The sequence below is a fragment of the Pteropus vampyrus genome, unplaced genomic scaffold (assembly GCF_000151845.1).
Source record: "Pteropus vampyrus isolate Shadow unplaced genomic scaffold, Pvam_2.0 Scaffold303, whole genome shotgun sequence".
In the NCBI taxonomy this organism is placed as follows: Eukaryota; Metazoa; Chordata; class Mammalia; order Chiroptera; family Pteropodidae; genus Pteropus; species Pteropus vampyrus.
This window is the reverse complement of record NW_011889084.1, coordinates 2,191,816-2,263,904: the sequence shown is the minus strand read 5'-3', so window position 1 is coordinate 2,263,904 and position 72,089 is coordinate 2,191,816. Positions and strand designations below refer to the sequence as shown.

Sequence of the window (72,089 nt, the reverse complement as noted above, 5' to 3'; positions counted from 1 at the left end):
TCAACATGGCAGAATTATTTTATAAGAGTTTTGATCGGTATTTTAACTGATGTTAGCAACTATTTTAGAGAGCAAAGACATTGACAAGGATCCAGGGGAGACTTTCCCACAGCACCCCATATCTGAAATACTCATGTTAATAACATTTGCCTCTATAAATAACCTAGGCGAGCTGAGGGTCTCCTGTGATTTGGGAACTCTTCCAGTGCAGCTCTTGTGCTAGCAACACAGGAAACAAATTCCACTATTTCTAGAACCTATTTTTATAAGGTAAAGGAACGAACCTTTGTGTATGTGTACATGTGTATATCTGCATGGATAGGATATTTTTATAAGGTAAAGGAACGAACCTTTGTGACTTTTAAGGCAACCCACTGGGAAATCCTAAAGATGGTATTAGGTGAAAAAAAGATATTCTGAGAGTTTCATGTTTATTTTTTTCTACATTTAGGAGATAGTTTTGGGAAAGCAAAAATCAAAAAGTCAGCAGAGATTTGAACACTTGATTAAGATAGGTTCAAAAGTGGTTACTTATTTAATCCTTGGTTACCTATTTAATCAAAGCGGAAATAAAAATTTTAATAATAAACATAGCAATATGACTATAAGAATTTTAGCTCTTCTTTAGGCAAAGTACCTTTGGGTTTTTGTTTTCCCCTTAAATAATCAATAAAGTTGACGCAGAGTAAGACATTTATTCTGGCAGGACCTAGAATCTCTGCTATAAGGCAAAGCTAAAGAATAATCTTTATGTTGCAGGAGGAGGCATAGATTAGTAAACTAAGATGGAAGCCCAGCAGCATTGAGCAAACTTTGCTAAAATTTTATCCCGTTTCATATCTTCTTTCCAGGCCATTATAAACCAAGGCAAATAGTTTTGTCCTTTTTGATCTTTATTCTGCTCTTTCATATTCTGGGACAAACTGACTGTTATTTTATGACACTTCTCTGTCAGGGAGTCGGTCCAAATAAATTTCATGATAACACTGAGACATTAGTTATGTTAACGTGCAATGCAGTCATCAATGCTATCTTGAAATGAATCAATACATATTTTAGGAATGTCATTTCACTCAGTCATGTTCTTTCTAGCTTTTTTTTTTTCCAGTCTAGGGTTTCGTATTGCATTTAGTTGTCGTGTCTCTTTAACGTCCTTTAATCTGAAACAGTTCTTCCGCTTTTCTTGTCTTTAATGACGTTGACATTTTCATAGCCTACTGCCCCACTCCCATAAAAATAACTAGAATGTTTCTCATTTAGGTTTTTTTTTTTGATATTTCCTCATGATTAGATTCCTGAGGAATCTACAGTAGGAATTCGACATAAGTGATGTTGCGTTGTGGCCTTCGCAGGGGATCACATGTGCTGGATCATGGTTTCAGCTTCCCTCCTCTGGAGATGTGAGTTTTGATCACTCATGTCAAGATTTTTCTGAGAGAAAAGCTCTGTAGAGTTACTATTTTTCTCTTGCAACCAATAAGCGATCTGTGAGAAGATGCTGTGCAAATATCATGTTCTGCATGAAAATTGCCCCCCTAGATTTGACTTTCATTAATGTTTTTGCCTTTACCAATCATGGTTACAAAATCAAAAGTTTCCAATTCAGTATCCCTCCACACAGTTGGCTGTTGGCATTCTACTGCAAGCAAGGGTCTTGCTTTCTTCCCCATTTATTTTTGGTGTAGACTCATGATTTTTTAAAATAAATTCATTACAATTTCTTAATTATCTTGGTGTTCAAATTGTCCCAAGTGCAATCAGTGGAAGCCCCATTAAGTTGGCTCCTGGGTCTTTTAGACATGCCCCATCATTTTATTTTGAATACTTCCTTACTTTCTGGTATAATAAGGTATTTCAGGCTCATCTTGACCTTTCTTGCCCCAGTCCTGGGGTCATCCATTTTTTCCCCAAGGAGCCGTTTCCTGTTAGTGAGGAATGGTGTTAGAGAACAAAATGCTGGCTGTGTTCATTTTTACTGGTGTGTCTTTGTTTTGAGACTCTTCCAGAAAACGAATACAGATATCCACACACACCAACATACACATATCCTATCCATGCAGATATACACATGTACACATACACATGCTTATATTCACGCTTGTGCCTATTTTAGAGGTCATGGGTCTACACTGATGCCTCCACTTCCAACCCGTTCTCTAGTCCATACTTGTATTTTCCTTCTCCAATACCATCAACAGCTATGCTCATTTGCTCAGTCCTATAATAGATCTAAATAAATTGCTTCAGATTTGCTTCACTACAAACAACGAATCTAATAAAGAGGTCAGGATTCGTTTGCAGTTTTCCTTGCTCTTCTGACCTTCCCGCTCCTCCCCACCAACACTAAAAGCATACAGTGAAATACTGTGTTCTTGAATGCCTGGGGTACTTCTCCATCTCTTCAGCGGAGTGATGATACCTGTTTGCACTACTTGGTTAGGTTCTTTTAGTTTTCTTCAGTTTTAAGGTTTTTATCTTCCAAGTCTTGTTAATTTACTTTTATTTTTTGATTATGTAGAAGATATTTCAAAAATCTGAAACTATACAAACAAGTACACTTGGAGGAGTGTCACCCCTTCTTATATTTTATCCTGTTTCACCCTATCTCTTGTAGGTAACCAACTTCATTATTGTCTGATTTATCTCTTTGTGTTTTCTTTGTAAAGATAAGTGCGCGCGCGTGCGCACACACACACACACACACACACCACCCCTCACATGTTTTCTTCTCTCTTCTTCCTTAGGCAAATGATAGCATATTCTATGTGCTCTTTTGTACTTTGCTTTTATCTCTTAATCTTATATCTTGGAAATGACTCCCTATCTGTTCCTAGAGAGCATCTTTGTTCTTTTTTGCAGTTGTAGCCTATTCCATTGTGGAGATAAATCATAGTTAATTCAATCAGTCTCTTAATGACAATTTTGTTTGCCCTTTCTGTGACTTTAAAAAATTGTGACAAAATACATATAAGTAAAATGCCAAAGTAGTGCCAATCACATGACAAATCATTTCCCTTGTTCATGTCAGCCAAGATGACTCCATTTTTTAGCTCCTGACATTCTGGCAAGGTGTACACGTGACCTTTTTGCATGGCAATAATCTAGGTGCGTTACCTTCATGATAATTTCTTCTGGGACATAAGTGTATAATAGAAGAGGTATTATTAGGTGAAATTAACTCTGAATTACCCAAGGTACCTTTGAAAAGGAACATTATTTTCAGACTAGTATTAAATTTTCTCCAGTATGGAATTTGGTGGCACATCGGCTGGGTCATTTAAGGATTTGGAGGGTGAGACTTGATTGGTACAAGCAAGAGAATGCTTTATTAGACTTGAGGTGATTGGAATAGGAGGTATATGAGGTGGGACATTGAGGAAACTTCGATTGTACCAAATTAATATATGCATACTACCACCATGATATTGAATCCAGATTTTAAAGTCTCTTCAGCCAAGTCAAATTCTATGCAATAGCGTTCATTTTGCTAATTTTACGCTGATTTTGAAACAACATTGGTCTATTCAATGACAAATTAATACTATGAAACTTTCACCTGCCATGGACCCTTCACAACCGGAGCTCTGCATTTAGATGGCATATTGAGGAGGTAATCTTAGAAGAGCCTAAGGGTCTCAGTGGTTGTCCAGTTGGCAGAGGTCTGAGCAGTCTGGTGAGGCACCCAGGCCTGGAGCTGGGAAAGGGTGATGCTGCCATCATGAGCTGCCTGTCTCACACTTGATGCTCACTGTGATGGACCCTGCTGTCTTTCACACCTCTCATCCCCGCAGTATCCCATCTCCCCCTAGAGACCATTCTCTTACCCCCTTCGGCTTCAACAGTGGGATATGTTATGAGTCTTGGGTCCAGCCAACTATATTGTCTTTCTCTGGCCATTGTGTTGAGTTCAAGGATAGCAGGAATTCAAGTCTTGAAGGCTTGTCTTCAAGGTTCATACACATCATAGCAGATGTCAGAGCTTTATTCCCTTTTAAGGCTGAATAGTCTTTAGTGTAGAAAACTTTTCTAATAGGTTTGGAGAGCCAATCAAATGCTATCAAAACTTTGTAAATATTTGACATAATACATACCTATGACTTATTTTTTTTTTTACTTAGCATAATACTTATGACCTAATTCTTAAGAAACCGATGCTGGGTCCCACCTGTAGAAATTCTGGTTTGATTGATCTGGGGTGTGGCCTGGACATTAGGTAGTTTCAAAACTCCCAGGCGATTCTAATTTGCAGCCAAGGTTGAGAACTGCTACCCTGGAGCCTGCTGCTCAAAGTGAGCTCCTGGGAGGGCAAGAAGCAGATAGGCAGGGAAGACTTCCTGGAGGAGGAGTGAGGAGGAGGCACCAAACATTCTAAACAGAGGGTAGAGCTCAAGGGAAGCAGGGGACAGGAAGCTGCATTGAGGACAGGAAGCAACATTGAGGGCAGAAAGGAACAAGCTCATGTTTCTGGATGTCAGAGTTGGGATCTTTTGGGTACACAGTGAGAGAAAATGCAGTCCAAACAAGCTTATGTGCAAAGGGAGTTTTTACAGGTGTCAGCATTGGCCTCACTTGGAAGCTGGTTAGAAATGCAGGACCTCAGCCTCACTGGGACCCCTGAATCAGAATCCTCACATTAACAAGATCCCCAAGTAATTTGTCTGCACATTAAGGTTTGAGTAACATGGCTCTAGAAGGTGAGAAATGAAACCTGGAATTTAGCAGAATAGAATATTCAAGCTAACCAGAAGTTTTTCTACAAGCTGGCACAATAATTGTGTCTACGGATCTTGTTTTCCTGATTTTCAAGTCTGCATACAAGTCCCAGGAATATTACTTTATTGGCTCTGAGTAAGGAGCATGCACATGGCACATCATTACAAGTGGGCCCGTGAACTCCAAGGGACCAGGCTGACATCCTGGATCTTCTCAGCTTCATCCTCCAATAAAAATAATGTCTTACGCATTTTTGTATCTCAGCATAATGTGTTGCAAGAGTGTTTAAATACTAGGAGGAGCTGGGCTAATCAGTATAAAAAGAAAATTCTTAATTGATCATTCGGAATTATTTCTATACCCGGCTCTCATATTGGCCTCTGTGGTCATTTCCTGCAAGATAAGTGTGATAAACTATCCATTCCATGTACGTTAAAGATACAGTCAATTCTTGTTACTCACAGTAGTTCTGCTTTATAAAGTTACCATGAACACTGAATTAATGGACACCGAACCATCACTCTTGGAGAAATACAGGGGTAGGTTCCTGCCAGCCTCTGGTCATAACATTTTGCCAACTGATCAATACCTAACCATATTTTATGTGTGCTTCTTTTTAAAGACATATTATTTAATATGTATTGTTGATTTGTTAACATTAAACTCATGGCCAATGGCACTGTAACTCACGCCTGAGTGAAGCTTGCATAACTCAGGTATTTTCTCCATGATGGCCGTCACAGCCTTTGGTGCTTAGGAGCACTAGACAGCATTTCTGCACGTGAGTGCCATTTTAGATGGTGAAATCATCAACAAAAAATAAAAATGAAAAAAAAAAAGATGGCACTAAATTGACCTCAAAAAGCCACTTATTTACAGTATGAGAGGTGAAAGGAGAAGGCAGAGTGTCATATTGTTTAACCTCAGCTGGATAGAGAAACTCAAATTTCTCACTGCTCTGAGCGGGTCTGTGAATGACCGTCAAAGTGTCAAGTATTGCTTTTGGGGTTACAAGTAAATTTTAGCAAGTAGGTGAATTCGCAAATATGGAATCTGAAAATAATGAGAACCGACTATCCATACTTGGAGAAAAAAGTGCTTTAACCTTCGTGAATTCCAACTGAGAGTAAGGCTGGAATTTGAATGCTGAATAATTTTGGAACACTGACTGCTCTTTTTTCTCCTCCTCCTCTTCCTTCTCCTCCTTCTTCAATGGATGATTTGAGAAAACAAATGTTAGCAGAATTGGGACCAAAGTCAGAATAAGCCCCATTTTGCTTTATTGTTGCTTTCTAACCAGAAATAAGGAATGCAGCTCTGTGTACCACCCCCACTGGACGAAGATTCCCCTCTTGCTGCATCAAGAGTCCCTCAAGATCAGGACAATGCAAGCCAGTGGGAAGACTCTAAAAAGCAGGTGACACATGAATGAATTTATGAATGAACGCAGATAACCTGTCCACACGGGTGTCAGTTTTCCTACTAGTAGAAAAACTCCGACAAAAGAATTTTTTGAAAGATAAGGAAAAAAGGAAGAAAAAAAATCCTCCCACAGTCACTGGCCTCATAGACTGTATCCCTAGAATAGAATGGAGTGCATTGAATTTCATGAGCTCTTTCTCTGAAACCCAACGTCTGAGGGAGTGGAAGTTCGATTATCCTAAAATCTGATAAAAGAGTCTAATATTCAAAACGGTGCAGTTACATGCATAGCCTCGAAAAGAGACACCAGCCAGATGCTCCCAAGATAACTGGAATTATTTTGTTATCTAGAGGAGACATTAATGATTTTGAAGAGTGATGGTGTAAGACAGCTGAAGATTTTCTGTCATTTGAATGTTTATATTTAATTACTCCCAGTCTCAATCGTTCCCTCCTCCTCTCAAAAGCATCAGCAGCAGGACCATGGATAAATGAAGATGCTTCCTCAGGCACTCTCAGGGACACAGGTGGGAATTATGCAGATCATCTTCCTCCACTGAATCCAGGAGAGCCAAGAGACAGGAATGTAGTTATTAGTTACGAAATTTAGTTGTCAATTTTTTAAGTAAGAAAAGATCAAAAAGAAACAACAAAAGAAGTGGGATAAAATGAAATGATAGTAGGAATAGATCCAAGTATGTCAACAATGACAATTATTGTAAATGCACTAAATTTATCAGTAAAAATACGAAGACTGACAAATGGGATCTTCTTAAAGTCTATATAAACAAATGGATAACTATGATCTTTTAGATATTTGCATCTTCTAAAAATATGTAATTGTACAATCCAATTCTCATAGGCATTGAAAATATCCAAACCTAGAAGACAGAGTTTTGGGAGCAGGGAGAATAAAATGTATCATCTAGATCGGAGGTTGGCAAACTGTCCATCTTATGGACTAAATCTGGCTGCCACCTGTCTTTGTGTGACTAGAGAGCCATACAATAGCTTTTAAATTTTTTAATGGTTGAAAAAATCAAAATAAGAATAATATTTCATGATATGTGGAAATTATATGAAATTTAAGTGTCCATAAAATTTTAATGTAACACAAACACACTCATTGGTGTTCCTACAGTCAAGTGCTGCTTTCACACTACAATGAGAGAGTTATATACAGACAGTCCCCCACTTGAGATAGTTCAACTTATGAATTTTCAACTTTACGATGGTACAAAAGCGATACTCATTCAATAGAAACCATACTTTAAATTTTGAGTTTTGATCTTTTCTTGAGCTAGCAGTATGCTGTCCGATACTCTCTCATGATGCTGGGCAGTAGTAGCAGGCCACAGTTCCCAGCCAGCCACATGATAACAACAGTAAGCAATTAATTAAGGTGTACGGTGTTGCCAGTGTTTTTGAATATTGCGTTTTGTGTTTTCGCAGCCTATCATGTCTACAAGATGCCCATCTCTGTCTCCTGCTTCTGGTGAGAAGAAGAGGAAGGCAATTATCCTTGAGATAAAACTCAAGACAATTGTCCGATTGTAGGCTAATGGAAGTCTTCTGAGCACGTTTAAGGTAGGCTAAGCTAAGCAATGATGTTCAGTGAGTTAGATGTATTAAATGCATTTCAACTTACTATGGGTTTATTGGGACATAATTGCATCATAAGTCGAGGAGCATCTGTAGTTTCAACAGAAACTACATGGCCCACTAAGCCTAAAATATTTACCATTTATAGAATATTTTAATTGACTGCTCTTCTAGAGATTCTCTAGGCATAACCAACATTCCTGTGGGGGCCAGAGTTGAGTAAGGTGGCTACTATTAGGAGGAAATCTTATGTTTGTGAGTGTTAAAAACATTGGTGGATCTCAGTAAGTAAAAATTATCCATCAAAAAGTGCAACTTTAGTGGATATTTACCCCAAAGACTTGAAAACTCATATGCAAAAAGATATTTGCACACCGATGTTGATAGCAGCATTATTCACAGTGGCCAGGACATGGAAGCAACTTTAGTGTGCTATGATAGATGATTGGCTAAAGAAGCTGTGGTACATATATACAATGGAATATTACTCAGCCATAAGAAGAAATGAAATACAGCCATTTGTGACAACATAGTTGGACCTCGAGATAATTATGCTAAGTGAAATAAGCCAGACAGAAAAAGTTGAAAATCACATATCAGTTATATGTGAGATATAAACCTAAAAGCAACAAATGAGCAGGACAAACAAACAGAGACTCATGGACATGGACAATAGACTAATGGTTACAAGAGGGTAGTGGGGAGATAGACGGGTAAAGGGGGTCAAATATGTGATGACAGAAATAAATCTAACTATGAGAGGTAAACACACAGTGTAAATATATATATATATATGCCTTACTGTTAAAAGGTACAGCTGAAATTTAGTGGATTTCGTTAACCAATGTCACCATAAAAAAAATTAATAAATTAAAAAAAAGGTACAACTTGCCCTATTGAGGAATCTCCCTGGGAGCACTTTTATAATTTGATCATAGAAATCAATGGATTCTACATACTAAATGCTTTTATGGTCAATGTGGCTGACATGTTGCTATATATAAAATGGAGAATAACTACATTTGAGGAGATTGATTGACAAGCCAGTATATTTTAGAAACACATAGCTGGTTTGTGAGACAGGTTAATATTTGAGAAAGGAATAGATTTAGCTGTTACATTCTGGAGGTCTTGGTTTTCTTCTCTCTGTAAATTAAGGCTTTGTAGTACTAGCAAAAGTAAGAGTTCAGGAAAGCTTAACCTCAGGTCAAAAGTCTCAGCTCTTGCTGTTCTGACATTTTTCCAGGGAAACTTGGACCGTGGGCATTTGAGAAGCACTATAAAAGTGCTTTTTAAAAATCTTGCGAGTGTTATGTCAAAAAACCTATAGTAAAAATGTCAATAAAACAGGGGGAAATTATTCCATATCTAAAGTTAATGATACCTATATATTCACGGTGTTTCATTTTCTTTAGATGAGTGATCTCAAATGTTAGCCACTGGTATAATGGGACCATAATATTACTAAGTAACTCACAAGGAGCAAAGCTCACAAAAATGTTTATCATTTCCAGGTTTCCGACTCAGTGCTAAAAGGTCTAGCTTTGGGCCCTTCTCTGATTTTAATTGCCTTTTCGCACTTTTTCTATAATGTTAGGTGTAACCTGACACTGATTTCATTTCTCCCCACAGCTTTATGGTGAGTTATTGTTTCATTAAAAAATTTCAGTTAAACAAAGGCACGGCTGTGTACCTGGTCTGCAATACCACAGCTGGACTGTAATACCTAGTGATCGAGAAACTATCAACTTTACTCCTTAGTCTTTGTTTTGATAGTTCTCCTTTTTGACCTACTGTTGTATCTAATTTCTTGGAGCACTCAAAACAGTATACAGGGAATGATCCCATTTGTACAAAAGGAAGGTGTATTAGTTATCTCTTGCTACATAACAAACTACCATAAAACAGTAGCTTAAAACAATACCCATTATCATCACAGTTTCTGTGGTCAGGAATCTGGGCACTCTTGTGCTAGGTCCTCTGCTCAGAGTCTGTCAAGAGGCTGCAATCAACGTATCATCCAAGGCTGAGGTCATATCTGAAGGCTCGACTGGGAAAGAATCCACTTCTAGGCTTGTGCGGTTTTTGGTAGAATTCAGTTTCTCGAAAGCTGTTGCACTGAGGGCCTCAGCCCCTTGTCATGGGACCTCCCAACAAGGCAGCTTACTTCATCAAAGTGTGAAAGCTGAGAAAAAAATGGAGTCTGTTAGCAAGATGGACATAAAAATCTTTTGTAATCTTTGTAGCAACAGTTCTCCAACTTTGCTGCATTCTCTGGGGCAGAAGCGAGTCCCAAATCTCAACCACACTCAAGGAGCAGGGATGACAACAGGGAGTGAATACCATGACTCAGGGGTCACTGGGAGCCATCTCAGAGGCTGCCCACTATGGAAGGTCATGAGAATTTATTTGCTTGATTAAGTGTAAAAAATTTCTGGTGGAACAGAGAATAATTCGTTAGAAATTGTCAGTAGTGATTACTTCTGGAAATGAGTCCAAGGGATCAGAGATAGTGCGAAAGGGACTTCACTTTTCACTTTATACTTTTTTAGATTGCTTTACTTTTTTTTTTTTTTTAACCATAAACACTTTAAATTATGTTTCATTTTATTTTGAAAAGAAAAAAAGTACTCAAAGCTAGTTTCCAATAACTATAATATTTTTAAAAGTAATCAAAGAATAAAAATCAGTGAAGCCAATTCACTTCTGTGCATGAATTTGTAAAAAGTGTAGAAATGTAAAGAAATATTTTAGCCATAGTGTTTATAAAATGATAAAATTAGATTATCTTTCCAAACTACTGAAAAAAAAATCACATCTTACGTCACTTTCACTTCCTTCACAAACATTTAATTGCATTCAGTCTTAATGTGGGATCTGAGTCAGACCAGAACTAAGCTATCTTCTAGAAATTACCTCTGATCCTTGGTTTGTTTCTGAATCAATGGTTGCTTTGGTTCCATATAAGGACTAATTTTAGTGTCCTATTTCTCCCCAAGTCTCGATATTTCCCCAATGGCCATGGCAGCCACTTAGCATTGCTAGGTAAACTACAGGATGCCCAGTATGGCCCATGTACTATTTGGGGCATTTACCATGTCTGGAGACAGCTGATTGTCATAGCTGGAGGTGTAGCTGCTACTGGCACCTAGTGGGGGAAGACAGGGATCCTTCTAAACATCTCACAGTGCACAGGATGGTTCCCATAATAAAGCATTGGACCTCAAATGTCAATCATGCCTTACACCTACAAAATCCTGTTTCTACTCATTGCTAGCCAGCCTTCTTTTGAGGATGCTTGGAAAGGTGCTGAAAACAATCACCATGCGGGGGAAGGGTGGAGGGTGCTATCCGCAGATTCTCTATACAAAGTAGCTTAGGTCTTCAAGCTCAGCATGGCCCAACCCTCACAGCAGCCACACTCTTAAATGTTTACTGCAAGCTCATGCTTGTTTCTCTTCAACTAGTTCATGTAAGGATCCGATCAAATCTCAAGCAGCTACAGGAATTCACAAACAGAAAATGATTTAAGGGACCTGGCAGAGAATATAATTACTTTTTTCCTTTTTTAATTAATAAAGAGATTTTACTAATACCCTTGTCCAGAACATTTTACTGTGGTTAATGTTCCAGGAGAGAATCAATTCAAAATTTGCTGATAAGACAAACAAGGGGATCCCAGTAGCATCTAATAATTCACAAAGTAATTTGTTCAAGATTAACACCATTTTCCTATGAGAGCCCACATTGCTTTCATCCATACTAGATGCAGGGTAGGCAAGAATTTTATTCCCTTCTTTATTTTGCCTCTTAAAAAATCTATTATAATTCTTTAAGAAAGTTGACCGAGTAAAATCTTAACCTTAAAGGTTGATCAGAATCACACTGCAAGGTAGAAAATATAAAATTGTATTTATGCCATGCACTGTTACCACTGGTGAAATAATATAAACTTGTTGATACTTCAAATGAGAAGAATATATAAAGTGAAATGAGATGGCCTGTAATTTAATTTTATTTAGTCAGTGTAGTGGCAATAAAAATAGAAAGCTGTAGAGGTAATAATTATTCTTTCCTTCACCCAGTGGCTGCACTTGCTGGGAAGAGAATGTTGAATGAGTGATGATGACGTTTAAAATAGTCGGAATGCAAGTGTTAATGCAAGGAAACAGACGTTAGATATAGTTGGCCATATTTAATCTAAATTTTCACTTCGACACTTTTGTACGTTATTGTTAACTTCTCTGCTGACTTTGTGGTTTAGGATTTGTAGGTGTGTGAATTATTGAGGTGTTAGAAAGCATTTTAAAGAATCCAAGTGCATATCTAATAAAGAAAATGACTCAAAATTTACTAATCTAGGACTCTGACAATTGAAGGTCACTTCTCTCCATTTGAAACTCAATCACCTCTCAAACAAAAATGATTTTTATTTTAAGAATTCAGCCTTGGTTTTATTTGCATGGGGGCGGGCAGGGAGACAATAAAAATTTTAAGCCTATATTGATCAGGTTTGCATATAGATTGGTCATTCTGGCTGATTTGGAGGATAGGATGGCTGTGTGCCCTTGGGTAAGTTACTTAACCTCTCTGTCTTAGTTTGCTCAACTATAAAAAGCAAAAGTAGAACTTACTTCATAGAGTTCTTATGAAGAGTAAATGAGCTAGTTCCTAAAAGCATGTCATCCAGTATCTAACACAGTAGTCGGTTCTCATTAGTTGCTAATGATTACTTTTCTAATTCTTCAGGCCCAGTGTGCTTTCAACTGTGCACAGTAACAGTAAGTACCCTACATCCATTCTGTTTTTCATTTTCAGTATGTATTCAATAAATTACATGAGATATTCGCCACTTTATAAAAAAATAGGCTTCGTGTTAAAGGATTTTGCCCAACTGTAGGTTAATGTAAATGTGCTGAGCATGTTTAAGGTAGGCTACATTAAGCTATGATGTTTGGTAGGTTAAGTGTATTAAATGCTTTTTCAATTTACAATATTTTCAACATACGATGGATTTATTTAGACAGAACCCATGGTCAGTCAAGGAGCATCTGTATTGCCAGGATCTGTCAGAGGTGCTACCCAAGGTCAAGTGAAAGGCCCCAGGACTCTGGCACTCCCTCTTCAGTGGCCTTCCCCAGAGCTCCTAGCTCTGAAAGTATCCTTGCCATGCCATATACAGGACTTACTCATTCTTTTTCTAGCCCCATTAAATGGTGGCCAAGCTTCACTTACAGGACTGGATTATGCTGACCATTTCTAAGTTAGACTCTATTGCATTCTTTTTTTTTTTTTTTGTCTTTATTGAAATAGACAATTAGTTGCTTATATTTACATTGTACAATTTAATGAGTTTTTTTTTCAATTATAGTTGACATAAAATAATATACCAGTTTCAGTTGTATAGCATAGTGATCAGAGATCCACATAACTCAGTGATCACTCCACTAAATCTAGTACCCCTATTTCCCCTTACATATTTATTACAACATAATTAACTATTTTCCTCATGCTACACTTTATATCTTCATGACTATTTTGTAACTGTTTATTTGTACTTCTTAATCCCTTTGCCCCTTTTCATCGTTCTCCCCAACATCCCTCCCATTTAGTAGCCCTCAAAATATTCTCTGTATCTATGAGTTTGTTTTTGTTGTTGTTGTTGTTGTTATTTTGTTTTTTAGATTCCACATGTACATGAAATCATGTGATATTTGTCTTTCACTGACTTATTTCACTCAGTGCAATACTCTCTAGGTCCATCAAGGCAATATCTTTTTCTATCCCCTTCCTTTCAGTCTGTGTGTGTCTTGTAATCTGAAGTGAGTTTCTTGTAGGCAGCATATGTAGGGGTCTTGTTTTCTTATCCATTTAGTCACTCTATCTTTTGGTTGGAGCACTTAATTCTTTTTCATTTGAGGTACTTGTTGATAGAAATGTAGTTATTACAATTCTTTATTCATGTTTTTGATACATGTTTTTTCTTCTTAAAGAAGCCCCTCCAACATTTCCTGTAATACTGGCTTGGTGCTGATAAATTCCTTTAGATTATTTTTGTCCAGGAAGCTCTTTATCTGTCCTTCAACTCTAAATGCTAGCTTTGCTGGGTAAAGTATTCTTGGTTGTAGATCCTGGGTTTTCATCACTTTGAATATTTTCTGCCAAGTCCTTCCCTCCGGCATAGTTCTTTTGAGAATTCAGCTGTCAATTTTATGGGTGCGCACTTGTAGGTAACCAACTGCTCTTCCCTTGCTGCTTTTAAGATTCTCTCTTTGTATCTAACTTTTGGCACTTTAGCATTTTAATTATGATCTGTCTTGATATGGGTCTATTGCATTCTTAAAATTACATTATGTTCTAATTATCTTTTCTTAGACATCCAGACCTTCCAACATAAATGCATTGTAAGGGAAACACCTAAATATTATTGTTTCTGGCAATCTCCTGTTTTGTAAAGGCGGCATTGGCAGTTACATTCTTAGCCTGAACAACAACGAAAAAAATGTATTCCCTAGTCAGCACTGAAATCACTGTAGAGCACATAGATTCTATCTGAGACAGCTTCATTGTGAAAGAATTTCCCTTTATTATGTCAAAGCCAAAGCATTGTGCACACAGGAATAAATGAGCTAAGAATTTAGCATATTCTCATCCCTTGGCTTTCTCCTACCCCATTATGTTGGTAACCTTTAATCCTGTCTTACTATGGATATATTTTCTCTTTCTTTTTATCTAGTCTTAGAGATTTCTTAAGGACAATGTTAATATTTTTTAAGAAATTTTAGCACTTTACATATCTCTTGCAGCTTCTCCTGTGTTTTTTTTCCCCTCTTATTTAAATACTTAATCTCAAACAAGTTTGTGTGGGTCTTATGTCTCAAAGCTTCTGAGGCCTTGTGCGTCTTAAGAATATTTTTATCATGCACTTATATTCGTAAACAGTTTGACTGGATCTTAGATTCTAAGTTTTAAGTTATTTTCCTTTAATAATTTGAAAATACCGCTCTATTATCTTTTCCATTTTTTAGCTTTCACTGTTGAAACATTTTTTTACAAGGTCCTGGTTATGATCTTTTAAAATTATTATTGAGATATAATTCATATTCTCTAAAATTCACCCTTTTAAAATGTATAATTCAGCGGTTCCTAGTATATTCACAAAATTGTACAACCATCACCTCTATCTAATTCCAGGACATTTTTATCATGCAAAAAAAGGGAAGCCTGTACTTATTAGCAGCCACTTTAAGTATCCTCCAGCCCTCCAGCCTCCAGCAACCACTAATCTAATTTCTGTCTCTGGATTTGTCTATTCTGGACATTTCATATCAACAGAGAAAACCATGCTTACTCTTCAGGCCGTTTTCTAGGCGGTCTTATGCAAAGAATAGAGGCACACCCTTCTTGCTACTGGAACACAGATGGGACAGCTTGAACCACGAGGATGGCATCACACACAAGTGGTGGCAGAGCAGTAAGTTAGAAAAAGCCTGGGTCCCTAATAGCTTTGCCAAGTTGCCCTAGAGTGCCTACCTTTAGACTTCTACATTAGAGAGAAACAAACTTCTATCTTTTTTAAAGTCTCTGTTATTATATGTAAGCTAAAACTTAAGGACATCATTCGAGGCCCTGGATTGAGTTTTACTTTTGCCACCCGCAGACTTTTTAGTTCCTGGAGCCCGTAAAATCCACCAACCAGCACCATCATTTTCTTTAAAGCCAGTTGAATTATATTTTCTGTCACTTGCAATGGTAAAAGCCCTAATTAACCTGCAAATTTTTCTCAAACACAGGGAAACCTTCACAATAATATCTTAATGAAAATATTAATAGGATTATTATTTCTGAAGGATTTCGATGTTTTGTTTTCTGGGCCATTTTAACACAATGAATCATATTTGGGGAAATGATCAAGATGCCTCCTAAGGCCTGGGCAGCTAAGTCTAACTAGACTCCTCTTCATGCCTCCAAGTCATAGTGTCATAAAGAATCTGTTTTTAGCTATAGTCTACTTTTAGGCCTTTAAGAAGTATACTCAGAGGTACACTGGATAAAAGATAAATGCAATGAACAGCATAAAAATTCTCTATCAATTTTATTAAACAAGCATTTCTGTTATCATGAGAGAATAGGAAAGTCAAAAATACTACAATTTTGATTTCTCTAAAATGTTTAACTTCAAGTTGGTGTAATTCACAGGGCTGGTACAATTCAATTTCTTTTATGTGTGTGGTAAAATATACATAACATAAAAATATGTAATTAACATAAAATTTACCATTTTAGCAGTTTTAAGTGTACGTTTCAATGACATTAAATACATTCAGAGTGTTTATAAACATCACCATTATGTATTTCCAGAACTTTTTCAACATCCAAAATAGAATTCAATCTTTTATACTTGCACATTTTAAAATTACAACAAAGAGCGCTGAAACAAAGATGAATTTGACTCAGGTGGGAAACTTTTCCATCTTAATAAGTTGACTCATTCTTAAATGCTACAATAGCAAACGTATATTCATGCCAGAACTCTGGAAGCATTCACAAGGTAAAGGATTTTCAGATGTAAATGACCTAAGATGAATCGTAGAACTAGAATTTGAATCTACCTCATTCCTAATTTCTTACACATTATAACATATTACTGTCTTTCCCAAAGTGTTAATAAATTAAAAATTGTATTAAAGCTTATAAATGCAAGATGTACTCTATATCAATACTGCCTATCATAAAATGACATAAATGAATAAAATTATTTAAAAGTGAATTTGTGTGGAACCACAATTGTAAACTTTAACATCTTTTCTCTATAGTTATAGTTCTAAGAACATCATTTTTTTCACAGTGTTTTCAAGTTTTCCCACTTACAAATATAAAGAGACTGATATAATAAATATACCTTGCTTATTTGAGAGACTGGTGAAATATAAATGAAAAGATATGACATGTAAAGTTTTTTTTTATTAATCCATGACTTAAAGTTTTGAAATAACTTGATCAGTGGTTGGTATTGTGTGAAATAGTCACCCCAAAACAGTCCATCAGTTTCCTGGCATGCCATTTTTCAACAGTGTGCTGTAATTATAATGGACTTTATTGACATAATAAATATGAGAGCACAGGTGGTATTCATTTCCAGTTGTTTAATTGAAGAAATGAAAGATCTTGTAATATGGAGTTGACATGGAGAATTTGTCAAGCCACAATAAAATTTTGCAATAGCTGTGACCTGGGGGTCACAAAATGACTGATCAAGAGGAAAAAAATTTTATGGTATAGAAGTGACTATATTGACTTAATTTATTCTTAGCTCTAATGCCAAAGGTGAGAGTGAACAGCTTTCTACCGCTGTCTATTCTTAAGCTAATTGGGAGAATATATAGAAATACTGTCTGAAATTATAAGTTATCATTAATAATAAAATATGACCAACCTTTATTTTTAGGGATACTGAAAAAAAAGTGAAGAGTCCTGGAATCTACTACCTAACATTTTGAAGCTAATGTCAACATGCATAAACATTAAAACATCAAGAAAAAACATTAGTGATTTTCTTCAAAACAGTAATTGAGGCCATGTTACAGATAATTTCTTCTCAAGATGTAAATATCAAAATAACATTTAATTTAGGGACAAAACATAAAGAGTTGTGCAATTCCAAGGATCTTTAAAAAAATAAGCCGACTGCTTTAGATCAGCCAACTGGAACAGAACTTTGTTCCTTTTATGCAGTCTGTCATTCATTGCCTCCCCATTATAGCTATGGTAAGAATTAAATGATATATTTGGCAAAGAAGCCTTTGGCTGCTGTATGTTTTTAAAGGGAATTCGTGATGGGAAAACTTGAATTTAAACACATTAAAAATGTTTTATACATGGGTACCTTTCTTTCTCCTCCTCTTCCTCCTCCATAAACCAGAACTTTTAGGATGGTATGGAAATTTCTGGAAGTTCTTTGCAGACTTGAAGTATTTGGTTTTCCAGCGTCAAGAAGTTCACAGCTAGCACAGCTCATAGTTTCAACAGGAATAATGAAGAAAGATAAGGCTCTTTTAAAAATATGTAACAGCTTCATGAGACATAATTCACATAGACAATTCAGCCTCTTGAATGGTTTTTAGCATATTCACAAACTTGTGCAACAATCAACCCAAAAGAAGCCCCATACCCATAAAGCAGTCATTCTCCATTTCCTCTTTCCCCTCACTCTAGGCAACCAGTAATCTACTTTCTTAGATTTGCTTATTCTGGTCATTTCACATTAATGCAATTATTCAATATGTGGCCTTCGAAGACTGGCTTCTTTCACTTAGCATGATGGTTTCAAGATTCCTCCATGTGTCAGTGCTTCATTCCTTTTTACAGCCAAATAATATTTCATTGTATGGATAGAACACTTTCATCATTTCTAAGTATATCTATCCATCAGTTTAGGAACATTTAGCTTGTTTCCACGTTTTGGTTATTATGAATTATTAACATTCATATACAACTTTTCGTGTGGACATATGTTTTCAGTTCTCTTGGAGAAATACCTAGGAGTGTAATTGCTGGGTCATACAGTAACTCTGTATTTAATTGTTTGAGGAACTGCCAAAGTCTTATTCACAGTGGCTGTACCATTTTACATCCCTACCAGCAGTGTATGAGGGTTCTGATTTTCCTAAATCTCTGTCAACACTTGTTATTTTCTGTCTTTTTTAATTATAGCCATCCTGTGGGCGTAAAGTGGCATTTCATTGTTGAAGCTCACTTTTCAATATCAATTATTCCATTGTCTTTGGACTAAATGTTTCTTCTCCATTCCCTATCTAACTTCCCAGCCCTTCTCATAACTCCCATTGCTAATTTTAGAGTTATGCCTATTTTAACAACTCATAAAGCTCTATTTTCCTCCCCATGAAGACTTGTAGCCTCAACCACTTTGAAGGTAGTCACAATTCTATCAGGACTTTCACTCTGATTGTGGCACCATGTTGGAACATTCACTACTTAGTTGCATTTCCATGCCTCCCACCTCATTTAAGCAGTTCAATCTCGAATTTTAAGCATTCGCTAAGGAGCATATTTCTATAAAGAATTCACAACACTTAGCTTATTGATGAGGCTTTATTCACAGTGAATTTTTTATTTATAAAAAAATTAATACTTTCTACACTCTCATATTCCATTAGCCTACTCAAAGTAAGAAAAAACTATTTGTAAATACAAGATGATATACATGATTGGTCTTCCATCTTCTTAAAGTGACTAGTTCTCCTAATAGTGAAGAGATTGGCCAATAATGATGGAGGTTGGCTTAGTTACAACACGCTGCACTGAATTCATTGCTTTAATGGATTTGGAAACTTTGCTTAGGATGTCTGACATGGTGGAGTATAAAAAATGATACATTTTCCCATAATTTATAAGATTCAGAAAATGTTAAAAATCCCTAGAGATGTGAACAATGGCAGCTACTAAAATGTAGTGTGAGATAGTCTATGATTCATTTATATGAAATTCAAAACTAAGCATAACTAATTCATGGCTTTAGAAGCCAGGATGGTTACCTGGTGGGGATGGAGTTGGGAGGAATGGGTAAGAGGGGGATTCTAGGGTGCTTGTTACCTTCTTTTTCTTGCTCTGGGTGGTGGTGAATGGTCTCCTTTGTGAAAATTTATTAAGTTTTACACTTATAATCTGTGTACTTTTCTTTATGTACATTATATTCAATAAATTTTAATTTTTTTCTAGCTTTATTTTGAAATTGACAATTAGTTGCTTGTATTTACATTGTATAATTCAAAGAGTTTTTTTCAATTATAGCTGGCACAACAATAGTATATTAATTTCAGTTGTACAGCATAGTGATTAGAGATCTTTATAATTCACATGGTGATCACCCCACTAAATCTAGTACCCCTCTTCCTTTCTATCTATTTATTACAACATTATTAACTATTTTCCTTATGCTACACTTTATATCCCCATGTATATTTTGTAACTATCCATTTGTACTTCTTAATCTCTTTGCCCCTTTTACCATTTCCCCCAACCCCACTCCCATCTAGTAGCCCTCGAAATATTCTCTGTATCTATGAGTTTGTTTCCATTTTTGTTGTTGCTATTGTTATTGTTCTTTAGATTCCACATGTATGTGAAATCATGTGATATTTGTCTTTCTCTGATTTACTTCATTCAGCGCAATACCCTCTAGGTCCACCAAGATAATCTTTTTCTATCCCCTTTCTTTTAGTCAGTATATGTCTTTTAATCTGAAGTAAGTCTCTTATAGGCAACATATGTAGGGGTCTTATTTTCTTATCTATTCAGTCATCCTACCTTTTGGTTGGAGCATTTAATTCTTTTTCATGTGAGTTACTTATTGATAGGAATGTAGTTATTACCATTCTTTATTCATGTTTTGATACATGTTTTTTCTTCTTAAAGAAGCCCCTCCAACATTTCCTGTAATACTGGCTTGGTGCTGATAAATTCCTTTAGATTGTTTTTGTCTGGGAAGCTCGCTCTTTATCTGTCCTTCAACTCTAAATGCTAGCTTTGCTGGGTAAAGTATTCTTGGTTGTAGATCCTGGGTTTTCATCACTTTGAATATTTTCTGCCAAGTCCTTCCGTCCTGCAAAGTTTCTTTTGAGAAATCAGCTGCCAGTCTTATGGGTGCTCCTTTGTAGGTAACTAACTGCTTTTCTCTTGCTGCTTTTAAGATTTTCTCTTTGTATATAACCTTAGGCATTTTAATTATGATGTGTCTTGGTGTGGGCCTCTTTGTGTTCATCTTTTTCGGGACTCTCTGAGCTTCCTGGGGTTGTATATCTATTTCCATCACTAGATTAGGGAAGTTTCCTATCATCGTTTCTTCAACTAGCTCTTCAACTTCTTGTTCCCCTTCAGGTACCCCTATGACCCAGATGTTTTTACATTTAATTTTTTTCCATAGGCTTCTTAAATTATTGTTGTAGTCTTGGTTTCTTTTTTCTTGCCATTTTGATTGGGTGTCCTTGGCTTCCCCATTCTCTATATTGATAGTTTGATCCTCTTCTTTATCCACTCTGTCGATTCCCTCTAATATACTCTTCATCTCAGATATTGCATTCTTTATTTCTGGCTGGTTCCCTTTTATAATTTCCATTTCCATTTTTATGTTTTTTTTTAAATCTCTTTGTTAAAGTTCTCATGGAGTTCATCTACACTCCCCCTAAGTTCATTGAGCATCTTTATAACCAGTGTTTTGAACTCTGCATCTGTTAGATTACTTGACTCCACTATATCTGGATCTCTGTTCTGTTGTCTCATATGGTTTCTGCTTCTTTGTCTTCCCATTTTGGCTGCCTTTCTGTGTCTGTTTCTATGTACTAAGCAAAGCTCCTAAGTCTTTTGGTCTTATTAACATGGCTTTGTGTAGTAGGTGTCCAGTGGAACAGTCCTGAGAGGGGTTCAGCTGCAGGCCAAGTTTAGACCCAGCCTGTACCCTTCCAGAGCCACCTGTTAAATTCAACAAGCAATCCACAGATGCTATGCTTATATAGTTCAAGAGGCCATGCCAGAAACCAAGGCCAACTGCCACTAGTGTGAGTCTTGGGGTTGGCTCAGTAAGGAGCACCCGACTCACTGAGGATACAACTGGATGTGGCTTGGGTGGGGCCACGAGTTGGGGGAGGCAGAGTTTCAGGGAATCTTTTGGGTGGAGGGACCTTCGCTTTCCAGTTGGATGATGTCTCAGCTATGGCGGCACTGCATCAGCACCCTAGGAGAGGGGAGGGCTCAATAGAGGAACAATGAATATCACTAGCACTTCTGCCCAGGAGAAAACCTTGCCTCTGGCCCTTGCTCCAACAACTCAATTTCTCTCTGTAAGTCCTTGGTGCCCCACCCCCGGAGCAGCGAACCCCACGCAGGTGTTCAGAACAAGCAAGTCTGTTATTCTGAAAGTCCACTAGTGGATGTGGCCCCTTTAAGAGGCATCTGCAGCTGCTGGCTGCTGCTGTGGCAGCCTCTGTCCCACTTAGCAGCTCTGATCCGGCAGCTTTGCATCTTCGCCACCTCCTACCTTCTATCGTTGCAGGTTGATTAATTATTTCTCTCCCTAGTTATAATGCTTCTGTTCACCTAGATCCCAGGTGACTTTGCTTGCTGTTTGCTCTGTGTTTCCATTTCAACTTTGATGTGGTCACAAGAGGGATAAACAAAGCCCCTATCATCTATACCATTTTTAGATGCCTCCTAAACTCAATAAAATTTTTAATGTAGAAATGTAGGATATAAGAATCTCTGTCAGTCTTTTACAGAAAATTGATTTGAGAATTGTGTAACAGAATTTTTAAAATAGATTTTATTTTGTAGAACAGTTTTAGGTTTACAGAAAAATCAAAAGCTTGTTCAAAGAGTTCCTTACATTCTATACCCAGTTTCCCCATTATTAACAGCTTACATTAGATGGTACATTTGTTACAATTAAAAAACTTATACTGATACATTATTATCAACAAATGTCCATAGTTTATTCAAATTTTCTTACTTTTCCCTTAATGTCCTTTTTCTGTCCCAGAAGCCCATCCAGGACCCACCATTACATTTAGTTGTTCCATCTCCTCAGGCTCCTTTTGGCTGTGACTATCTCTCTGTTTTTGATGATCTTGACAGTTTTGAGGAGGATGGGTCAGGCATTTTGTAGAATGCCTTTCTATTGGGATTTGTCTCATGTCTTTCTCATGATTAGATGTGTTATAGGTTTGGGGGAGCTCTAACAGTATTTGGTAAAACTTTTTTGAAAAGGGTATTGTATTCTTTAATGACCCTGTACAAAGAACTATGTGATGTGTTCCTTTTTTTTTTTATTCCACAGGAGAATAAATAGGTCTGTCTCTTTAGATTAATTTGTATGTTCTCTTTGTTGGAGAATGAAAACTATATAATCCAATGTGTTTTCATTTGTGATTCAGCTGCCCAAAAGACAACCTAAATCTGCTCATCTGGGATGCCTGGACATATTTATTCTGTCTGCTGTTTGTATATGGTGGTTCTTTTGTTGCTTTCCTAATCATTCTATTGTGCATTATGATTAACTTGTGAACCATCTGTATTAGTTTCTTAGGACTACCATAATAAATTAGTACAAACTGGATGGTTTAAAACAACAGAAATTTATTCTTTCACAGTTTTGGAGGCTAGAAGTCTGAAATCCAGGCGTTGGCAGGATTGGTTCCTTCTGGAAGCCTGGAGAGAGAATCTATCCCATGCCTCTCTCCTATCTTCTGGTGGCTGCAATCCTTGGCGATGTCTGGCTTGTAGACATATCACTTCAATCTCTGCTACATGGTCACATGACCTTCTTCCTGTGTGTCTCTGTGTCTCCTCTCTTATAAGGAACACTAGCCATTAGATTTAGGGCCCACCCTAATCCAGCATGACCTCCTCTTAACTAATTACATCTGCAAAGACTCTATATCCAAAAAAGATCACATTCTGAGGTTCCGGAAGGACATGAATTTGGAGAGGACACTCTTCAACCCAGTGCAGAACCTCACATTATTTTTGAGGTAAGTGAACATAAATGCTAAATAAATGAAAAGAATATTTGTCACCTCTTACTAATCTCTTGACTCAACAGAGTCATCAGAGTTTTCATAAATGTGTCAATAGTCTTAAAAGAAGAAAAATTGCCAAATAAAACTTCTCAGTTGACTCTGGTTTTTAACAATTAATTAAAACAACAACAAAAAGTGATATGAAAAGTGTTAGAAAACCAATACAAGGGTAAGAATTTCCCACCTGAAGACATGAGGGTAGCTCCTGCATGGAATTTGGTGACACCCATAGAACATGACTAAGGCTGCAGGCCCCTGTGTGACTGTTTCTATCTGAGCCCTAAGAAGGAAGGCAGAAGATAAATTGATACTCCCAGGAAACTTGTGACAATTGTTTGCTTCTTTTGTGTAATAGTATCTCTGGTTCATTTAAGGAAAATTGAGTTGAAAAAGGAGAATACTAAAGCTATTTCAATCTATTTTCACAGCCTGCCTAGCCAAAAATACTATAAAGCAAGAATATCAGTTACAGTATTATGCTCCTTTTAGTAATGGTTATCGATGGTATGTGCCTTCCATATTTCCCCAAATATTATTTCATAAGGATGGCAACACTATGACCCTTATGAGTTAAAAAAGGGAGGCATTCATGTTTATTTACATTTTGCATGTCATTTTAAGGTCTAGAGAAGTCGAGTGACTCTTTTAAGATCACCCAGCAAATTAAGTTAAAGTCTAGAACTAGTTACAAGTCTAGAATAAAAGTCTACTGATTTCCCTATCATGGCACACAACAGCCTCTAGATTGTATTCTATGCAATCTAAGTGAATAGAATACTCTCTCTCCTTTTTTGCTGCTTTGCCACATATTAGAGGCAGATATTCATGATTATTGAAAGAACATTAGCAATGGGAGAATTCTGAGACATGCAAGCTTTCAAAATCACTTCAGTCTAGAAGAGATCGACATATATACAAATAAATCTACTGCATTTTCCCACAGGGTTTGTACCTTTGTATTCATCTTTGTCCCACTGGATCTATTCAAACCTTTTATTTGACAGATAGAAAAAAATGAAGCTCAGAGAGCTTCATTTCACCGACATAGCTAATTAGTGGCAAGGCTGAGACGCCGACCTAACAGCACGACTTTCAGTTTCTAAGAATCACGCAGGCTCTCCCTAACCCCCATTTATTTTCTCATTTTAGACAACTGTGCAATAAAAATGCTAAGATTAGAGAACTCTGATTAACGTATGCTGAAGTTAAGCATGTTGAGAAATATCTATTGTCCTTTTCTCAGAGTGATCATTTTGAAAATCAAAACATCTTTTGTAATTGAGGTTTTCTCTTGCTTCCTTTAGCATTTACCAAATATGTGCATAATATAGATAGACTATGGTGAGCTGAGTAAACTCCTAAACATGTAAATAAACCTAACAAAGAACAAAGCCTGGGATTCAGACCCAGGGGGAGGGAAAGTATAGTGCTACACATGGAAGTCTCTGCTTTTCCCAAGCAGAGACTTTTTATCAAGGAGTGATTTTGGACTCTAAGTTAACCAAACTGAGTACTAGCCATCATTCAAAATGGTATAGTGGCTTCAGGTTTCAAGCTCTTAAAAATGTTTTCTAGAAGGAATAGTGAAGTGATGAGCATCAGCCTCACAGACAATGAGGTGGAGAAGGACGTGAAAATGAAGACATTGTTGTCATCGGATCAGTCGTTGTAACATATCTTTAAAAATATGTGTATATTTGCAGAGCAGGAAATTCATTTCTACACATAAATTTGTTACTTATATAAAAGTCTTGGGGGAATGGCATATTTTAGAGAAATGGTGGGAAAGAGGGCTAGAGTTTTAAACTGAGTACAAATTCTAGAAAGTGATGAATGCCAAACTAAAAAATTGTTACTTTAATTCAGAGGTCTGCAAACTATGGCCCACAGGCCAGGTCTGGCCCACTGTTTTGTAAATTAAGTTTTATTGAGACACAGCCATGCCCATTTGTTCAGGTATTGTCTGTGGGTGCTTTCTGCACTATGAGATTGTTTTGAGTCTTTTCATCAGAGACCATATGGCCCACAACTCCCTTTATATATAACCCCTTATAGAAAAAATTAGACAGACAGTATTGAAGGGGAATGCTGTGATGGACTGTGAGAGGCTTAATCTGGTAGGAGGGTGTAGGACGGGCTGGAGTAGAAAGGGTAAGAGCCCCTGCAGCATGCTCCTACAGTTATCCAGTATAATGCCACCAGGGCCTAAATGAAGGTGGTCAAAATAGAAATGGGGAGACAAAGGTAGGTGTGAGAGATAGTCTAAAGAAAAATAGAATCTGACCCTTGATTAGATAAAAGTAGAACAGAGGAGAGGATTCAAGGCCATCTTTGAGGCCCTGAACTTAGGTTACCAGATGCATGCTTATGTCAGAACTGAAAGAAGAGGGGCTGACGTGGGGTGAGCTTCTGAATGTAGTTTTAGATACACCTGGTCTCTCAAGTAGATAGAAATGCCCACAGATGGTTGGCAATGTGGAGTTGGAATTTGAGAAGTCAGTGATATGCTAAATCGTAATGTAGCTGGTAGAGGTTTAAAAAAATTATGTATGTCTAATATTGTGATGAAATGTGGCCCATGATAGCTCTCCAAAGAGATGGGCCCTTCCCAATGTTGTCACATGAGTAACTTTGCAGTGGGGCTGGCTATGGGGGCAGTCAGATTCTCTTCTAAAGACCAAAGCCTATGCTCATATACTTATGACCTTCTCCTGGTCTCTCCTTTCTTCAAGACATTCTCTTCTGCAGAGTGCTTATCAGGTATGTAGACCATAAAAAGGACATACTGCCATACGTAGCAGTCCCTGTGCACTGACTATAGATACTAAATTATTCCTGGCCCCATTACTCGCTTTACCACAGATCAGCTTGTACATCATGCTTTTAACAGGTCTTTCATTTTCACTTCATAGTTCAACCTTGATTCTTACTATTTCCAGTCAAATACCAAACTTTATGTTTCTCCTCTCAGTCACACTCAAGCTCTTTTTTTGTTTGGGCTGCCCAGACTTGAGAAGGCATCTAATCTTCCCACAACTCCCCAAATCTTGACTCAGCAGTTTGCATGGATTCTCTCCCAGAATTTTCCCGAACATTCCTGGTCTCTCAGTCCTTAGGCTGCTCCAGAGTTCCTACTGCTTTGTTTTTCATGCAGTCTCTCTTTCCCAGTGCTTCTTCAACCTTTCCTGAATCCAGCATCCCCCAAATATCATTTTTACTCTGTCTCTTCTGTTTTCTCTCATTTGCTCCAGTAGCTCTTAAATTGCTTCAATTAGTCCCTAAACCTGATCTTCACATCTAGTTCTTCTAAACCCACCCACAGATTACCTCACTCTTTTTCTCCAAACTTTTGCAAAACTCACACAAATACTTGTAAATGTTAGCACACCTACAATCTATTTAAATGTTGGCTAGTCCTTCAACAGATGGAGGAGTGGAGAGTGAAACTAGTAATTGATCTATCAGTATTTCAGCTCCTGGGAGGGATATTATAATCACAGGATGAACTTTAGAAAAGTTATTTTGTTGTTAAATTAAGAAAAAGTGATCTTTTAATTCGTTAAAATAACTGTCAATTTTTCCTACTGATTAGTATGTGTGAAGTTGATTACTATATATTTTCCCTGTCACCCCTTGTGACATGCTCCTAGATGGTTTGACAGCTGGCGTGTTTCTGGGAGGTGGCGGGTATAGCCTCATACCATTTCTTTATCCAGACACACAAGCTATTTCGGCTTTGACCTTTGTTCACTCACCCTTGACTTCTACATCAACTGGAAAGCCTAGGCATTTCTTGTCCTTGCTCCTGTTCTCATCCATCTAAAATGTATTGATAAGTCAATTCTACTGTTAAGAACAAACCAAATCCACAAAATTGTTATAAATAATGGAAGAAATAAATTTTTTACACAGTGAGGGGGTCGCAATTTCATTATTGTTATCAATAATCCCACTCTTTTTGGCTTGTGTTTCAAAGCAGCAAGTCTTATGAAAAGCCTGTTGTATCCTGATGAGGCTGACTATGATTACTTATTCTTAGATATCTTTCAGCAAAAATTAATTTACAAAAATGTGAAAAAATACAAACAAAAATTTAAGATTATATTCTCTCACTAAGGCTGAAATGAAAAATGCATGCAAACTATTTTTATACCTGCTTTTTTTCTTTAAAACCGATTTAGAGTACCAGTTCATTCTTTTGGAAACATTAAGATATACTCTTTTAAAGACAAAGACTGGAAAAGAATATGGAAAAAATCTTAAAGCTTTCTCTATTAAATTTGAAATGATGAGAATGCAGGTACTTTATTTTGTTTTCCATTATGATTTTGGAAATAAAAAAATAACTAATGAGGAAAGTTAAAAACTATATTTTGATAATAATATAAAACTTGCCTGTTATTATATTTTTCTTTTGTAAGATACGGTTGTATAAAAAATACCAAAGTTGTTTTTCCTTTTAAAAAGAGTTCAAAATTTATTTTTATTTATTAAAATTTTAAAAATGCAGTTGGTATACAATAACATTAATTTCAGGTGTACAATATAATGGTTTGACATGTATATACCTTACAATGTAATCAACACAAGTCTAGTAATCATCCGTCAATGTGCAAACTTATCACAATATTATTGACTATATCCCGCTTCGTCTTTGGCACCCATCTCCCCATCCTCTTCCTTCTGGTAACCATCAGTTTGATCTCTATTTCTGTGTTTGTTTTTGTTTTGTTTGTTCATTCGTTTCATTTTATGTTTAGATTCCACACGTGAGTGAAAGTATATAGTATTTGTCTTTATCTGACTTATTTCACTTAGCGTAATACCCTGTAGGTCCATCCATGTTGTTGCAAATGACAAGATTTCATTCTTTTTTTATTGCTGACTAATATTCCATTGTGTATATATGTGTGTGTATTTAACATCATCGTTATCCATTCATCTCTTGATGGACACGTAGGTAGCTTCCATGTCTTGGATATTGTAAACAATGCTGCAAAGAACATAAGAGTGTATGTGTCTTTTCAGATTAGTGTTTTTGTCTTCAGATAAATACCCAGAAGTGGAATTGCTGGGTTGCATGGCAGCTCTATTTTCAGTTTTCCTGAGGAATCTTCATGCTGTTTTCCACAGTGGCTACATCAATTTGCAATCCCACAACCAATGCACAAGGATTCGCTTTTCTCTACATCCTCTTCAACACATGTTATTTGTTGACTTTTTGGTGATAGCCATTTTGACAGGTGTGAGGTGGTATCTCATTGTGGTTTTAATTTGCATTTCCCTGATGGTTAATGATGTTGAGCGTTTTTTCATATGTCTGTTGAGAAACGGCTCTTCATGTTCTCTGCTCATTTTTCGATCAGATTGTTTATGTTCTTTATTAGTTGTATGAGAAGCTCAATAATTTAAATAATGCTACAGGTGGACAGTAGTTGGTGACAAATTTAATGGTTTAGTTGTATCTTATTTGCCCCTGATTAATGCTCTAAGAGAAATTAGTTTGTAAGTCATTAGACTAAGATTTCCAAATGATAGTAATTAAAAACATGAAGAGCTAACAAATGTCTGGTTAGGACATCTAATTATATATGCAGTCTATATTTATAACTGAAATGATATAAATAGTATAATCAAGAAAATGTCTTATTGATCTAGCAGCCTGGCCTTCCTTCACATTTCTTCAGCTGGTGATCAGGATTTACACCAGCACCCAATCTCCTTCTAAAGCCTTACCAGTAATTGTGCACTTGTCTCTCTTCTGTGTACTTTCCTATTTTAATTGATATAATTACAGAGGCACATGCAGCATAAGAAATGATAGAGACCCCTGCTACACTTGACCCACCAGAACATCTTGCAAGATCACAGCTAGGTTACTGAGGTGACACAGCCACCGTCTGGTTCAGATTCCCAAGTCTCACCTGCACTCGCTTGCGTGTGTGTGTACTCAGCTGCTGCACTTTTCTATAGCAACGTCCTCTGCATTTGACATGTTTCAATAGAAAAAAACCCTAGCATCTTACTGGGCCCCTGGTTCTCAGCGCCTCGGACTGCCCTCCAGTCTGGAACTCCAGGAAAGTAAAGAAAAAAGAAGCACCAATCTCCTCGAGTCTCCCCTCTCACCACCCGGACTGCAGACAACCGCGGCAGCCCGGAGGCGGCCAAAGGGAACTGGGCAGGGCCCCGCCAGAGAAGGCACGCAGGGGCGGGGCGAGGGCGGAGTCGTGGGGGGGGGCGGGGCCGGCGTGGAGTCTATACGTGGGCGGAGTCGGAGGCGGGCACGCGGGGCGGGGCTGGCGCTAACGGTCGCGCGGCGGTCTTTCGGCTGTGGTGGTTTCTCCGCTGCTCTGTGGGCTGAAGGTGCTGTGGAGAAGTTGCAGTCGCGGGGCCGGGCCTTTGCGTGGCAGGCCGCGGTTAGGCTCTGGGCGCGCTCGCGGGAGTGGCGGGCGCGGACGGCTGAGGTGAAGGCCCGGCCCTGTGGCTGCGGCGGGTTGGGGGCGGTAGGCAACAGGCTCTCATTGGCTCCTGAGGGCGGGGCTCCGGGCTGTGTCGTCCGCGGACTGGGCGGCCTCCCAGCTGCTGCGGGTTGGGTGAGGTGGTCTCGAAGGCGAGGCCTGGTTCAGTCTTCGGCGGACCCACTGCTCACCCGTGGCCTCGCGCCGTCGGAAGCCGGCGGATTGGGGTGTGTGGGACACGGCGGCTGTGAAGCGGACGGACTGACGAACGGAAGTCTCCCACAGTCGAAGTTCTCCCACAGTCGGAATCCGAGGGGACAGCGTTCCATCAAATACGCGTGTCCTGTGGAAGGAACCGTGTGGAACGCGTCTGTGAATGTGCGCCGACAGACGCGTCTGTGTCGTCACCGTAAATTAGGCGCACACATTCCACACCCAGATACTATTATCGCTTACGTTAGGGTTGACTTCTAGGGTTAGACAGTCTGTGGGTCCGACAAATGCGTCAGGACAAGTGTCCACGGTGACAGGGCCCCACAAAGGAGTTTCACTACCCTAGACACCCCTCCTTCCATTACCCATCCTTCCCTCACTCCACCCCTAGGAATCCCGAATCTTGTTAGGGCTCCACAGTTTGGCCTTTTCCAGGAAGACAGAGTTGGAATCATAAAAATACGTTCTCTAATGAACGGAGAGAGTCAGTCGTATGTCACCCACGGTTTTAAGGGACCGCCGCTTTAGAGCCCTGTCTTAGAATTGCTGAGTGTGGACTTGTCATCTGTAAGGTGCAAACATCTGAGGAGGGCATGAAATGATAAACTTTAGAAAATGGTATTTGAATGCAGGTCATGCAGTTTTCTCTTCCTTTTAAAGCAGTATTTAGTTAGAAAATTTGAAACTACCTTGAAAGGTTACTAGCAAGTGTCCTGTCTCCATGATGTGGAGTTCTTCAGCACGATGGCCAGCCGGCCAGTTTTCTAATGGACACCCCAGGGTGTTTTGGAAGTCAGCTAGAATTTCATAATGCAAGACTTGCGGAGTTCCCATTGACGCAGCAGGAGTAAAAATGACCTTTTTGAATTGGATTAATAGAGATAGTTAAACAAGATAGTTTCCTCCATGAGAGAAATGATCAATTTTACCAAAGTTTGTCACAACGTCTGTGGTTTGTGATGAGAGGATCGAGAGTGTTCCATGTACAAAAATGACTGTATAAAGAAGACCTTTGTAGTAATCTAAACCCTTACCAGTCTATAGAATAAGACAGTTACAGGAACATCACCACTGCACTCCTTGGAAGCTCCACTTGTCTAGAATAGCAAGATACAAACTTAACTTGTTCTCATAATTTAAATAGTTGATATAAATGTAAAATGAGCTGTTAACTAAAATTCTACCTGAAAATCTAATTGTAGAAATATTATTCTCAAATTGCAAATCAAATTGATTTCAGGACTCTTCTTAACAAATAACTGGCAGGTACTATGCATGAGGCACTAAACTAGGCACTGTAGGACGCAATAGGGGACAAGATAAGGCATAGTTTTGTTATCATGGAGAAAGACAGTACACAAGCAACAATTATGAATTAGGAATGCTAAGAGGGGAAATAGAGGCTGGGGGATTGATTCTTGAGGTAGGGTAGTAGGAAAGGCTTCTCTTAGAGACCCAAAGAATGCTGAGGAGCCTATCTTGAGAATCTGAGGGTGGGATTGGGGAGGGTGCCAAGGCCACAGGTCCCATTTGAGGAAAGGAGAGCAGCTAGTATGACTGGAGAGTGGTTATCCAGGGGGGAGATGTAATATGAAATGAAGTGATATGAAATGAAGAGACAGGCAGAGGCCATATTAGCTGGAAGTTGCAAGACTATAGCAAAGAGTTTTAATTTGTTGTGTGATTGGAAGATTTTAAAGCAAGGAAGAGATGATCTAAATTTTAAAAGAATTCTCTCATGTGGAGAAGAGATGGAGGAGGCAAAAGTGGAAGCAGAGACTGGAAGCAGGACAGGGAGATGGGAAGTGATCAGATTCAACAAATAGGAAGAATTGACAGGATTTGGTGAAGGTTGCTTTGGACCTGGGCAGTCAGGAGACGTGTCAGTGAAGACAAGTAGATGGTAATATAATTTTCTGATGGCAGGAGTCTGAGGTAGCTCTGGGGCACTAGTACCTGGCACACAGGCCTCCATGAACAATTGTTGCGCTGACAGGAATTGAAAGTACACATGGAAGACACATATACACCCCTTCCTGGCCCTGGGAAAAAAAGTCAGCAAAGTATGTGGCAATTGCCCCCTCCATCCCTCTGCTTCCCCCTGGGTGGGGACCAGCCCCAGCTCTACCCTATCCTGATTCAGGGCCTCATACATATCAGACACTCAACCTACATGTGTTAAATGAATAAACTAAGTGTAAACCAGGTAGGTGATCGCAATACTTTAGGTGAAGAATGACTGAGTCTTGGGCTGAGAAGGTGGCATTGGAGATGGAGAAAAGAAGACATTTAAAATATATTTGGAAAGTAGAAGGGACGGTAGTTGCTGATGAATGATGTAATCTCTGTATAACATAGTCTTTATTTCATGTTAACTTTTTTTTTTTTAGTATCATGTTAACTTTATATTTCTCAAAATGTCCAGGTAGGGAAGCAAGTTGTCATTTCTTTGTAGACAGACACTAAAATATATCACCATATATTTTGAATAATAGTAGAAATTGAAGAAACTTCAAAGAGTTCATGGGATATCACATAAGTTAGTGACCAAACCACTAAGAGACATTAAGAGGTAAAAATTTGAAGAACTCATTTAGTATGTAAGTAGGTAGTGTGTTTTTATACATAATCCAGCTACTGAATAGTTCATCCTCTCCAACCTCAAGTGTCTGGCACTTTGGACTCTCAGTAAATGCTTGTTGAATGAATGGATGAATGAATAGAATCTGTCAAGGTTTGGCAAGTATTTCAGAGACTGAAATTGCATAGTGATCCAGATCAGGCCAAAGAACGAGTGGGAAACTAACTGCTTAATTCCCAGTACATTTTTTCTGGCACCAGAGGGCCTCTAATGCAGAAATCATTGCATTGGATAAGAATGAAAAATAGTGTTCTAATCTGTTGAGAGTCTGTGAACTTTTAGGGACTTTATGTACATTTCAAATTCTCATAACCTTTTAGGGTAGATATATCCACATTTTATGGATGAGGAAATTAAAACTCAATAATGTCAAAACACTTGATTACAAACTAGTGATGCTGGAATTAAAAATCATATTTGACTAACTTCACAGGCTTTCTGAAACCTGTTATAGGCATGTCCTGAAAGCGAAGCCTGTAGGTGAGATGTTTACAGTTAAAAGGCCGTGTATTATCAAATAAAATCAAGTAAATCTGCTAGTTTGGTGTAGCTGACAACTGTTAACTACACTAAAATATTTTATAGTGGTAATACTGAGGGACAAGACACCATTTCATTCACTTGATATTTATTGAGTGCTTTTTCTGTACAAGGTAGTGTTGAAATACACACATAAAAATATCTTAGACACCACCTCTGCCTTCATGGAGCTTACCATCCAGAGGTGAGGTTAAAGTCACCACCTATCCCCACACAGTGTTAACCAAATGCATGACTTGAAGCATTTACAATAGAGTTTTGCTGTTATTTTTAAAAGTAGGCTTTATGCTAATAAGTATTTAAATCCATAAATGTTCCATTGAGTCATCTTTCATCTGAAACTCTAAATTTGTAGAGTGCTCAATAATTGTTAAAATTTTCCGTTTTGGGAAAATGGAGTTAAAAAGTGATACCTAACAGTATTCAAAACTATAAAAGGACATTTTGAAACATGTTTTATACAGGTTGACTCTGTATTAACTTACATTTTACTGTTGTAATAAAACATTTTACCAAAAATTGAATAAAATATCCAGTGCTTTCCTAAAAAAATTCTTTTTTTAATCTTGGAATTTTCCATGGTTTATTTCAGTTATTTAATTTATGCATCTAAATTATATCTTCTAAAATTCAGATAAAAGTATGGCAAACTTCTTTGCATCGAAGACCTTCACTACACTTTCAGATCTGCATCCAAATATGGCTAATCTGGTAAGTTTCAATGATATAGTGGTTTGGTTGTTCTATAATGAAATTTTATGTGGTAATATGTCAACATTGTTGATTCTTTTGACACATGCTTGAAGAATTGACAAATATACAGGTACTCATTGCATTAGTAAAATTGTTAGATATTAAGTACCCCTAAACTTCTTTATATTTATGCCAGCTAAATGAATATTAGTCTCACTTTAGTTTGTAGAGTAGGAGATTGCAGATATGACTAGAAGTTGTTCAAAATGATCCAAAATTTATTTATATTATTTTAATTAAATATTTAATAACCACTCAAATTTAGCATTGTAAAATTAATACATTTTTGTTCAGCAATATCTATTCTCAAATTATCCAAGTCATAGACTTAAATACTTGTCATTATGATGCTTTTATGATATAAAGGTACACAACATATATTTCTGAAATGATTATATGAAAATTCATTTTGGAGGAAAGGATTATGGGAGAATGCAATAATTTTAAATATACTAAAACTTATTTATTTAAAAGAAATGTAAGTGGAATCATCCCCAAGGTGAAGAACTTTTGTAAAGCAGTTGTCACACTCTCTTACCTTCCCTGCTCCTGAGCAGTCTGCTGTTTACATTTGGCATTTGCAAATAAGATTTTTAAAAATGGGATAAATTTATATGTAATTAATAATTTGCAAATAAAAGTTTATTACTGTTAAAATAATTATTGCTATTGTAGTTTTTTCTTGAAAGGTGAACTGTTATAATTGCCTCTTGAATTAGAAAGTTTTACTCAATATTTCCATTAGTTGTGTTTTTCCAACAAAGTTTTGTGAGATCAGCATGCATATGGAATTTAATAAATAATAGCAGTGCGTCTACATGTAATAAGACTAGCTAATAGCTCAGCTAGGATATGGTAGTTTTAAAAACGTGAATGTATTTTAAACGTAACAAATTGTTACAAGGTTAAAATCAGTTGCTAGAATTAATAATATAAATTAGGTTTATCCTTTCAGAAAAAGGTAATTATTTCTTAAAGCACTTTTAAAATATTTAATCTTTCTTTGGTAGTCACTAAAGAGAACATTAAAAATTTTAAGGAGATGTTAATAAGTTTAAGATTTGAGATCTAGGACTTTAGAGCTTAGATTTATTAGCAGCAATAAGTTTTGTTGCAGTCTAATTTATATTACTGTCCAGCATGTTTGGATTAAGAAGTTAAGCAATTTTATGTGGATTGTTAGAAAACCCTACATAAAAGAAAGCTTTGAAGACCATAGCAAATTAAATTGCATTATACATGTGCTTTAAATGAATTCAGTAAGGATCTATAGCATAGAGCAGTTAATGTGCTCCACCTAGTGACTGAAAATAAAATAAAAACACACTAAGTCTTAAATGATTTTATTTGTAATAGCAGTTAACTGTCTTGTTACTTTGTACTATTCCTTGTAGAATTGAACATTTATGAAGTTCTTTTAGATATTTGTCTGGATAAATACATATAAATGGTTCTGAGTCTAGAATGTACATTAGAGCCAGTAAAATATAACAAGCACATGAAATTAAATTTACCATCTACATCTGTGTTTAATAGTCATCTTCAATAACCTTTTTGTTTTCCAGAAAATAATCGGTATAGTTATTGGAAAAACAGATGTCAAAGGCTTTCCAGACAGAAAAAGCTGAGTTCTGTTTAACTCTTTGCTTCATTTTTTATCAATTGTTGCTTATGACTACAACAAAGTATATTTAAGTGATTAAATTTCTCATGCCTGTTTAATTCCTTAACAGAAATGGCCATGTTCTCTATTGTATGGTAAAAGTACTCAATTTAAGGTTGTATGTGTAAGAACATTAAAATATTTTTTATTGATTTTATTTGGTATTTCTCAAACAATTTTAAAGACTTGTGTATACAATGCCGAAATAGCTTGTTAAATTAGTCTGCTCACTAATGTGTATCGGTGTATATTTATTGAGTATTTCCACTGTGTAAAGACCAGTATGAAGGTAGCAGAGGGCAACTGTAGTCACATATCATCTTCAGGTGTCATAGTGTTGAGGTTATGGACTTGGAACTAGATTGATTGAGCTCACTTAGTCACTGAGTGATCTGAAATCGATCTTATGCGCAGCTGTGAAATAAATAAATAAAACTGGTATGAGAATGAAGTGAGCTCATACCTGTAAGGGTATATGACCCATAATAAGATCTCTATGTTAACTATCACTTTCAGCCTGAGAGACATAGGTACACAGGCAAATCTCAAACAAGACAAAGTGATAAAGAGGGAAGTTTTCCAGCAGGGATATGTCATGGTAGAGTACTGTTGAGGGAGAGAAGTATGACAACAATATCTACATATTAACTCAAACAACCAGGCAATTCAGTGAAAAAATTCATTTTCATTTGTGAAAAATACAGTTAACTTTGGCTTTAATGGTTCTTATTGAGTTGGTTGAACTGTGCAAAAGTTTTAGGACTATGGAAACAATCCAAGACTAAAACTGGATTTTTAAAACCAACTCGCCTTCAAATTTTTGTAGTTACAATATAGCATGCCAAAACTAGCAACTCACTACTATGAGCTTTTAAAGTAGCAGTGGTGTTTATTAAATGTTACAGTGTAAATGCTTCTATATAGCTTGAGAGAATCAGAGCTCTAGTCAGCTAATAATTTTGGCAGAAAACATTTCGTTTGAATCACCTGAGTAATTGTGACTGTTATATGACTTATGTTATAGTGATAAGTACCTTTATTTTTATTTTATTTTATATAATATTCTGTTATTATTTTTGAAATAAATAGCAAAGATATTATCTCCTATCCATACTTGTTTGTGTCTTCACTTTATCATAATTAATTAGATCAGAAGTGCCATTTGACTAGTTTGAGAAAGTCTATATGTCTGTTTTCTAAGCTCTAAAAGGGATAACTTAAAACACATGAATTAGGAAAAAGTCAGTATTTAAATATTTGCCAAAATTAAATGATGAAATATAATTTTCACCATAAGACTGTGATGTAGGAGACCACTTCTGTAGTGTTTGATGACTTTTTATGATTAAGTAGACAGTATTTTTTTGGAGAAAATGTGCTTACTGACTTAAACAAATATGCAAATAAGAAAAATATAATTAATATATTTTCATTTAAAATTCAAACAGTATAGGTCATAGAGTTGAAGAGTAAAATTCTTCATTTAATCTCCAACTCTTCCCATCCCAGTCCCCGCCCCAGAGGTAAACACTAATTACAGTTCAGTAGATGTCTATAATTTGTATAAGTATGTAAGGGTGTATTACTTTTTTAATTAGCAAAAACAATAGAAATTCTATTTTGGAAAAAATGTACTTGCTGACCCCTAGTGGTGCCATTTAGTAGCACACATTTGTTTTTAATTTAGATCTGAATTTGACTTAGGTTAAATAAAACAGTAACAATAAGAAAGAAATGGAGAATTTAAGCTAATATATGGATGGTTCAAGCCTATGTGTCATTTCCTTGGAAATGCACAGATAACTGAGGAAAGGGAAAAGAGGAGTCAATAGTGAGATGATTATCTACTTTGGCAACTTTTGAATTCATAGGAACATAACTTATTACAGAATTTATATCTGATATAATATTTTATACTATGTGTTTATTTTTATTATCTTAATAATATTGTTCAAAACTACAATTAAACATTTCACTTGAAAAATTAAAACATTGGTTTTCCCTCAGATATTGGATCAGAAAGGTACACTTTCAGTTTCACCATTCGTGATTCACCAACCCATTTTGTAAATGCAACATCCTGGGGCAACGAAGTTTACATCAGATCACTTTCTAATAGCTTTAAGGTTGGCATGTGTGGTAAGTTGGCATTTATTCTTAAACTGTTTCTATTATAGTATTTTTCCTGTGATATGTTTGTGGTAACTACACTGAGTGAGTCAAAATGAAATACAGTAGTTCCCCTTATCCACAGCAGATAAGTTCCAAGGCCCACCAGTGGATGGATGCATGAAACTGCAGATCAAACCATATATGCATACACTGGTTTTTCCTATATACATGTAACCTATGATAAAGTTTTAATTTATAAATTAGGCTTAGTAAGAAATAATAATAACTAATAACAAGACATTTATAAACTGTAATAAATATACTGCAATAACAGGTGAATGTGGTCTCTCTCTCAAAATATCTGATAGCTGATCTAATAATCAGGACACCACTAAGTGACTAATAGTGGGGAAATATATATAGCCTGGGTATGCTAGATAAAGGAATGGATGATTCACATCCCAGGAGGGACAGAATAGGATGGCTCAAGATTTCATTGTGCTGCTCAGAACAGCACACAATTTCAAACTTATGAATTGTTTACCTTTGGAATTTTTCATTTATTATTTTCAGACTTTGGTTGACTTCAGGTAGCTGAGACCATGCAAATAAAAACCATGGACAAAGGGGGACTACTTTAAGACACAATTTATAATTCTCAAGGATCTTATCAGAAAAAAGTCATGCATTAAAAGTATAATACAAGGCATTCAGCATTATTCCTTCAAACATACAAGCGTGATAGTCACATTTTTACTAGATAGCTTTATGATCTTTGGTTTATTTCATATTTCAGTTTATATAAATCTCTATTGTTTCTGTAATTTAACATAAGGCTGCTAAATAGATTTTGAGAAAAGATAATACTTGAATTTTTGATGAGATTTGGTATAGAACTGATATGGAAGAAAGTTTCTGTCACATTAACAAGATCAAGCCTGATGATAATTGAATGCCTTGTGTAACTTTGGGCACTCAAAAGTAGAATGAAGAGAGTCCAAATTTTATGGGCCAGCAGTGCCTCTAATATTTGAGATGCTAGAGATGATATTTTTGGTAAACAGGCAGGGCTTGTGTTTACCAAGTTCTTTTTACTTTTTTTAATCTTTCCCTGGATGCATGTCTGTGTTAAGTTAACAGTTTGTCCAATAAGTGTTCTATTGTTGTATTTATTTTATTGTTAACTATCAGTGGATTATTCGTTCTGATATAAGCTTGTGCGGGGAGAAATTGTTCTTGTTACTCATATGAACAGTATTTCTTCTACTTAATAATAGAGTAGTCTAGTATTAGGTTAGGGGTTAGTATTTATTATTTGGATTAAGACACTTGGGTTGTTGAACTTAAACACTTTCTTAATTGGTGGCTGCTTTTAGGCCAACTGTGGTATTATTTGTTCTTTCTAGTAAAGTTGTATCCTGTATCTGAAAGGCTGTACCTTTTTAGATTATACGTTAAACCTACATTTGAATTGTTATATTTTTAGGTAAGGTTTAAAGTTGAACTACAATTCTTTTCTAGGCAACAAGCTATTACCAGGCTTGGTAGGCTTTTCACCTCTATCTATAAATCTTCTCACTATTTTGCCGTATAGACGAGTTTGCTCTGTAAAGCTGTTTCTTAGATAGATAGCTCATCTGATTTCAGGTTGCTTAGCTTAAGTTCTCTTTGCTAAGTTATTCTAGTTAAATTATTATGCAAAAGGTACAAGGGGTAAGCTCTGCTACTTATTACTTTTAATTTGTCTTTCATTATTACATTACGGTAGTTTCTCCGGGTAAAATTTCTATCTCCTATACTTTTAATTTTAAGTAAATTTGGATTTTGTTTTAATTATTCATAGAAGTTGGGTTTAATGTGGTTCAGGCTAATATTAGGTCAAAGCAGTCATTTGGCATAAAATGTCCTAGGTGTAAACTAGGTGCTTAACCTAAGCTACACTTTGATTTGTCCAAGTGCACTTTCCAGTCTGCTTACCTTGTTACAACTTATCTCCTCTTATATGTGTAAACATTTGTAAATAGGGTTTGGGTTATGTTCTGATATTTAAGGAGGGTGATGGGTGGTGTGTGCTTCATGGCCTAATTCAATTAAGCTCTCTATTCTTAATTTACTACTAAATCTTCCTTTGGTTTTAGGTTTCACAGGAACTTTTATTAATATGTTGGTGTTCTTGAACTAGAAAATTAGCCCATTCCTTTCCAACTCATAAGCTACACCTTGACCTAATATTTTTTATGTTGACTATTTATGCTTATTATATATAGTTCCTTTGTAGGGTTTGCTGAGGATGGTGGTATATAGGCTGTATTTGCAAGGGTTGGTAAGGTCTATCTGGGTTTATTAATTATAGAACAGACTCCTCTAGAGGAATATAAAGCACTACAAAGTCCTTTGGGTTTTAAGCTATTGCTAGTATACTTTGCAAATAATATTGTTACTTAAACTATACAAGTTTAGGGCTAAGCTATTTAATCCCAGTTAGTTTTAGCTATTATGTAGTCAGATATTTTAAAGTTACTTTTCTTGCTTATTTTTGTCTGAGCTGTGGCTTTTGACAGCCTAACTGATATTTAACTTTATTGTTTGGGGATTCTTTGACATGCTTTATGCAGATGTCTGTTAATTTGGGTTAATTGTATGACTGCAGTGGCTGGCACAAAATTTACCAACCCTTATTTTGATTAGTATAACTTAGTCAAACTTTCGTTTATGGCTTAATTTTTATCACTGCTGTTTCTCGTTGGGACGTGGTTAAGTTAGGTGTTATGAGCTACATTTAAGTGTGCTTGATGCCTGTTCCTTTTAATCATTTGTGATTTAGAGCCGGGTCCCCAACCCCAGGGCCATAGACCAGTACTGGTCCATGGCCTGTTGGGAACTGAGCCACACAGCAGGAGGTGAGTGGTGGGCAAGCAAAGCTCCATCTGTGTTTGCAGCTGCTCCCCAGCACTAGCATCACTGCTTCAGCTCCACCTCGGATCATCAGGCATTAGATTCTCAGGAGCACCAGTCTCTGGTGCCAAAAAGGTTGGGGACTGCTGATTTAGAGGGCATTCTCACTGGGGTGCAGATAACTTGCATGTGTAGTTTTACCAAGAATTAATAGAAAGGCTGGGACCAAACCTATGTGTTTATGGAGTAAGCATACTCATCTAGGTATTTCAGTATTTCTATTTATTAAGCTACATTAACTGGGCAAGGTGTGAGTGATGAGAGGGTTAGTCTTAATATTTATGGGTATGCAGTTGTTCCATGTTATAAGGAAATTGCACATCTAGCAGAGTAGCTGTCTAAGGAAAAATGATTCACTAAAGTTGCATGCTTGTTTCAGGGATGGGATGTTTTCTGTTAAATGGCTTTAGTCACTAGGCTTTTAATGCTGTTCCACTCTTGAGCTTGTTTAGTTATGTGTGGTGGACAGGAGGGTCTTATGTAATATTGTATAATTAGTATTGTTTTGGGAGTTTGGCAAGATAATAATAGTTATATACTGTATCAGATTTTTGAGGAGGATAGGAAAGGTTTGTTGAATTAGTTACTTGTGTCTACTTGCTGCGTATGTGTGATGTATGTGTGATATCCTGTGACCATTGACTGAATATCACCTTGTAGTCATTTATGTTGGTTAGTATTGATTTTGATGATGCGCAGTCTCATGCAAGTTTCCATTTATGTCCTGGACCATTCATTTCCTGTACCCTGTGATTCTGATGTGTGGCTCTGTTATTCAGTAAAGCTCAGCTCCAGGCTGGTTGGCTGTGTTAAAGCCTTTGACAGCCATAACTGGATCCAAGCATACCTCCAAATTAAAAAGATGCCAGAGGCACGACACCACAGTTATGTGTCAGCATGGGCTGATCGCCCTTTCTTATTTAAGGGGAAAGAGAGCGCAATTTTAGGTGAGATGGCCCTGAATAAGAACTAGATGTTGTTTAAGACCTATTTTAGAAATCCCCCATGATTCATCTTAAGATTTTAAGAAACTTTACTTTTAGTCTAAAATACAAAATTTTTTGCATCTTCTCTCCACCCCAATATCCCTTTGATACAGTGTAGCATAACAAAAAAGAACAAGGACTTTGAAAACAAATCTTAGTTCCAATATTTATTCACATTGTGGCTTTGCGAAAATTTCTCAATCTTGTTGGGCCTCCATTACGAATTAATACCCTATATATTCTTGTGAATGTCAAATGAGATAATGTGCCTGGTATAAAGTATAGAATTTAGTCATTCAATAGATGACAGCTCTAGCCTCATATAAGCAACAAGAAAGCATATATAACCAGTTCTCTTTCATGGTAGAAAAAAGAAGGGAAAAAATAATGCAGATAATTAAACTACTACTCTCCAATACTGCAGTATCAAGCAACCAGTTATTTAGCACCTAATCATGTATTGCCTTGTATTATTAATTTCCAGGTTTATATATAGTATCTTTCTAACTGAATAATAAGGTAATCAAACATATGGACTTGAAGGCAGAAAACTTTGCAGATATCATAGGGCCCAGTGCGGTTAGAAACATTCTTGGATAAATGCCAAAACATTAGGTAGACAAAGCTAAAAATATATTTTGGTATTAAAATACATGTTGATAGTGGTTGTGAGGATGAATAAGATAAGGGATTTTAAAAGCATAAATTTGATGATTATAAATCTAAATAAGATTTTAGTGTGGTAGAGTGAAAAGTACAGATTTTGAATCAGAACAATTCTAATTCTAGCTCTATTACTTTCTAAATATAAAACTTCAAGATAGTTATTTAACCTCTGTGAGCTTCAATTTCTTTATCTGTAAAACAGGAATAGTTGTGTGAGCAATTAGCAAAACAGAGCACAAAAAGTCTAATCATATGGTAGACCATAAGGAAATAGAAACCCAAAAATGTTAAGTCATAGCTTATTAATTGTGGAGCTCAAATCAGGACCTGGATTTTGCATTGTTCTTCCTATCCCACCAATATTGTTTTCCAAGGACAACTGTGAATTGGGTGAAGATCAGTAACTGTTTTATAGAAGGGCATGTTGTAATCAAATCAATTGTTAAGTGTAACTTATCAACAAAGTAATATTGATGTGGATCATATTTTGGGATTTAAATGCAAAGCATAAGAAATGGCATCTGGGATCAAGTTGATGGAGATGTTAACTGGGATTCCGTTTCTCATGGTGACACAAGAAAATGATTGAGAAAGATATATAACACCAACTCAGAAATTAGAAATAACATTGTAATGTTCATTATTATGTACACTTGTTTTTTGTTTATCCTGTTACTTTTTTTTAATAGCATTATATTTTTCCCTCTGTTTGTTAGTGATAATTGAAAATCCCTTGATCCAAAGAAAGGAATTAGAAAGAGAAGAAAAATTCAGCCCTGCAACTCCTAGGTAAGTAACTCACACAAAGATCAGCAAGCTTTGTACTAGAGTGATCATTGCTAATGGGTTTTTGTGTATCAGGTTAGCAGAGAGCTTACGAAAGGTGTATATTTCAATTTGAAAATTAGGACTTTAATTCTTCATCACAATATTTATTTTTGATTATGAAATAATTTACTTTGATATAGGATCACATGAAAAATGGCTTTGTTTTTAGTACTTTGATTCTCATTCTCAGATTTACAAAAATTTGACTCTAGTCACATTAGAGTGAACAGTAAGAAGAAAAATCTTAAAGTGAATATATATATTCATATCAAGATGTAATTCTACTTACATGTCTTACTGTCATAAGATAATTCCAGTTCCCTGGAAGCAGAGTCTGAAGGAGGATTTTTGTGTGAGTGAGTTGTTGAAGGAGAGCTCTCAGGAGCAGTCTGTAAAGATAGGGCAGAGGGGAAGCTGAGCAAAGAGGCAGGTTCAGCTGGAGCCCAGTCTCAGCCTGACTCAGGAGGGAGCTCTGGAGCATGAGTGGCACATTAGAGTACCCCCTGAAGGGAGGGGGCTGGGCTTTTGTACATTGTGTTTACAAGTCATTGAATACAATCCACCTCCCACTCCTGGGTGGAAGAGGGATATAACTTCAAAGGCATTTCTGGCTGAGAGCAGTTCTGGAGAGAAGGGCGAAGCTGGTCAAGGGCTCTGGTAGGGCACAATGGGCTCTAGTACACATACACATGCACTCATCTTGACCCTTTCCCGCTGATTTTTCTGACCTTATACCAGACTCTCAGATCTCATTTCTCTCTAGCCATACTGAACTCTTTTTCACTTTATGAACTTCCGGGGCTCATTCTACACTAACAGCTTTTGCACATTCATTTCCCTCCGCATAGAACAGTCTTCTCCCACCAGCTTTGAATATTTACTCCTTCTCCTCATTGAAGTGCCAACTTGAATGTCACCTCTTCAGACCTTCCCCATCTACTCTGTCTGTAGTAGCTCTTTCAGTCCATTACCAGGTCTTTGTTCTGTGCTATTATCATCAAAACCCTAATTACTATCTGAGACTATTTGATCAGTTATCTTGTTTGTCTCCTCTCACACATGGGAACCCCATGAGATCAAAGGTCTTCTCTCTTCTTCACCACTATCCCCCATACCTAGACTATGGTCTGGAACATAGTAGGCTCTCAGTAAATATTTATGGAAGGAATGAATGAATGAATGAAGGGAGGGAGGGAAGAGCATTCTTGGCAGAGGGAACAAACATGGCCTTTTCCAGAATGGTTGATAGTAGGTTGAACCATATGAAATTGTTGATGTTTGACTATATTTTTTGTCTAAAAATTTCATAGCTAGTAGTCTGATATGGCTGATACAGGGCAAGGGCAGGGGAGCAGCAGGAGAAGCCTGAGAGAGAAGCAGAGATGCTTCATAGACAGTTTTGCTCATTGTACCAACTTCATTCTTCGGTGATGGTTAGTCCGGAATGTCTTTGAACTGGGAAATATATTCATATATGTGGTTTAGGAAGACTACTTTGGCTACCTAAGGAGGATAGACTGTAGGTGGGGAGAGTGCAATAGTTTGGTGAAAAGTGATGAGGTAAACACCTAAAGCAGTATTGGGGGAGGAGAGAGAGGACGGCCTGGATTAGAGCGCTGGAAAGAGGCTCCATGGAGGGGGCTAGGGAGTTGATTAACTACAGGGGGAAGAGCTCCTTGATTTAAGTTCAGTGTGTTAATATTGTGCATCTACTCCATACAGACCACTGCAAGAGTAAGTGAAGCATAGTCCTTGATTTAAAGCCCATAGGCAGGGCGGTCAGTGTCATAAAGATACAGATAACAAGCCCCCCTTCCCCTCCCCTGCTGTGGTTTCATGTGCTTTTATACCCTATTTTCACAGAGAGAGAAACCGAAGTTCAGTGTCTTGGGCAAGGTCAGACAACTAGTATGCTTAGCACTCAGGCACAAATTGGTCCTCAAAACATTTTCTTAATGAAAATACATTTTAGACAAAAAATTTTTACATTTTTCAATGTTTCTAAGAGTAAAAGCTATAAATTTTCTTAATCTAAATTACAAACAAAAAATAATTTAGCTGTGAACCTAGAAATATTTTTCTATTACAAAATCATTTAATATTAACTTCTTGTGTGTGTTTTACAATTTAGTGCCTGTAAACTATTGCTCAGTGAGAACCACTCAACAGTGAAAGTTTGTTCCAGTTGTGAAGTGGACACCAAGTTACTTTCTTTGATACACTTACCTGTTAAAGAGTCTTGTGATTATTATTCACTGGGTGACATTGTTGCAAATGGACACAGCCTTAATGGGAGAATTATTAATGTGCTTGCAGCTGTGAGGTCGGTAAGTTAAAACCTCAACAAAGCCAAGTTCAATTTGGTGGGGGAGTTCTATCACTTAATTTGTATTTGGAAAGTAATAACCAGCTGGAGTAAATTTTCCTCTGTACCTTGATCTGTAGTTAGTTGAATTAAGAAAATGGTACCACTTCTCATTAAAGGGAAAGCAGTATTTTGTCTGTGAATGAGTAGCAAAATAAAATTGTATTTGAATGTTAAATACACTGCATACTCATAAATGATTTGCTAACTATATGAGAGCTTTTCATACTTTGGTTTAAACAAAGACGCAAATGGAAAAGCTAAACTTATTGACTTGAAGATTTCCGTGAAGTTCCTTAAAGGGCCGTAAGTTGTATAAATCAGGGAATCAATTCTCTGCATGTTCTTAGAGCTTTCCTGAGTCGGGGGAGGGAGTGTGAATGCCCACTGTACTGCAGTAGGGGCCTGGTGGTCTACTGCATGGCATCACATGGTGAAAAGCAGGGAAGGACAATATTCTGTGGGGCTCCGAGGGTGTTTTACCATCTGTTCCATCAGCATCTCCCTCTTACTTGACTATTGCCCCAAGTTTTGAACTCCATTAGACTAAAGTTACTTGGCAGAAACTGAGAGGTGGACCTCAAAAGTAAAGTTTTACAAAATAAAGTACACAAAGAAAATTAAAGGGGCAAGACCAGTTCCTCAGTGTATGGAATGATGATAGTCAACACACACACACACACACACACACACACACACACACACACACACACAGAAATTGACTTAGAGACTTGTAGTTAATGTTGTAAGTAATTACTAATTGCTTTTCTGTATTAAATAATTGACCGATAGAGAGTCAACTATACCTAATGACAGGCCCATGATGGCAGAGGCCATGTCTGCTTTGTTAATCACCCTAGCCTCAGCCTAGCACAAGTGCCTGCCATACAGTGAACACTCAATATAATTCAGGATGGAAAAATAAACACTCAATATGACAATCTTGAAAAATAGGAGAAATCACTTTCTGGGCAATTTAGATTCAATCTTACTTAAAGGCAGGATAAGATCTCTCAATTTCCCTGCAGTCCTATATAATGTCATTATAATACAATTTAGAAAGAATTTTCTAAAACTCAGTATGAATATAAGCAAAAATCTGCAACAGCTTTTTTTATGCCCCTACCTCCACCCCTATGAGTCTGTTATCTTCTTTCATAGGATTACATTATTTCTTTGTTTTCACTACCTTCCTTCTCCCATTTTCCTTCCATCCCTCTTACATTTCCTTTCTTCACATTTTTATTTAACCTGTTCTCTCTTCCTTTTTACCTCTGCTTAGGTCTCTTTACTTTAAAACTCCTTTTCATACAGTTTTCTTGTGTGCTAATGATATGGCAAGCCTCTCGCATAGTCTGGCTGTTCTTTTCTCCAACTTTCTTTCTAGATCTTACTCTTCTGCTAGCAGCTATGAGTCTTTCCTCAGCTCCTTTCCGTGGACCTCAGCCCTGCCAATAGTGCAGTAGTGACAGTGGCTTAGGGGGTAGCCAGCTAATTGTCCATGCTGGGCCATTGCTATGAAGCTGTCTCTGCTGTTCCATCTGAGAACCCCTGGGGGGACAGAAGGGCCCCTGAGTTCACTTCCATCTCCACAATACTCTTACCCCATAGCATGGACTGAATCAGATGGTATGTCAAAGCACTTTCCCATACATCCCTCATTTGGTCCTCACCACTATATCCCTATGAAGGCACAATGGAGATATAGATAGCCATACCTGCACTAGCAAGATGAGGACACTGAAGCTCATAAAGACTGAGTTCATCCGGTCATATGGATTCCATGCCAGGTCTTGCGCTAAGTAATGGGGATACACAGATATTGAAAATATGCTTTCTACCTTCAGCGAGTCCACATAGATGCCACTGAGGGGCTTCTCATGGTGCATTTGTTCTGATATGTTTAAAAAATTCCATAGTCTTAACTTAAAACACATATATCTGTACCTCTCTTTAATTGAAGCATGTAACTTAACAACTTCAGCTTAATACACCTAGTTTAGAGATAGAATATGCTTTTAAGTCATCCCATATATTAGTGATTGTTGCTATTGTGATATTTCTAATTTGCATTTTAAAAGGTAAACATTTGAGTATTTTTATCAACAAATATTTAGGTACCTCTACAACTATAGGTGAAGAATAATGATTTCTTTTAATTTCTAAGGTTGGGGAACCAAAATACTTTACAACTTCAGACCGAAGAAATGGCCAGAGGTGTGAAGTTAAACTCTTTGATGAGATGGAGTCTTCTTTCGTAATGATATGGTAATCTCCCATATCTGTTCCAAACTATAAAATCTCTGCTATTATCACCAAGATAGAACATTTTTATTTTTTCAAAAAGATGATGGATTTCACATCAGGAGAGGCATAATGATAGGAGAGAAATGATATTTAAAAAATAAACCTTGCTCTTGTATGTTGAGTTGTTACAGTCTGTGCTGTAAGATTACCTTAAAACAAGATCTTTAGGTGGCATGGGATTGCTTAGATGGACTCACTGTGACTGGTATATTATTGTACTCTGTTTTATAGCAAATGGTGACTTATTAGGTCCCATTGATAAGGAACATGCCAGACTTTCTGTGATTCCTTGGATAAGACCCTGGATCCAGGCCATAGAAAAATGATATAAAAGCAAGTACTGTCACAGGCAGGGTTCTGTGGAACTCCCTGTGTATTGGATGCAGGGCAGGGTTACATTCTGAAGCACTGCAGGGTACAACATGCCATCTTTTAGACTTCACATGCCTGAGTACCAAACAAAGCACTTAATTTGAAACAAGCCTTTAAGCTATTAAGTCTCCTGAGCAGTTTATCCATTGTGGGGGCCCTCTATTAATGGTGCGAAAGAATGACTTTAAAGTCTTTAGATTTGTAGTCAACTCAGTTCTAACTAGCCTAACGTGACCTGAGTAGCGAGAAAAGAAATAATTGATGGAGCTGAAGTTGTTAGAGATAAATGGTATTGAAGGAATGATTGATCACATAATATATATTAAATGCTCTGTGAAATAGTATAGTCTTGCGAAATGCAGGAGAAGCTGACATTCTTAACTTGTGCCTTTGACCACATGGAGGATAGTTAACTCCAGCCTTCAGGCATTCTTTCTTTGGTAAATAATGTGGTCACTGCCAGTTTTGTCTAATGTATTCAATTTTTATCATTTCTTTTTAAAAACTATGCAGTTGGGATAATGAATCCATTCTACTTGCACAGAGCTGGATGCCACGAGAAACAGGTATTATACTTCAATGATTGTGTTCAATATTTGTCATTTTTATACTCCATGTAATAATTTTAAAATGGCTTTTTTCCTAAACAGTTATATTTGCCTCAGATGTAAGAATAAGTTTTGACAAATTTCGGAACTGCATGACAGCAACTGTAATCTCAAAAACCATTATTACAACTAATCCAGGTAAAAAGCTATCTGAAATTCTTTATCCCTTTGGGAATGACTGTATCACACATTCCTATATTAGTGTACTGTATTTAAGAATGAAAATGAAGCTTAGATTTCATTTGAATTAAAAGTGAAAGATTGTTTTATATGACTTTAAAATTTACAATGAGCTATATCTTTACTGAAGACATGTGAAAAGACAGACTTATTTTTGAGAGATCAATGCTGTTGATTGGGTAACCTAAACTATTGATTATTTAAAATAAATTCAGTTTATTAAATAACTTAGTGCTTAAATAACTTAATTACTTAAATAACTTAGTGCTAGAGCACTGAGAACATAGAGTAATTAAATGCCCAGAAGGCCCACTGGAGTAGTTATTAAAAGGAGTTATAGCTCATTCCAGCATGAAATCATGGGAGCAGGATCTGGATAGATGGAGGATTGGTGACATTAAATATCCTCAGAGCGCTTTGTGGTGCAGAGAGGTCAGCCCAACACTGCAGAAGAGTACAGAATTCCCAGAAATGAAATCATCCTTCACAGGCTCAAGAAGATACAAGTATAGTAGTGTGTCATCTAGAACATAAGCTTTACTCTACTGGTCAATAACAAAGCATCCGTAGTGACCGAGAACTGTAAAGCAGTTTTATATCTTTGACCAAACCATTATCAGAATTTTAAAAAGTATAATTACTAATGAATTTGGCCTGGGAAAATATTGAAAAGACAGTTAAGTTTGTCTGTGGGAAAGGTTATCAATCTTGACAGAAATAATTGTATCAAAAACTCAAGACTAAGTTAATGAGACAGATAGTCAACGGACTCAAAGGTGAAATGTTAAAGTGGTGTGAGCAATGCCAACATTATTAGAATAAAGGCCTTATTTTTCAAGGAGACAAATTTGATGGAGAGTACTTATAAGGGTGCATGAATTTCAAAGTGCTTGTTTAAATCAGCCTTATTTCTAATTTCTTATACCTGCCATGTAGAAATTAAGAACCCCTAATGGCTTAAGCTTTCATTCTAGCTAAGAAGTTCAGGCTTCCTTATGGCTATCGCTGCCCTGAGAATGTTCATCAGATAAGGAAGGCAGAATTTCTGACAGTCCCAGATGACCCTCTTGTCAGGCGGGATCTTTACAGCAGTGCCGACACCACATTCTTCCTACCAGTTTCTATCCCAAGAAGCCCATTTGTTTGATTTCTGTGGTCCCAATCCAGCATCTGCTCCCATCTTGTGTGCAGCAGTTCTCAGTGTTTCAAAAACATTCATTCATTCATCCATTTACAAATATTTATTGAATGCCTTTTGTTTACCAAGTACTGAGATAACTTAAATCCTTTCTGGAACAAGGCAGGACACAAGTGGGTGGATGGTCAGATGAGTAGAAAAACAGTCACTATTTGTATTAGATACTGGAAATACAAAGATAAAAAGGAAAAACCCCTGCTCACAAGGAATTGCAGTCTAAGTCTGAAAAAGAAGAATGATAAGACATGTAGTGTTTTTGGGAGCAGGGAGGAAGAAATAACTCTGCCTGAGGGAGTCAGGGTCCAAGCATCATCAGGATGATTGGTAGAATGTTAGAGTGGTTGAGCAAGGGCTAAAAGACAATCAGATGTCAGATATTGGGGTATCAGAGTCACATAAGAGCCCTTTACCAAAATCATATTCTTACCTTCTGGCTCCCCAGCTGACTATTATTACTGAGAGTACTCACATCTCAAGTTAAGGAGAAAGTCTTTCAAATACCTTTAAAAGAATTTTTTTTTCTGTTTAGAAAAGAAATACATATAAAATTCAGAAAATACATCAAAGGATAAAAAGGAAAACAAAGATCACCTATAATCTCATCGTTTTATAAGAGAGAATAATTTCTTTAATATACATTCTTCCAGATAATTTTTTACTTGAAAGGAAATTGTTTCACATAGTTTTGTAAGCTGTTCATTATATTTACAACATCTCATGTACACATCTCCATGTTAATAGAATGGTACTTCACATTATTAATGGCTGCCTAATATTGTATTTGATCATCTTCGGTTTTTACCATTAAAAAAATTTTGGATTGTTCACAGTTATTTAAAAAGTAGTCAGTTTGTGCTTTTTTTTATTATTATGCATTTTCACTTTAAGATACACCTGAAGCTAATATCCTATTGAATTTTATAAGAGAAAATAAAGAAACAAATCTTGTGGATGATGAAATTGACAGTTACTTGAAAGAATCTATAAATTGTAAGTGACTTTTAAATATTATTTGAATTTTTAAAAGGCCAAAATTTGGGTCTGTAAAGTTTTGTTTTACTGAGTAAAAGATAACATGTTCTTATTCTGTAACTGCTATATTTCCTCCTTTAAAAGTAGTTTAAAAGTTTTGCCAATCTTATGAGAGCTAAAAAATTGAGTTGACTGTTTTTTTCTTATTGCTTTTTAAGATTTCTTTAGATATTCTGGATATGAGTACTTTGTCTCCTTATAGATTGCTAGCATCTCCTACTCTGTGGCTTGCCTTTTCACTCTTCTAATGGCATCTTCTGATGACAACAAATTCTTCATTTTAACAAGGACTAATTTCTTATTCTTTTATTTGTTTTGCTTACTTTTTTGCCTTTTTGTCTATTTCTATAACCATTTGTAATATAGCAAATATAATAATTTTTCTGTTACTTAACTAAAGCTTCTACATGTTATTTGAACTTAGTAACTTTTCTATTTGGTAATAATCCTTTGGAATTCTTAGAATATGTGTTGAGAGAGAGAGAGAGAGGGAGAAAAAGAGCGTGCTCTATAATAACTTTTTTTTTTTTTTTAGTAAATACAATAGTTGATGTCTATACAGTTGAACAGTTAAAGATAAAAGCTTTGAAGAATGAAGGAAAAGCTGATCCTTTCTATGGTATTCTTTATGCTTATATTTCTACACTGAACATTGATGATGAAACTATAAAAGTAGTTCGAAATAGATGGTAAGCAGCCAAGTTACTTTTAGCAAATTCATTCTTGTAAGAAATAAAAAAAAAATTGTTAATAAATTTTAAGCTTTATAAAGGTTTAAGCTATTCTTTGACATAACTGTTTATATATTTGAGAGAAATGTATAAATAACTTAGACTGAAGTTTCTATGGCAAACTATTTAGATTCAAAGAGTATAATTGCCTTTTAGAGTAAAAATTTACTGTGTTTCTTCAGTCTTAAACTCTAAAGATATGACAGGGCCAGAAACTTTTAACTGGTATGACAAACTGTTGTTTTATAATGTGCTAGAAAATTATTTTGGTTGCCACATTCTATAGCAATGCTAGTGACAGCATTTTTTGAAAATTATTTTCAACTGCATGATGAATATGATTTCCAACTTCTCATAGGTCAAAATAATCTACTTGCATAGAAAAGTAAACCCTAGTAGGTTTAATAATCTTATCCAAAAGATTCTTGGTAAGAAACATCTGAAAAGTTGTTGTGAAGGTCTCCCTATGGGTTTTTGTAATTTAAATTATTATTGAGATAGTTTTAGGTTAACATGGAGTTTTAAGAAATAATAAAGAGAGAGCCCATGTTCACTTTGTGCAATTTCTCCAAATGGTAATATTTCGAAAAACTGTAGTATCACATCATAGCCTGGATATGGACTTTAATTCAATCCATTTATTTTATTCAAAATTTCCCAGATTGACATGCAGTCATTTGTGTGTGTGTGTGTGTAGTAAGTTTTGTATAGTTTTTCACATGTATAGGTTTGTATGCCTACCACCACAGTCAAGATGTTGCCCATGGATTGTTAAACATTTTATGATTTTGTATTAAAGTTGAAAAAACTAATATGGAGGCTGCTGTATAAGGCAGGTGTTTATTGAAAAATATTTTTCAAAAATTTAAACAATTTTTACAGTCTCCTTCATTTTTTCCTACATCTTTAATATCAATATGTGAGAAAAAGCATCTAGAATTTACTTTAAAAATTATCTGTGGCTAGATAAGAAACCACTATCTTCAGATTGCTCTCTCTACTTGAGAAATTTGTATTAGTCTTCCTTTTCAAATTGGCTAAAGTAAGGCCTGCTTCAAAAATATGGAATAGCATGTAATTACCACTCAAAAAGAGGTAAATGTGTCATTAGCAGTACAAACAGCATTTAGGGTGTGAATTTGCCCAACCCTAGGGTTTTTCTGTAGGTGTACAGAAGACCTAGTACAGTACCATCAATTGAGCATTTGAGGAACCCAGGCTTTCTAAGCAGAAGACACAGTTCCTGCCCTCAGAACTCCAAGTTAGGGAGATAAGATGGACATACCTGCAATAACAAGGAATAGGATATGATAGGATATGTAGTCAGTGCTGAAGTATAAGTTCTGCAGCTGTTCAGAGAAGGGAAGGAGTGAGGGCTGAGGTGCAGGAAAGGAAGGCCCCAACAAGGAAATGAGCCTGGGCAGGAACTTGAACATGAGAGAAGGTAGGACAGTGAGAGAACTAACTTATCCAAGTTTCAGATGAATCACAAATACTGAAAATGAGATTGGGAAGAATGCATGTTGTATTGTTTCTCGTAATTTTGTATGTCTGTCTTGTATCCTGCACAGTGCTGAGCATTCTGAAATTACTCCAGTTTAGACTTTTAAGTGATAATTCTGCTAGGGCTTAGAGTTATCACTTAGGGCCTTCACATTTTATCATTTTTTTTCCTTTACAGTTCAGGCTGTGGTTATATTATAAATGAAGCTTCCAGCACTTGTACAACTTGCAACAAAGATTCTTCAGGATTTAAATCTGTTTTTCTGAGCTTCGATATGCTAATTGATCTTACTGATCACACAGGTACCCTCCATTCCTGTAGTCTCACAGGAAGTGTTGCTGAGGAGACTTTGGGCTGCACGGTAAATAGCAAAAAAGGAAAAAGTGCCTAGAACTATTCCACTCCCCCCCCCAATATAGGTTATTTTGGTGAATATTTGATACAAATTAATTCATTAATAAAGAGGTCTAGGAAAAAGCAATCTTGATTTAAACATACATTGCTTTAATGAACATATAATTACATATTATATTTTAAAATCATAGCTAATATTAACTTAGAAATAATGATAGACTATATAAAATGTCTTGTTTATTCTCCACTGGGCTATAGTGGAGAATAAACAAGACATTTTATATAGTCAAGTAACAATGGATAAAACAACACATTGGAGGTGTTGATCAGTTACGAGGTAGCTCTTTCAGAAAGAGGGTTTGGCTGTATTTCACCTACCCAGCTGTATAAAGTCAGCCAGGAGTGTTATCCTCCATCTGCTGCTCTAGGACAGCAGAGGTACATAGAAATTGGCTTGGGTACTTGTTCTTTATTGTTAAAACAAGCTCCTGAAGTTTACCATTAAACCTCAGTTCCAAGTGGTTTCTAGTTCATCAAAGGTAGTTTTCTGTGCTAGGCCACCTTATTGGCTTCAGAAATTCCGTTTCGAGCCTTCCTCCTCTGTCAAGAGAATTGAGATGTAATTACTGTGAATAAAATCCCACTTCTAATGAGCAAATTGAAATCTCACATTGTTATCAATATGAGTTATCTATATATACTTTGGAATTACTTATTTGATTTTTTTTTTAAAACCAGGTAAAGGAATTTCTTGCAATGACGGATGAACAGAAAACAGCATTAAAGTGGAGATTTCTTTTGGAAAGAAGCAAAATTTATTTAAAAGTTAGTGTATTTTACAGAACTATGTTATTCTATATATTCAAACAAAAGAAAATCCTAGAGTATGATCTAATAAGTTAAGGAATTTGTTATTTTTAATAATGCTCAATTCCCAGCTATCCAGAAAGATTCACCACTGTAGAAACAATGGAAATAATCAGGTTTTTTCATATAGCATAAAAGAGTTACAAATGACACTAAAGAAATAAATCAACAAAGAAAATATCGAGTAATGTTAACTCCAAGACAAGGCACTGGGCTTTAGAGTCAAAGCTGGGTCTTCCCTACTACCACAACCCACATGGCAGTCTCTTCACTTCAGTGAGCAGGATACAATAGCATAGTTAAATGCTTAAGTGCTGGGGTGAGAAAGACTCAAGTTTGCATCCCATTCTACTATTCTTCAGCCTACGTGACCCTAAGGAGATTAATTAACTTCTCTAAGCCTCTAAAATTCTATGATCCTACAACTCTGATCAGAGCAGACTCCTGCAGCACTAGCAACAAATACTACAGTGTTGGAGGAACCTAGAATCTTAGTGTAGAGAAGGGAGTGAGACATACTCCCCTTGTTTTGCAAATGAGGAAAATGGGACCAAGAAATATTGCGACTTGCCCCAGGTCCTAAGTGAGAAAGGGCTACTGCTTACATTATTTTACTCCTCCTATCATTCTCAAATGTTTTCTCCTTTATAGTCTTAACAGTTTTCAAGCTCTTGTTTAAGTGAGTTATATCTGTTGGTATTTACTGTACTAGAACTTAACATTGAGAAAATTTAAAACATTCATGAGCATGCATTACATTTAGTAGTCAGAGGAGTGATGTCATCTCATGTCACGTAGCCTCAAGAAAAACTACAGTGCATTATGGTGAAAGAATGAGAGTGAAAAAGCAAATAGCATCTTATTATTATTAGGAAAATAGTTGTAATCTCATGGATACCCTAAAAGAGTCTTTGAGAACATTGCATCACTCTATCTCAGCCTCAGAAGCAGGTTTTCTTATTTTCCAGTGTCTTCCTTCCCTTATGGCCTCAAGCATATCTGAATAGGTTTCAGACATGGAGTCATCAATGGCCTCACCAATATTTCTAGGACCTTGGTTCTAGGCTTCTTTATTACTAGGCCTAAGAGGAGAAATTACTGCATCTCTCTTACCATTAGCACCTACATACTGTCTATTCCCAAATCAATATACTCAGATCCTAGATCAACTTTGTTTTCCCTCCAGACAGGTGGTGCCACTTGCTAATGAGTTTGATAAACATAAATTCATGGCAGCCTACTTACAGTTTTCCATATTTGATTCAAATATAATAACAAATTGCTCTCAAGTAAAAGGACATTTACCTTTCCAAAGAATAAGTTGAAAAGATATTTAAATAAGATTTAACAAAAATCTTAAGCAGATATAAAATGATTGTATCACAAAATGTAATAAAGATCATGAGAATCAAATACAATTTCAATTGTTATAAACCAGAACATGTAATTTTAAAAATAAGGACTTACATTGTTCTGCTAATATGATAAAAACAAAGTATCCTATATAGATTGGACATTTTACATAGTCATCATATTTCAATTAAAAACACTGGCTACTTAAAATGGTTCAGTTGGAGGGACTGCAAAGTGAACCATTAAAATATTCATTTTAATGTTTTAAAACACATGGTGATGTTAGTACAAGTCCTTGTAAGTCTGATACTAGTATTAAAGAATGTTTCCCCAAAAGGGTAAAACCATGACTCTCATACAAAAATAAAATGAACACATGTCAAAGACTGAATTTAATTAATTCATTAATAAAGGAACCAGTAAGGTGTTTTTAAAAAATGGGGTCAAAGGAGAATTGGAAGAATGGACACCTAGGCAGACAATTAGGAATGCTGAAATGAGTTTGCTTATAGATGCAACACTGGGCTCTTCTATGGGGCAGAATCAACTGTATCTTAACCTAGACAGAATTCATTTGGATTTCTATGAACAACATCATCTGTATCTCTATCAGTTTTCTGCAACCTGCAGTTATGAAATAGCTCAGCCCTATGCAATGAAAAGTGCAGACCATTGTAAACTCAGACATCTTGGAGGGTGCTCTAACCAACACCAGACCATGGAGGAGCATTCCACTGAAAGATGCCCACTTATTTTTATTGCCCATTTCAAAGTCTTCTACAGTGTTTTCTGACATTAGTACAATATTTCCTATTAGTCTTTGAGATTAAGATGGCTAGCTAATATGTCCTTCCACTCTATATTAAATAAAATGTTGGTGAAAGTGCTTTGTTAATTGTAAAAAATAAGATATTGTTATTAATAAACTTCACGATCATATTCCTATAGTCTAACAGATTATGTTACTACTACTACAAGTTAATGTCTAGCACAACTGGTAGTTTGAACACACTATAAGCACTTTTTCCCTCCATGTTAGATTTGAAATCCCAACTTTCTTACCAGAGGGAAATATCATGAAAAAATGACACAGATTTTTACAAAATCACTGTCAGAAGCCAGGTCTGTAATTTCTCTACCTGAAGCTCTGCCTGAGACTTGAACTCTTTCCATCTTACAACTTTAACTGAAGTTTATGTTAATATATGTCAGAAAAATTCATTGCAGTTTTCTATTGTATTCTCTGTTATGGCCATTGGTTTTCAACTTAACATCCACGGTGATTTTTAAAACTAATTCTCTCTCTTTTTTTCTCTCTACAGTTTTTTTTATCACACAGAGCAAGGGGTGGATTGAGAATTAGTGTTCTCTCATGTAAGCTTGCAGATCCTGTTGAGGCAAGTAGGAACTTGTCTGGACAAGGAAGTATTTAAACCAGATATAATTTTAAACTCTGGAAAAGAATATAAGTTTTTAAACTCTCCTTAAAGTGGAAAATGAGTTTTAAAATATGGATAAAATTGCATTTTGTTAGAATGTGGTAAAAATGTTTCTATAAATTATTATGTTTCTTCCTGGAGTTGGTTTTGGGGGTGTCTTTTTTTTTTTTTATTTTTTTTTATTTGCAGGGCCAGGGGTTAAGTCTTAAATATCTCTTTCACCCAAGCTCCTTTCTTAGAAGACCTTTTCTACTGGCCTTACCCTCTCTGCCCAAGTTGAAATGTTTGCATGAATTAATAAACAAGTTTAATATTTCCTATTGATTGACTTATTTCCTTAAGCCCCTTTCCTCTTTATCTTATTTCCCTGGAGAAAGATCAGAACCTCTTAAAACGACTTACCTAGAGCTTGGCAATGGCTCAGTCTGCTTTCCTGGAGCTGATAGGGCCTAGACAAGAGGCTCTCTCGGTGCCCAGTGGGAACAGCAGAAGTCTGTGGGTAGTGTTGTACAACTGCTTTGAACACCGTAGAGCTTTGTAAATCCCTTTTCTTCTCTGATAATACATTGGAGCTACCCAATGCTTGTGAAGACTTGCTGACTCAGGGTTGGCATTTATGAGTCTGAATCAACTGGAAGGAGACCAACTTCAAAAGTTATATGAGCAGTGCCAAGCTCAGGAGCTTGAAAGGGTGGAAGTCCTGCTTAGGAGGAAAATGGCCTCCCTTCTATTTCAGCCATCTTTGCAGCAGCCCCAAAGCACTCTTCTCAGCTCTACACCATTCTGAGTTACTTGCTTCAGGGTACAGACCCACCAATATAGTCAGCATTGATCCATGGTCTGGGAGTTTTGGTCAATATATTTGGGATCTGACACTGCAGAAGGCTATACTTCACCCACCACAGGAGTCGGGGGAAAAAAGAAGAAGTAAGTATATGAAACTCTTATAAAGCTGGTGTTGGGACATAGACTTATCTCGTCAGTAATGTTTTCTCTGGCCTTTATAATAGGCAGCCATGGAGGAGGGATGTGAGTTGATCTTTAGTGTGTCCAAATTGTAATCAATAAGCAAGGTAAAGAAGGATTTGTCTTAGCTGTGCAAACATCAACTGTACCTGATGAAGATCTTCCTGTCTCCTTTGGGGAGGCGAATGGGTGCGTTAAGCAAGGTGAATTGGCAGAGTGGACAGGGAAGGAAGAGGGAGAGTGGTGGAGGGGCAAGGATGACATCCTTCCCATTGGGAGCGGAGAAGGGTCAGGTTGGGAAGGAGGGAGAAGTGAGGGTACCAGCAGCCACATTCACATCCTCTGTTAGTTAAGCAGGAGTTGGTGCCCAAGAGCATGGGAGATGAGGAAGGATGCCTGGCCAAGTGGTGTGTCAGGAGTTGCTGTGCCAGGCCTCCTGGTGCCCTGACCTTGAGCAGCAAGTCTCAGATTGCCAATACCTGGGCCAAGGGTGCCAGAACCTGCTGTCTGGGCTCCTGCTGTATGAGCCTTAGCTGCTCTGGCTTCAACTGCATAGTACAGGTGCTTAATACTGGCATACTTGAAGTAGGCACATAGGCAGTACCCAGTGTTCTCCAACCACAGCCTGTCAAACACTAGAGAGGTGATAGAGGTCTCTGGTTCACCTCCTCAGTGTTCCTTTGGTGACCTTCTCAGTCCATGGACATTTAACTAAGGAGACCCCTTGCCTATCACTAGAGGAACCACCAATTGTTTATTTTATCTAATGATACAGGAATCTATAGGACTAGGTGTCAGGCTACAGTGAGTTAGAGGTGCTGCACAAAGCTAAAGTTACATTTACAAAGATTACAAATTGGTTGATATCTAAATTTGATTGTCGATTACCCAGGATACAGGCACTCGACACAAAATACACAATCCCCTGTCCAGAGTCTTCATTTCCCTACTATTCTACAGGAGATGCTTTTCCTGGTCATAGCATGTTTTGATCTACAGAGTTTACATTGATTTATATGAATAGTTTGGGGGCTATGTGAATTTTCCTAATCTTCTATTAGTGGTTCATTTCAATTTGATGTTCCTTTCCTAATTCTGCTTTGGTGAGTTTTTTCATTCAATACTCTGCACATGGCAGAAACACAATATATATATGTCCATCTGTTTACTTATCTTGAGGAACCCTGGGGTTTTTGCTTTGTAAATATTTTTATTATAAAGTTTTACATGCTAATTGTAGAAAAATTAGAAATAATAGGTAACAACAAAAAAAGAAAAGCCCATAATCTCCCATCCTGATTTTTTTAACCTGTAAGTAATATACTTTTTTGTGTGTGTATCTTTTTTTTTCCATTGTGGTAAAATATACATTGTATAAAGTTTATCGCTTTAAGTATCTGTAAGTGTGCAATTAAGTGGTGTTAAGTACATTCGCAATTTGTGCAACCATCACCACTATCCATTTCCAGAACTTTTTCATCATCACAAGTTAAAACTCTGTACCCATTAGATAATAAATCCCAATTTCCCCTCCCCCAGTCCCTGGTAACCTCTGATCTACTTCATCTCTATGAGTTTGACTATTCTAGGTATTTCATATAAATAGAATCATGCAATACAGGTGTTTGTTTATTTTCTGTCTGCCTTATTTCTCTGAGCATATTTTCAAGGTTCATCCATGTAATAGCATGTATCAGAATTTCACTTCTTTTTATGGCTTAGTAGTTAGTATTCTGTTGTATGGATGGGCCATATTTGGTTATCTATTCATCTGTTAATGGACACTTGGGTTGTTTCCATCTTTTGGCTATTGTAATTAGCCATCATAGCTGCTATGAACATGTGTGCACAAGCATCCCACACTTCTTTACACATCTTTCTTGACTTTCATGTATCCATATTTCTATGTTAAAACACGGTTTACAGATACAGGTTATACTGTAATCTGCTTTTACACATAATAATTTATAATAAAACTTTTCACATCATTAATCTACATAAGCTTAATGGCTATATGTAATTTCATTATGTGAGTATAGGAGAGTGAATGTAATCAATCCATTACTGTTAGACCGTTAAGATGTCTCCCATTTTTTGCTATTATAAACTGTAGCTAAATTTCTGTCCACTTATTTCCTTGATATAAGTTTCTAGACATTAAATTGCTGCAATAATATTAAAGCTAACCTTATTAAGTACTTTTTCTGTGACAGACATTGTAATAAGCACTTATAGTATCTAATTTATCCAAGCACTGTTAGTTGCCTATTTCATGGATGTGACATGAAGGACCAGCCAGAGGAGGTAGAATTAGAGGTAGCTGCATGGACAGGCTCTGTGGCTGCAGACCCAGACCCATCTGCTGCTCCCAGGATGGTCTCCAGCTTTTCCCTTGCTGTTACCCTTTTATAAATGGGGATAATGATACCAACTTCTTTTGGCAACTGCGTTTGCAGTTATTTTTCTACAAATGAGGAGAACAATACCAACTTCTCTTGGCAAATGTGAAGACTAAATTGACACATGTAAAGTGTTTAGACTCCTGCACTTAGTATATATGATCAATAATTATCAGTCATTGTTGAGGTATAGCAATTTCATTGGTACTCATATTTGACTATTAATGTTTTTGTTATATGAATTCTATTCTGCTTTTATAGATTGAATTTTTTCTAGTACATCATTATAATTACTCTCTTTAAAATATTATGGAGATTTTAGTATACTTAAATGAATTATATTGAAAAGAAATATAAAACTTACCTGAAACCAAAGATACTACACCAACGTTTATTTGTACCACAGATGTGCCCAGTAGTCTCGTTTAAAAATTACTGGGTGTAAACATAAGAAAAGATGTCAGCTTCACTATTAATCAAAGAAATGCAAATTTAAAATGACCATAGCCTGATACCCAGTGTTGGCAAGAGTGTGTATTAAAAGGCGTTCGTTCTTGTCAAGTACAAATTAGTATATTCCTTTTCCTCAGCAATTTGGCAAAAAAAGTATCAAAAATTTAAAGTGCAAACTAATCAATTTCACATCTAAGACCTTCCCTAAGGAAATAAACAAATGCCAAATGATGTATGTGGAAGATGTTTCTCATATCATTGTTTCTAATAGCAAAACATTTGAAACTTATGCAACCTGTATGGGAATGTTGGGCCCCATTCAGATCCCCTTTACTTACATATATATTCCTATCTCTCAGATCCTATGATGGTCAGAGAATTACCTGGGGTAGTTATGTGAGTGGTGGGGGAACAGATTTCAGCAATATCTTCACTTGGAATGAAGCTCAACTCCAGGTCTGAGACCACATTCATTCTTAGTTTGCTCCCTGCCCTTTCTGCTTCCTTTTTACTTCTTTTCTCCTGAGAGCACTCCATCAGTAAATCACCTGAACAAGAATCCTCACCTTAGGCTCTGACTCTGGAGGGTATATGATCTAAGACACAGCAAATAAAAGTGATTATGAGAATCTGTATTTACTGATCTAGAAAGATGTTCATAGTGTATTAAGTGGATGTAGAATACTAATTTTTATAAAATCCCAATGAACATTTTTAAAAAGTCCAAAACAGATGTGAAGCCATATATTCTGTATTGACTAATAAATTATGGAATTATTTTCTTAAGTGTGGTAATGGTATTGTGGCTATATAGGAGTGTTCTTATGCTTAGGAGATGCATGCTGAAAGGGTGGAGTGTTTCTGCCATTCATTTCCAATTTTCCAAAATAAGTGTTTAGGCATATACATATATATATGTATATGTATATATATATGTATGTGTATGTATCTTTAATAAACGATAAAGAGTTAATAAACGATTTAGTACCAATTATGGGACTAAATCTTTTTTTATATATCTGCTTAAAAGATGCATACACACACACACACACACACACACACATATAGGATTTGTGGGAATTGGTGAGTCTCAGTTTTTGATTCTTGCAGCCAAGGACTTAGTATGCTACACTTGCAATGCTGTTGTCAGCTATTTATAACAAATCTTGTGCCACTATGGTGGTGAACATTGACCCTCAGGGGCACCGTATACTCTCTGGGTGTTGGTTTGTGCCACCCAAGGGAGCTACACATGAACATTACTCCTGCCTTGTACCTTTAGCTTGCTTTCAGGTCTGTTAGCTTAGTATACATGTCTCAGTTGAACCTTGTTATCTGCTAACTAGACTAATATACTTTCAATATGAGCACACCCTTGATTCAACTCTTGTACTATGGGAACCTAGCCAAAGGAAATAACCACAAATGTGCTGATTCTACAAGCAAATAATTAGAAACAATCTCAATGGCCAAAAATGAAGGACTGACTTCAGAGTCTCATGCAGTCACTGAAAATAGTACTGCAGAAATGTGCAGAAATAACATGGAAAGAGTCACGACAAAACTTAGAAAATTGTACGATATGAGTGAATATTAAGAATTACAGTTATATCCTGACTTGGAAGAATGTACACCAAATGCTTACCTTTGACTGTTTCTGGGTGGATAAATTTTTTTTTTTTTTTTGCTTATCCATATTTTCTAACCCTTCTTAATAAACATGTATTGCTTAAGCAACTAAAAGAAAGAAACTTAATTAAAAGATAAAAGAAGTTAAGATAGCATAAGAGTTAATAAACGATTTAGTACCAATTATGGGACTAAATCTTTTTTTATATATCTGCTTAAAAGATGCAGCCTGCATTGTGGTCAAGATTTCAGGTTCTGGTTTTTGGGTGTCTGGGTTACATCTTGGTTCTGTCACTCAGCTGAGTGATTGTAGAGCTAGGCTGGCTAGCCTCTAAATCTACATCTTCATATCTATAACAGAGATGGCAGTAATACCAACCTCATAGCTTAGTTGAGGGTTAAATGATACAAGGAAAGCTCTTGGTACAGGGACTAGCAGTACTAAGTAAGGGCTCAATAAATGTTAGCTATTTTTATTAAATTAGATGTCTTTAGTTTTCTTCAAGGGTCAGCAGATGTCTTCAGCAGATGTCTTCTGTTTACACTGACAGTGGGAGCCCCTACCTAAGTCTAAAGGACTCTGCAGGGCAGTCTGATAGTTGTGCTGTGCATCTTGCCTAGTTCTTTCTTAGAGAAGGGAGCAGGTAAGAGCAAAAGTAGAACTCCCAGGCCACTCAACTTGCCTAAAGCCTCCTTATCACTGGTGAGGAGGTAGAGGTGCAATTAATCATTAATAAAGGACAGTGCTCACCACACCAAAGGTCAATGACCAAGGTCTGAAGTCCCTTAATAAGGAAATATTTCCCCTAGCCACTATTCGGGGGTGGGGAGGTAGTGGTGAAAAAAGCATTCTTTTAGGCCACACAATACCCAGCATCTTTATTTGGATTTTCAGTTTTCAGTAGTTTCAAAATTATCTCTTAAACTCAGATTCTATAAGCCAGGGTACAAACGAGTGAGGTCATTAATCATTGTTAATTTATTAAATAAAATTTTAAATTAACTGATTCTATGAAGTAGTGTTTTTCCACATTTCAGTTTAGAATCACTTGGCGTGCTGAAGATTAATTCTGCTAATTAATATAGTGGGCCTAGTATGGGCCAGCAATTTGGAAATTTTAATTTTTACAAATACCTCCAGATGATTATCATGATCAAAAAATGTGGGAAACACTTGAAACATGCTTTTCAACTTCCTCTGCAGATTTTAATTCTTGAACAGTAAATCCCAGAATGACCCACTGAAAAGTCTTAACCAGTCCAGTTTTAGGAAAGAAGTCTTCTTAGCATTTTGTTTGATAAATTCTCCTCACTGGAGCCATCACAAATACTTTATTCTGGTTGTTTCCTAGAAGAAAGGCACTCTTTTTCCTTTCCATTCTGACCTAGCTCTTGTAGCTCGTGTTTCCTTGGAGGTTCCATTTTCCCTGAGTTGAGGCATAGCAATCCAATCAAATCATCTTTTGGTTACTTATTAAAGGACTGTCACTTTTAATACCCTTTGCTTGCTTCTGTCCGACTCCCTTCTCTCCTGAAACTTAAGCCATTACGGACGCTTTGTAGACTCAATATTCTGGCCTTTCCACCTTAAATCTCATACTGAGAATCCCGTGGATGCCGGCCAGGATCTCATCGTTTTCTTTAACGGGTCCAACTCCTTTTGGTGTCCCAGTCAAGATAATATCTCCTTCTTCCAAGGTAATTATCTTCGTAACGTAGCTGATGATGTAAGGGATGGTAAAGATCATGGAGGATGTTTCACCCTCCTGCCTGAGTTCGCCGTTGACCTTGAGCCAGAGCTTTAGGTTGTGAGGGTCAGGGATCTTCTCTTTGGGCACAAACGCGCTAACGGGGCAGGAAGTTGTGAAGCTCTTGGCCAGAGTCCAGGGCAGACCTTTCTTCTTGCACTCGTTCTGCACGTCCCTAGCGGTCATGTCCAGGCACAGGGCATAACCGGCCACGTAGTCCATGGCCGCGGCCTCCGGGACTGCGCGGCTGCGCTTGCCCATCACCACGCCCAGCTCGAGCTCGTGGTGCAGGTTGTGGCTGTACACAGGCATGAGGATGGGCGAACCCTCGGGGACGTAAGCGGTGGACGGCTTCAGGAAGAGTACAGGCTCGCTGAGCACAGCGCTCTGCATTTCCCTAACGTGGTCCGCGTAGTTCCTGCCCACGCACACGATGTTCTTCCCCCACTCCCAGAAGCGAGACAGAGGCCTAGATGCCGCCATGGCTCCTGACCTGTGCCCCTGGAGTCACGTGGACTCTGCTGGGGCCTGTCCCCTGAAGTTTACGGCTATCCCGATAGGACGAACTACCTCGGAGCGCTGTTTCGTCTGCGAAGGCCCGTTCCTCTTTGCGCGTCGCTGGGTGATCCGGAGTCGCGGCGCTCGTCCTCTGGGGAGCCGCCGTCTAGTGGCTGCTTCGGGGGTGCCGGGCCTTGGAGCGCGGGTTTAGTTCCCGGAGAGAGGCAGAGGCTCTAACGTTGCTCCTTGGCTACTATCACCTCCCTGCTTCCAGCCAGCGGGGGGCGAGCACGAGTCTAGACGTGAGCGTTGATTGGGCGGATATGGAAACCTAGCTTTGATTGGTCGGGAAGCGGGGCGGGCAGTGGGCTGGGGTTTGGTTGCGAGTAGATTGGTCGGGAGGTGGGAAGGGGACGCGAAGGGGGCACTGATTGGCTGTAGCAAGCTGACACTGCCCCTCGCGCCGTGGCCCGCTCGTCTCCTGTCACGGTGCTGGGCTACCTGCTGCTCCGCCGCCAGAGTCTCGCTGCCCTGGGAGCCGCCTGCACCCGTCGCGGCCTGGGTAGGTCGGCCGGGGCCGGCCAGGGCCGGGGCAGGGCTGACAGTGACAGAGGCCGGGGGTCCGGGACCAGCCGGGAGCGAGGGAGCCGCCAGGTTCGAGAGTCCTGGCCGGCGTCGCAGTCGGGTAACGGCGGTTAGGCCGGCCGCGCACTCCCCAAGGCGTTCCAGAGGCGCCGGCGGCCCGCAGCCGGGCGTTGGGCGCAGGCGTAGCCCGCGGGCCCGCGCAGATGGGTCGGCAGCGAGTCACCCGGCCGCCACGGCTGACGCTGTTTTTTATCAACACAGGATTTTAACCCTCGCTGACAGCAGCGAGCAGGCCGATTGGGGTCGAGAAAGGCTGCACAGCAGTTGGGTCAGAATTTGAGAGGGCTGAAGACAGAGAGTGGGGTAACTGGTCAGCTCGAGTTGCTGACGGATTTGTGCTAGGTAAGGAGATTTGTATTCCTGGGCTCTTGGATCTGCCTCCCTGCGGTCAGCCTGTCAGCCTTCACCCTTCTTGACCCTGGTGGTGCAGGGGTTCCCACATACTTTCATCCTTCCACCCCACACAAACCCCGTATTTCTAATGCCTTGGGGTGATGTGACTGTGTCTAGAGCTCCATGGAATGCTGTATATATTCTCCACAAAGTAAATCATATCTTTTCATGTGAGCTCTGGCTGACAAGAAAAACCCGAGGCACGCAATTCTTAAGTAATGGCAAAGGGCAGAACCCTAGAGCAATACTTGGGTTCCTACAATGCTGGGTTCTGTGAGCTGTGGGACCTTGGCCCTCCCTGGCTCTGTTTCCAAACGTGCCTCTAAGATGAGAGGCGTTGGGCACACACTGGCCTCCAACAGCCTGCTCTTCCTGCTGTCAAAGTCGATTCTCACTGAGAATCTTGGCTTTGTTGGACTATTTTGACCTTTTTAAAAAAATCTTTTATTTATTTCTTGATATCTTATCTGGCTGATGGAGCAATAGGGAGAATAGATTAACCTGAGTCTCTGGGAGCTAGTTAACAGCTAAATAAGCACAGGGCACTTGGTAGGCATATGGAACAAGCAGTGAAGCCATCCTTGGCCATTTTCAAATCCCACTGAAAGCAGTCAAGGTGTCAGAGTGGTTGATGTATCACCATTGCTGAGGACCCTATTCAAAAGAAGCCAAACAAAACATGTCTCAGGACTTCATCCAGACCATAGGCTGCAGGTCGGCACAGACCTGCACACTCTGATTACACGAAAGGTCACAGTTGCAAACCAGTGAACTGAGAGCATTTCTCAGGCAGTGGTGGGCTAGGTGATATAATTTTTGGAAAAGGAAAAAGGTTTCTAGTGGTGAACACACCAAATGAATTCTTTCCTTGGAGATAATGGCACATTCCTCAGGTTTCTAAGGCTCTGATGGCACCAACTGTGAATATTTCCTTCACCTGGGCAGTGCTAGTGATGTTCTGTGGAAAACATATAAATGGGGTCCCCTTTTGAGGAGGATGCTCCAAGACTCGTGTTGTTGTTTCAGTCCTTCTGCTTTCCTTCCACCCCCACCCCATCCCCAATATATACACTATGCTCTGCATAGTGTAGTCCTTCTCAGGCTCAGATAGCACTGGGGCTCAGGGGAGGTGGAACATCACAAACTTGATCATACAAAAGTGTGCATTTTGCTGTGCATGAGGAGAAGGGCCTGGAAAATGCCCAACTGGTTGTCAAAAGAGGGGGTTGGATATCTCTATGTGACCATTAAAGCTAGAGTTCAGGCAATTTCCCTGGCCATGGCAGATAAGGTTGAATTCTGCATGACAGTCCCTGTGCATGTGGCTTGTCAGTCAGTAGGTGCTGCCGGATTCCTGGATCCCTTTTGGGGAGAGGCCCCTATCCCAGCACCTGCCCCAGAACTTCATGGCTGTCTTCTATTGCCTTTTGTTATGTGGTTTTAGATCCTTTCACACTAAGACTTAAAATATTATTGGAGCCTCTGGGCATTTTTAGATTGAATAATAGGAGTTTCATTGTTAAAAATATTCTGGCACCTGTCTGCTGGTTAAAGGATGCTTTTGCCTGTTGGTCACTCCTGGCTACCCTGGCAGAGTCCTTTGGCTCAATTGGATGGTGATTCTGTATTCTGCATATCTGAGTCTAGAACAATGGTGGCCAACGTCCATTTCTGGTAGTTTTTTGTGCATTATCCAAGTTTCTAGTTTCTGCCATTTGAAAGTGAATATTGTTTTCTTTTATGGCTGGAGGCCCGAGAAGGGCTGTAACTACAGGTGACTCAGGCTGTGTTAGCCAGAGAGGCAGCACTGTGCTGTGGATGAGAAATGGCCCAGCTTGGTACTTTCACTCTGGGTTCCTCCCTTCATGGTTTTTGAGTTGGTGTGAACAACCCAGAACTGACGATAGTCATATGCCAATGTTCACAGCCACAAACCGTACTTCTGTCTTTTTAGAACTCTTGAAAAAGAAAGGATCATAAATCCGGAAGAGCCAGTTTCCATGACTATGAACATGAATCGTCTTCTAGATTTTCCTTACTGATATGGTTAAGGGAGGATATTCTTTCTCTATCAAAGAAACTTAGAAAACCCTGCATAGCAAGCCTCACTCTTGAATGCTCACCTCATCTTGTCCTGGGATGTCACATCCCCAGGATGCCCCTACTGCTGGGTCATCAAGGACTCCTTTTGAAGTGTATGCCTGATGTGGCCTCATGTGGACACTGACCAAAGCTACACTTGTCTTCAGGTCCAGCCCTGCTGGGAATCCTCCTCCATCACACAGATTTGAGGAAGAGCTTGACAGTGGAACAGGGCGCCATGAAGGTTGAGTTACTGCCTGCTCTGACTGACAACTACATGTACCTGATTATTGATGATGACACCAAGGAGGCTGCCATCGTGGACCCAGTGCAGCCCCAGAAGGTGGGAGGCATGGTCTCAGAACCAATTCTTCATCCCCTGATGGGTTTGATCACTGTGGTGTTCTTGTAACTTGGCTAAAGCTAAATGGAAATCAATCCATTTAATTTTTTTTTTTTTTACAAACAATTAAACTAGTGTCTAACCACTGTTATCGGGGCAAAGGGCCAGTGAAAGGCGTGGGGTGACCAGAGGCTTTTGTGTAGAGAGAAAAGGACCTGTCCCTTGGCAGAGGAGCAAGGACTATCCTTGGCACTGTCTTCTCTTCCTTGAGGCTTTGTGCCTTCGGCCAGAGGGGCTTGAAGCAGTTGAGGGTGCGGGGGTGTGTTGAGGACTGAGCTGCCAAGTGGATCAAGAGAGAAAAAGGCTACAATCACCCTGCTCTACTGAAGTTACCCTGAGTCATTAGAGTCAGGATGGGCCCAGCCCCTCCTGGCACATCCTGAGTTCTGCTGGGCAACCCCACCCACCCTGCAGGCTGTTGAGCCAACTCTGGGAGTGTGATGATGGCCTTTGTCCTGCTTCACGCTTGGTTGCAGGTTATAGAAATGGTGAAGAAGCACGGTGTGAAGCTGACCACACTGCTCACCACCCACCACCATTGGTAAGTGCTCCACCCTGGAGGCCAAGCTCCTTCCAGGCCAGCAGAGTTGATTGAGCCTGACTACTCCATTCTAGGCACACCCCAAGGGCGGGATGGGGCAGGGTTCTGCAGGCTCTCTGGGCCCTCCCACAGCTGGCAGCCTGAGTCACTTCTGCCCCCACAGCTGTGTCCACTATGCACCTGAAGATTGACCTCCAGTGGGATTCTGAGAAAACTTCCGGCTTCAGCCTTTATACTGCCACCTGATTCCCTATATCTTTCAGGCCCTGGCCCCTCCACCCTGTGACAGGGTCTGGTAACTAGGTGACTCTCTGGGGAGATGCTTGCACTGTGGATCCTTCTACTGCAGGAGGACCTCCAGCAGGTCTCTGATAGTGCTTGGGCTTGTGTGATGAGATATTGGCCTTGGTGACAAGGAAGAAACTAGATTAGACATTAGTGTTTTTAAGAATCATTAGCCATATTTGAAGAGGTTGTATATTTTTGATATTTATTCGAAGGCTAAAGGATGAAAAAGCACCCATGTTTGAGTTTAGGACTAGAGTTGTCTGTCCAAGGCCCCTTTTTTTTTTTTTGATTTTTGAAACTTATGAAGCTCTTCAAAGCTGAAGAGAAAACATTCACTTGGCTCTGAATTTTGCAAATAACTGCTCGAGGGTAGCTAGTGCCTGCGAATGAACATGTCCCTGTAGCATCGCTATCATTCAGCCTGCAGGAGCTCTGCCTCCTGCGCAGCTTTCTCCTGGTAATCAAATGAGGCCTTTGACCCAGAATATTGCTTGGATGTGGTTTAGCCAAAGTTTGTTAAATGGCGAAAATGTCTGGATTGATGTAACTAAGTTGCTGAGTCTTTGGGGTTGTTTAACCACTGGGGCATCAGGTGCTAATTCCTCTAGGGATGAGTCTGCAGCCTTGCCCTTGGCTCTGGGCTACTTAGCTCTGCTGCTCTTACTTTTGGGTAATCTGCTCCCGCTGTGCCTCGCCAGACTCCTGGGCCTTCGTGTGGCTGCACAAAGCCTCCCCTGCCCGAGCCTTGCACAGTTTGCTTCTCTTTTTCACACCTAGTAACTCCCACATCAGACTTTGTTTTTCTGGAGGGTTTTCTCAGCATCTTATGTTTACGATAGAACATAAACCCTAAACCAGGCCCCAAACAGAATTCGAGGGCACAGCCTGTGCCTCCCTCCCACTTATCAGTGGTGGCAGTGAGCTTGCTGTGGGGCTGGCCCTGGCCTGTGTGTAACGGCCCTCTGAGGGGAGAGGGCAGAGGAGCCTGTTATCTCAGGCCCTGCAGTTTCTGGGCCCATCAGAAGAGTCCATGGGTGAATGTGTAGTGAGGAGCAGGCATTCCTTAGGGACTGAAAAGTCCTCACCTTGTTCTGAAACTGCAGATCTTCAGGCGTCGGCACACTCCCAGCCCTGCATTCAGGGCCCCACTGGGCTCGCCCTGGTATAACCAGCCCCACAAAGCCCAGGAATGGAGCGTTTCTCCTGACCCCCTGTCTGAAGGGCTGCTCAGGCTGACCCTTGGGGAGCACTGGGAGCCCCTGGATGAAGGCCCAGGAGGTTCCTCAGCTCTAATAGCACATTAGAATCATCTGAGAGGTCATTTCAGGCCGGCCCCTGGGCAGACAGATCACCCTCAGATGGCTGGGCATTGCCATTTAGAAGACAGCTTCACGATCTTCTCAGGGTGGGTCAGAATCACCTGGGGGCTTTTAGATCTCCTACCCTGCAGGCCACCTGTGGGTCAACTGTGTCAGGCTGTGGGAGAGTCAAATCTGACTCAGGTGACCCTGGTGTGCCCAAAGCACGGGAACTTTGAGGTAGGGATTATCCAGGTGTTCGTAATTTGTTTCATCAGCTCTAGCAGCTTCCGCAGCAACAGGGCAGGGGCACAGAAATGCCTGGCATGGGAATGGGGTGCCTGAGAATGTTCTTTTCAGTGAAGCTAAGTGACAGACAAGAAGCCAGTTTCCTGTGTTAGAAGATACGTTTCTATTGCTGAGAAATGTAACTTGTCAAATAAAAATTCCATTTGGTCAGGATTGATAAGCAAGCAAACCCCCTTTGTGTCAGCAAGTAGTCCCAGGTCTCCTTTTTGACTTCCAGGGACCATGCTGGCGGGAATGAGAAGCTGGTTAAGCTGGAGCCGGGGTTGAAGGTGTATGGGGGTGATGACCGGATTGGGGCCCTGACTCACAAGGTCACACACCTGTCCACACTTCAGGTGAGGAGTGAACCAACAAGGACACCAGGCCCTAGAACATAGTGTGGGGAGATGGCACAGTGGGAATACTGCCTCCCCCTTCTGGCTGTCCACTTTGTTACTCCAGGGACCCAGAGGGGCACGTGAGGGCTTGGGCTCTGGTGATGGCCTGACCTGCAGATGGGTGGAGGGCCTCGTGGGGCTATCTGGACCTGCACAGTCCCCTCTGTTGGGAGCATCACAAGCAAATCAATGTGAAAACGGCGACTAAAGGGAGAATGTCCTTTTCTTAGGAATTGTGGTTGGAATATTTAGGGGCAATTTCTCAGAATGTGTGGGACTTGAAACACGTGTGTGTGTGGAAAGAGCACATGTCGCAGATGTGGGGACTGTCAGTATTTGGCGACTTGGGTAAAGGTCATACTGATGTTCGTTCACTTTATTTTAATTTTTTGTAGATTTGAACACTTTTGCAGTAAAGAGGTGGGGGGGGGAGGGGAGACAGAGGAAAACAGAATAAAAGGCCAAGCACCTAAGGAGGAAAACCATCTTTTCTAGCAAGACACTCGGTTCAGATTTAGTCCAATTTTGAGAGAGAAAACAAAATAAGCCTCTTTAGTTTTGCATGACAGCAAATGCCAGGTTCCAGGATGGTCCCCATCCCTGGGGCA

The 72,089-nt window shown here is 38.2% G+C and overlaps 3 protein-coding genes across 3 annotated transcripts in view; 2 read left to right on the top strand and 1 right to left on the bottom strand.

Annotated features, from left to right (window-relative positions):
- Window positions 1-29,645: 29,645 nt before the first annotated feature.
- Window positions 29,646-57,446, top strand: MEIOB (meiosis specific with OB domains). Its single transcript, XM_023521431.1, has 13 exons — window positions 29,646-29,690; window positions 33,814-33,890; window positions 35,498-35,555; window positions 37,603-37,734; window positions 43,031-43,103; window positions 45,274-45,469; window positions 47,675-47,775; window positions 48,700-48,752; window positions 48,837-48,932; window positions 51,061-51,162; window positions 51,740-51,893; window positions 53,617-53,800; window positions 57,336-57,446. Exons 2-13 carry the CDS (start codon window positions 33,822-33,824, stop codon window positions 57,444-57,446), a joined length of 1,329 nt encoding a protein of 442 aa, XP_023377199.1. The 5' UTR covers window positions 29,646-29,690; window positions 33,814-33,821.
- Window positions 57,447-63,751: 6,305 nt separating this feature from the next.
- Window positions 63,752-65,435, bottom strand: FAHD1 (fumarylacetoacetate hydrolase domain containing 1). The gene has a single exon (XM_011376884.2). The coding sequence runs from the start codon at window positions 65,128-65,130 to the stop codon at window positions 64,465-64,467; it is 666 nt and encodes a 221-aa protein (XP_011375186.1). The 5' UTR covers window positions 65,131-65,435; the 3' UTR covers window positions 63,752-64,464.
- Window positions 65,436-65,588: 153 nt separating this feature from the next.
- Window positions 65,589-72,089, top strand: part of HAGH (hydroxyacylglutathione hydrolase) — a 17,636-nt gene continuing 11,135 nt past the window's right edge. The window contains exons 1-4 of the mRNA XM_023521468.1: window positions 65,589-65,707; window positions 68,433-68,608; window positions 69,145-69,209; window positions 71,322-71,439. Of these exons, the coding sequence (XP_023377236.1) occupies window positions 68,504-68,608; window positions 69,145-69,209; window positions 71,322-71,439 (288 nt within the window). The 5' untranslated portion in view covers window positions 65,589-65,707; window positions 68,433-68,503. The remainder of the gene's footprint in view (window positions 65,708-68,432; window positions 68,609-69,144; window positions 69,210-71,321; window positions 71,440-72,089) is intronic.

Coding starts and splice junctions, on each gene's coding strand:
- MEIOB (XM_023521431.1), top strand. CDS start 33,822: ATGGCAAACTTCTTTGCATCGAAGACCTTCACTACACTTTCAGATCTG. Junction 43,104..45,273: donor TTCAGCCCTGCAACTCCTAG/GTAAGTAACTCA, acceptor TTTACAATTTAG/TGCCTGTAAACTATTGCTCA. Junction 53,801..57,335: donor AGGAGACTTTGGGCTGCACG/GTAAATAGCAAA, acceptor TTCTCTCTACAG/TTTTTTTTATCACACAGAGC.
- FAHD1 (XM_011376884.2), bottom strand. CDS start 65,130: ATGGCGGCATCTAGGCCTCTGTCTCGCTTCTGGGAGTGGGGGAAGAAC.